This window comes from Protopterus annectens, chromosome 4.part0 (assembly GCF_019279795.1).
Source record: "Protopterus annectens isolate FY-2018-M chromosome 4.part0, PAN1.0, whole genome shotgun sequence".
In the NCBI taxonomy this organism is placed as follows: domain Eukaryota; kingdom Metazoa; phylum Chordata; order Ceratodontiformes; family Protopteridae; genus Protopterus; species Protopterus annectens.
The window spans coordinates 1,019,073,492-1,019,145,580 of NC_056733.1; positions in this window are offsets into that span (position 1 = coordinate 1,019,073,492).

The following is a 72,089-nucleotide window of genomic DNA, read 5'->3' on the forward strand; positions in this document are numbered from 1 at the left end:
ACAAATTTACAGCAGGGGTGACCAATTCCAAAGCCACCAAGTTTAACAATAGAAGAACACTTGGGTAAGAGTGTGGGAAAACAAAGTGCAGAGAGAGAGAGACCAGTATTCAATCAATATTCCATGAAACAAGTAAATAAATGCAATAAAGTTTTGTTAACTATGACTGAACAGAACAAGTGCAAAAAAGTATACTTATATCAACTTTTTATATCCAGACACTTGTAGAATCAGACCCAACCAGTTAAAAACTCTGCTATGGAGCACAAATACACAGAAATGTAGCGATACTGGTAGTATAAAACAAAAGTTAGACCTCCCCCGGCAACGAGATAAGCACAAAACTTCACAGAATGTTACAGGCCTTCTCTCACAAAATCATCCATCCCTAGGCTGGATGCATCATGTCTTCTTTCTATACTCCTGTCCCTCCCAAATCTTCAGAAAATCATCTTCTGCTTTCCTAGAGATGTGCCCAAAAAACATAATCTCTTGTCCTTGACCTTCTCTGCAACTGGAGCTACTTAGGCTTCTGCTCCAATGTTCACATTTTGTGTGCATCCTATCACTCTTCTCAGGTACTTCAATTACCTCTGTCTTCTCATCTGCTCTGCCTTTACTGCTCAGGTTTCTGTACCATACAGTAGAACTGGTTGCACCACTGCTTTGTATACCTTCATTTTCAGCTTCTTTCTCCATCTTCTGTCATACACTACCCTGACACTCAGTGCCAATTGGTTGCATCTCCTATGATTCTACCTTAGTCCTCCTCATTTAGACATTCTTTATCCTCAACCAGCCCTCTTAGATACTTGAAGTGGTTAACTTATTTCAGTGTTTTCCATCCTACATCAGTTTTCAGCTTCTTCTTATTTCCCCTATTTTCTGCCATGACAACTGTCTTGTTTGAACTCTGTTTTGCCTGATGTGCCTTCAGTTTTGCATTCCTGTCTCTTATCAATTGTTCAAGTTCCTTTTTAGAGTCTGCATGTAGTATGACATTGTCTGCATACAGCAGCTATTTTGGCATGTCCCTTTCAATATTTTGGTTAATGCAGTCTGTGACACCCCTGCACTGGCCCATTAATCAAGGAGCCTCAATCCTCACTACTAGCACCAGTGAGGGACGTCCACATTGGGAGGATGACAAGTACACACACAGTACAGTGCAATTTCCCTTAAGATCACACAGAGATCGCAGTCAGTCTGGGGCTGGTTTCTCTCTCTTTCTCCAGATCCCCAGTAAGACTCCCCAATTGCACAGCTATGAAGTTGAGTCCTTAGCCAGGGTTCCAAGCCATGTCCTCCCAGCACTCTCTCTGTCCAACCAGTGCTTCAGGTCCCTGCCCAAGTAGCTGACACACACACACACACACACACACACACACACACACACAAACACTTTGAGATTTGATTTATGCACAAGCACGCACCTGTGAAAGGCTGTCACAGGTTTACTAGCTATGCCCCCTTCTGCCCTGACCATAAGTTAGTTATCACTGCAACCAAAACAACTAATCAGCTACTTTAAGGCCCTTCCCAAAGGGAAGCATCTAAACTAATCGTATTATATTCCTCTCTATCGCTAAGAGAAATCACTGTAATCCAGTTACTTACTGTTAGGAAGGCAGGTGCTGATGACAGGATGTTGTCAGATCCAAAGACAAATACAAAATGCATAGTCTCTGAGGGAGTTCCCAAATTAATATCAAAATTTACTGCTGGGTCAGCTGGATGACATCATTATTTGTCACCTGCCTTTAGTTCCCAGGCTAACAGATACCAACAGAATTTAACATTTCTCTGTGAAAAATACTTATCTCTCAAATGTTTGCCTTGAACTGGAAGTCGTAAAACAGTTAAACCCATTTACATTTGAAACCCAGTAAGTATTTCTGTTTCAAGACAATAGAAAGAAACTCCTAGCTCTAAACATTCTGTCTCTTTGCATTAACTAACTTTTATAGAACAGTCGTAAGCAATTTCAACTTATTTTATTGAAGTTTTGCAAGTTAACTCTGTATGTTTCAACTTCTACCATTAAAATACACATCTGCACAGGTGTATAGTTTACACACATTTCTGATCTTTTCCAGCAGGGTACACTGATTACATTCTTGAAGCTCAGTACATAACATACAGTTCAACACACACTTCTGCACCAGTAATTTAATATACACATAACATATAGTTCTCTTACATTTGCAAGACAAGCATATAAATCATATTAATATTCACAAATGACATATGATTATTTACAAAATTCCAGCTGGCAGTGTCACATATCTATATAAATCATATTAATATTTTCAAGTGACATATAATTATTTACAAAATTCCAGCTATTTGTGCTGGCAGCAGTTCTGTTTGTCACACAGTCCATCACCGTGATAGCAGTCAGTTGTCTAGAAAGGATAGTGATCATTGGCCATTGAAACTCAGCTCACTTTACACAAAAAGCAAGGAGAGATAGACTGCCCTCAAGATCAATTTTATAGCCTGTTTTTGGAGGTTCACTGAGTCTTCTTTAGGTGGATTGTGACTGACATTGTGTTCTTTGATCAGAATCAGTTTAGGAAACACAACGTACACACACACTCACACACACACACACACACATATATATATATGTATATGTATATATATATATATATATATATATATATATATATATATATATATAGATGTACACACACTTATCTATATCTGTTTATCTATCCCTCTCTTTCTCTCTCTCTCTCTCTATATATATATATATATATATATATATATATATATATATATATACAGAGAGAGAGTGAGAGAGAGTGCCAAGCTAGAGTGGTTACTGTGTAATACCATAAACTTCCTGTAGTTGGGGCCCATAGGATATATGCAAATCATTCTTTATAGACATACCAGTGTTTCAGCTACATGACTTCTGAATGTCCATGACTTTTTATTTTTTAATTTTTAAGTCTTTATGGGTACATTCAGGTATTCCTCAATGAAAAGTTTAGTTTCACTGGGTTTCTCTTGCTGTTTTTACTGAATAGTTTGTCTGTGTGGCCTTTTTACCATTTGGTTTGTATATAGTTTGGGATATTTTGCAGACACCCTTATGTTTATGGACATCGGGCTTGCTGTTTCTAACTCCTAACCATACAATTTACTTATGTTGCATTGGCAAGGCCATAAAAAAGTCCAATATGTGCATGTCTATAGCTAATGGGGTTTGGCTTTATTGGCCATAAGGGTTATATCCTTTTTTTTTTCATCTGGGCTTTCCTTCTGGTTTCTGGAATATATAGTGTATCTATAGGCTCACATAGTGATACTGTCATGGCATGAGAACAGTCCCATATTGCTACCAAATGTGGGTGATTTGCTAAGGACAGCTTATTGGGTATAGATGTCCTAGCATGTTGTCGCATGCCTTGTCTCTGGAATCTGCTAGGACCCAATCATGCAGCCAGCTGGGTTTTCTTCCCCACCCCCTTAATGGGCGGTCATCGATCACTCATTCCTTAATGGCTCCTCCTGTGCATGTCATTAATTGATCTTCTGTCTTCTGATTGTGTGGTTATGATGTCACTCCTCTGTGTCACAGAGCCAGTGTTAAAGAAGACATAACCAACCAGTTGTTGCTGTTGTTGTGTCTTTCGGCTTATCCCGGTTAGGGGTCGCCACAGCAGAACTCCGGTCCGCTAATGTTTGGTAGTGGATTTTTACACACCGAGTTACCAGCCCTGATGCACAACCTTCAATGAAGGCACGCCCATTCACGCATGCCTCCACACAGAAGACGCTCTAGCTGAGAATCGAACACAACGTCTTTGTTGTGAGGCGACAACGCTACCGCAGCACCACTACTGCGGGTAAGACATAACCAACCAGTAAGAAATCTAAAATATTTTTAGGCTTTCCTCATTCTGTACATATTGCATCAGCTTTTAACTTTAATTCATTCTTGACATGTGGATGTACAAAGTTTTTAACCAAGTGAAATATCAGAAAGTGGCATTAATGACATGGAAATACATGTTTAAAACCTGTGGTAAAATAAACCAAAAAAAAAAACAAATTACCAGATTTACTAGTTATGGTTTCATTTTTGTAAGGAACAAACCTCCCTCTGTCTTCCAATCCCCTGCTATAAAAACATTCCATCTCTAGTGCGGGTCTATATTATATGTTCGAAGACTGAAAACTTTGAATATCATGTGATTGACTCCATATGAGCAAAGTTTTCAAACTTCAAACGTACAATATAAACAAACTAAAAATAAAAAAACTACCTGAACGCAAGCCCCCCTTGCACCCCACACCCCCCGCTTCTTAAATATACCAACTCCGAGGGCACACTACATTGAAGCAAAGGGAAATATTCCCTATGGCAATTTCCACTGTAACGTTCAATGTTTGAAAACTTCGCTCATATAATGTCGATCATATGAGATTCGAAGTTTTCAAACTTCGAACTTACAATACAAACCCCTCCAGTGCTGCACATTCTCAGTGAAAACAGATTGACTGGTTTTACAAAAAAACGTACTTATCTCTTTTTCCCAAAGCACTGCTTTTGATTGTATGCCTTGTTGTCATCCCAGAAAATATTACAGATGGAAGTGCAAATGCTTATGTTGTATGTTCATTATGGGAGCTGGAGAGGGGAGAGACATATATATATATATATATATATATATATATATATATATATATATATATATATATATATATATATATTTTTTTTTTTTTTTTTTTTTTAATTTATTTATTTTTTTTTTAATTGAGCCAACTGGTGGTATAAACATTGTCTCTAAGTAATTTGGTCACATTGTCTAATGCTGATGTGACACCTCAGTTCTATGTAAAAATGGAAAAAGGGGGTTGAGGATGTTAATGACCTATTATTTATTTGAGGTTGTCTAAACTTGGAGTTAGTAGAGCAAGATCAGGGATGTGAGAGCGAAGCCTCCTCAATGGAATATGCACGGGACTCTTGCCCTTCTGTTAAAGCACTCATTACCTAGTATATTGTGATTTATTATGCAGCAATGGTATGGGTATGATATTAAATGTCCCATTATGTGTTTAGTTTTGATTCTTTGCATCTCATCAAGGCAAGGTGTGATTAATCATAAAAAATGTTTTTTTTCCTGAGGATGTGTGACATTGAATTATGAATATTTTATGTAGTGACGGGGCACAGGTGTGTTTCCTCCCCTACATACTTGGTTTTCAATAATTGGCAGTGAATATTTATGCATTCCCTTTTATTATTAAGAAAAATGACAATAAGTTTTAAGATTTTATTCGGCCCACTCCTTTTTGCCTCTTTGAAAACTTTCCATCATTGTGCTCACTGCTGGCCTTGTGAAAATCACTTTATGACAGGAATTCCATCTGCTTGGGGTTAGTACCTGTAGATGTGAACAATATCATAATGTAAGAGCAAGAAACACTGTTATTTTCACATTGTACAGTTATGATCTAAGTCACAGAAGATGACTTTTAAAATAAAGTTTGATATGCTTTTACAAAGCATTTCAAAATGGACTGTTCCTGTCTAAAAAATGGTTCTGCTTTCTCATACTACCTACTGCTACAAGAAGTGTACACTTAATCAATACCCCTCTAAGTACTGTCTTTAATGTATCCTGTCAGGAAACACAAATATCCTGAAAAATGCAAACTATATTTGAGCACAATCTTCCTAAACTGAGATTCATGGTGGGTAAACAAATTAACTCTCAGATGTTGGTTTATTCTATCCTTGAGCCTTTGGTAGTTGGCATGAAGTGTTATGGTTTGTTTTCTTTCTAGCCCTTATCAAGAGTAAGCAGTCAAGAAAAAAAAGAAACAGGTAACAAAAGTAAAGCCCAGATGTACTGGATACATACCACTAACAATGTAGTGTAAATCTTTGACAACATATAACTTGCTTTTTGTATATCCATCAACTGATGTGTGTGAAGTAACTTATTCTGAATTTTTTAAATAAATGCATTTGTAATAAAACAACCACATATGCATATATATATATATATATATATATATATATATATATATATATATATATATATATACACAGTTAGTATAAACAGATACATACAATTTTCAAGAAATGTGTTCGGTAACTCCATTATAACATGGCATAACATCCCTCATGATTTGATGGAGCTAATATAGCAGTAAGCAGAAAGGAAGGTTTTATTTCAATAGCTAATTCTCTCTCAACAGTATGCAAAACTTCAAAGATTAACACAATGTTTATTCCCATGCAACAAACACTTTAATATGCTCTCTGGGTAATAAATGATTCTGTTGAATAAACAGTAAATCAGGAGAAACTATTTTAAATTTACTACTCAGCTGGCACCTTTTAAGTTGATTGGTGACCCTTCTAACATTTCTAGAAGAAAGTCATATCACGCAAGAGTGCATATTTTCTTTATGTGAGGATAGTCTTCGGTAGACATTACGTAGAAGTTACCTGGTTATCTGTTGTCCCAGTAAAGGACCCAGTGTTGAACCTCAGCTACAAGTGTCTTTCAAGAATAACAAAAACAACAGAACATTTTATGTCATATTTTTGGTAAATATGCTGCATCAGTTATTATGATGGTTACATAAAATATCGCAGCAATCTACGTAACTGCATTGAGCTCTACAGAGGTTGTGCTAGGGGCCATAATCTGTGCTAAAAAGTGTGTTTAAATAAAATTCTCATTAGAAGCTCTGACATAGCCATGCAGCCAATTAATGCAAAATGCAAAAGGAAACAGATATTAAACTGGGAGAAATGACAATAATTATGTTAGGAGGCCTAGTGCGTTGAACACCAGATATATATACAGAATGTAAGATTAATAAATATATGGTGACAATGTAGCCTAGTTCAAAGAAGAGAACTATATGGCTTTACTGCAAGGAAGCTGCCTGGTAAAGCTGAAACAGTGTAGTACCAGTACTATGAACTAGTGATGCCCGAGCAGCCAAATCTCAGAGTACCAAAGCTGAATCAGCATAGTACCGGTACTATGAGCAGCCATATCTCACAGTACCAAAACTGCTAGCCAAAATCTTGAAAATGAAATTGAACTAAAAAAAAGAATCCTTATGCGAGGGACTTCAGCTCCTATAACCACCTTAACTAAATATACACAAATCTAAAGCTGTACCGCCTTAGAGTATATTACACTTATTTAATCAGTGAATTTTGGGATTACATTGTTTCATTTAATTTTGTTTCAGTGTCTTAGACACAACCCATTCTGACACTGATATTTAGCAGTGCACCTATTATATTCTTTAAATAATTAAAATGTGTGTTTGTAGCTGTCACAGCAGCATGCACTAGATTAAAATGAGAAGTAAGTGATATTTTGCCAAAGTGTACAACAATCTCCCACAACTAATAATGGGTAATAAAAGCTAATTAAATAAAACACGAGATATCCTGAGTTCTTTTATAGCTGAAATGGAAACCAGCTGCGTCACTAAGTCCTATTTATCAAACAGAAGCAGTGTTAGTGGCCTAACAGGTAGAATACTTGACTTTTTTGCAGGAGGCTGTGGGTTCTGTTCCCAACACCAGGTAGACTGGGTGCTGCCATTACACTGTAGAATAAGCTCTACTTCTGTGTCTCTTAGATGAGATGTTAAACTGAGGTCCGGTCTGCTTGCATTGGTGGTAGCTCAGATGGATATATAAAATCCCATGGCACCTATTGAAAAGAGTAGCAGAAGTTCCCCCGATGTCCTGGCCAAACAGCTCCTAATACAAACTATCCTACCTCAATTCTCTCCTGAAAGGAGGCCACTAGCATATTAGGACTAACCTGGTCTGCAAAGGACAGATAAACAGGAATCTGCAATTTCCTCCCAGCTAGTATGACTTCAACCTTGATTATGTTTACTAAAGTTGTACAGGGAACAATGGCTCCCACACAGATGTATGTATGACTTGCCCCACAACATGCAGGACTGTCTGTTTTATAATTATTGTTTCATAAGTTCACTTACGAATCCTACTAATGAAAATGGATTTGACAAACCATATCTTGACTAAACCTATATTTTCAGGTCTCAGATAGTCATGGACATACTAAATTAGTAAAAGTTACTCAACAAACAGCATTCAGAGTCACATCATACTGGAGCTAAAGAAGCCCCTACAAAGGGCACAGTGGTCCCCAGAAACTGGGACTGTTTGTGACTTAAGAGAGTCAGTCTTGTGAAAAACTTGAGAGATGCATTCATTCATTTTTGTATCACCCTCTGGTTAAATTTTGGTTAAACATAACACCATCTTTCCTCAATATATACTTCACAGAATTACAAGTGACTAAACATGAGATTCATATTAATGCAAATCTTCTCAGTTTATAAGACGGTAGTTTTGATTTGTTGGGCCTACAAAGCATACCACGTAACTGTCCATATTTTTTTAGTGATGCTTCTAATTTTAGCATAAAATATCGCCCTGTCTCCACTAAACCAGGCATTGTTTTGAAAGGTGTTATGTGAATGATATCAGTATTTCAAAAGTATCTCTAGTTAGGGGGCTTTTTCCTCCGATTAATTTTTGGTTTATCCCTAATTCTCGAGGCAAAAGTTGAGAGATGTGATACACGGTGCTTTCAACAGTGTAAACTTCTCAGCGAGCAGAAGCAACAACAGGAAACAAATTCTCGTTCATTGACGCATTCAAATATGGCTTCACTGGGGACCAAATTTAGTACAGCTGTTATTCTTCTTTATATATTTATTTATTTATTGATATTTATTGATATTTGATTACCAGGAAAGTACAACTGGGTAGAAGCCCATTTTCAACTAAGGCCCAGGGAGAAAAGTTCCAAAGTTTTACAAATTTACTTCAATATTACATTTAAAAGTATTGCATCTCTTAAGGAAAAATCATCCACCAAAGAATTACAGAATGTGACTTTAAAGACAGGAAGTGAGCATGTGGCCTTAAGATTTATGGAAGTAATTATAACTGTTGTTTTAAGTGCTTCGTGCTAAGCACCTCACTGAAAACATGCTAGATGTACATCTAACAATCCACTTTCCTCATCAAGTTCCTTTAGCACACCACATAGGTTCATCAGTTCATAGATAGGTACTAGGCTATCAGCCCAAGGGCCTACTTAAGCCTAACCAGCAAGGCTCCATGGCTTACGCCACCCAAGATAGTTATTTTCCTGTGCCACTGTCAAGCAGAGACACAGAAGTGATCCCCAGGGTGTATTTCCTATTTCCCATAATCATGTATTATACTAACAACTTTGGTTTTCCATGTCATGAAAACCGTGGCTCATACATTTATGTCTTCACCATAATCCCTTCTCATTTGCATTTTTTTAAAGCAGTAAATCCTTTCTTATGATTGGTTGACTGTGCTGCCACTGACTGTGATGCTGCAAATGTCAGACACACTATGACAAAGAAAAGCATTTCTACAGCTAATTGAAAAGAAAATTTTAGCAAAATTATCAAATCAGCTCTGAGGAGAAATATTTTCTTCAGTAATTTCTATTGAGCCATTGATGGACACTAAATATTTATTTACCATATTTAAAGCGTTCATTTACTTGATGGATTGGGCAGCACAGTGGTGCAGAAAATAGCATTGCCAGCTCACATGTCAGGTCACAGCAAGAGGTTCCCCAGTTCAATTCTTGGCTGTGGTAACATCTATGTGAAGTCTGCATGTCCCCCCCTATATTCATGTAGGTTTCTCTGGGTGCTCTGGTTTCTTGCCACATTCCAAACACATGCAGTGGGTGGATTAAACACTCTAAATTGGTCATAAGTGTGAGTGTTAGTGTGAGTGTGTAATGTGGAATTACAACCACTGTAGGTCTATCCACCTGGCAGTGTGAACCTTGGCTCTAGATGATTGTGACTGTTAGAATGATAACTGACCCCATATACAAAAATGGGAAACGGGTTGTGGATGGATAGATTTACAGGATGGAGCATCTGAAGGGAGCAGCTATCTATACTTGGTAGTGCTGTAAGATTAGGCTGAAGTCAATGCTTTATATATATATATATATATATATATATATATATATATATATATATATATATTATAATTTTATAATTTAATTGATTTTTTAGCAACATTGTAGTTCTTTTACAAACCTGTCTTGTTTTATCCTCAGCAGAGTTAAAAGGTTTTTCATTTTTCTCTTTAAAGCTAGATAATTTCCTTCCAGACTTTCTGAAGCAGTGTGAAGGACCTGCTTATTACTGAACAAGCAGTTTAAAATATTCTATTTAAATCTTGTTTCTTTTGTTTTGTCTTGGTCAAGATTGTTCAGGGGACTAAATGATTAGTGCCAAGTCGGGTTACATGCGACAATTCATTCTTTTTTGTATTTCTGTGTATTTTGGCTTTAGTGTATTGTACTTTAGACAATTCATCCATGGCAAAACTAGTCAAAATGAAGAAAATCCAACTGGGGATAACAGTTTGATCTCAAAGGAATCTTCATCATTATCTGAACCTAACAAGTGCACACAAATAACATTGATTTACAAATAATCTGTGTTAAATATAACATTATGAAGGCTTGTTCTGAGATAAATTCTCTTGAGGACTACATCATTTGGTAAAATAATAATCCTGATCCCGTTGTTAACCAAAATAAAGCTTATCAATTTGAATTTAATTATTAGAAGTGTTTGCATTAAATGGAAACATGATCTTATACCTCTTGCTACTCAGTCTAGAGTTAAAAACTCTCACTCTTATTTACTGGTAGTTTAAGAAAAGGTGATCTCAGCTTGAAAGCTCATGGGGACATGGTAAAGATGATAGCAAACTTCCAGATAACTTCAGTTTTGTGGCACTCATGAGCATTTGGAACAGGATTATGAATGTTTATTAACAGAAAGACAGATGTTTTTTCAAGTTTGCTGGTGCTATTCCATTACAAACCCCGTTTGTAATCCACCCCCCATTCATTTAAGCTGAGAAATCTTACTAGGAAACAAGATTTTATACAATCAAATTTTATTCCTAGTGACTTTAAAGTTTAAGAGAAATTTTGTAAGGAATTGTTCTCATCCTTTAGACAAAAATTATATGGCTGTAGCTAAAAACGGTGTCTCCAGACCTTTCCCCATCTTTTTTCAAGGATTCTAAGGTTTTGATACTGATGCTTAAATATGGACTCTTAACATTAAGGCTATTAGATCTTTAAACCTTCTCATACTTATGATGATTTTCTAAACTTATGTTCTTGTTCTGCTTATTTCAGGGGCTGATGAATCTTCTGCTGAATCTGGTTTTGCTAAAATAATGAAATAGTTAAATGCTGTGATAGATGTTTCTCGCTAGCATTTTGAAACCTATTGTGCTGTTACCTTACATTCAAGTATCTGGTTACTGTTGTTATGATGAGAAGGTTTGCTAAGCCTTATCTTGATAATGGAGTATCTGAGTATAGGCCTCTTCTGGTGTCTGACAGCATTCATTTTAGTCCCAAGACTTAATGGCCAAAAGGAAAACTAAAATGAAAGCATCTAATATTCCATACATCCATGGACACCCTGCCTCTGGGAAGAGGGACAAACATTCCTGGTTTCAGAAAGGTGTCACTTGGATCAGTAAAAATGATCCTTTAAATTAATTCATCTACAGTTGGAAATTAGTGTAGAAGTCATACCTATATCCTCTTTGGGGATTGCAAGGTTCCTAACATTATTTTTGTTTCATAGTTAAGTACTAGGCAATCAGTACACAGACTATTAAAAGCCAATGAAGCATACATAAATGTTCCCTCTAGCCTCAAGAACAGCAACACAAGATAGACCAGGGAAGTATTTCAGGCTGCCCATCCAATTACCTATGTTTACCATGAAGGTGGCAAGTGTGCTACTCTTCTTAACTTGTGGTAGAAGTTTTTTTCCAGAGATGGATGATATACTGGGATATGAATCTGTCACATCAATGTGTCTTATCAGTTGATTAAGATTTAAGACCTTTAACTTGGTATTGAAGAAAGACAGGATGTAAAGGAGGGTAGAAACGTTAGATCACAACTGAGGATAAAATACCTAGTTTAAGGGGTTGACTTCCAATCCGTCTGGGCAACTGATCATTTTAGATTTCTGAGATTTCTCAAGTTGACAATTATACAGTGGTGGCTCATTTATATTCAGAAATGAGCACACTGATTGGACAACCTAACCAGCATGTCACTTGTAAATCAAGAATATACCAATAGAATAAAGTTTGGCTACTGAAGAACCACTGAATGGGCACACTTTCTATTCGATTATGCTGAAGGATAGTGTACTGATATAGTGTGCAAGTGTGGGGACGTTAAGTCCATACACGTGAGCAGTATATCAGTAAACAAAGAAGATGGTGGAGGAACACTACAGTGTCATTATACAAAGACATTATTTAAGAAAAGTAACCAATTTATTTATTAAATAATGTCATTGTATAATACCAATAACCCTTATTGCTTAAATATATGCAAAAAAGGGGCATTTTATTCAATAATTATTCTGATGAGATAAATAAAGAAGAATTAGGACTTTTTTAGATATTTAGATATACAGGATATAAAGGAGATGACTTTGGAAATTAGTTGAGCCAGACTGAAGGAGTTTTGAACTACTATAGAAAGATGATGACCAAAAGTTGAGGAATTATAAATGAAGTTGCCTAAATCTATTATACAGTGTCTTATTTGAGAGGTGTGTCACCTTCGTGGGATGATGTGGAAATGTTTTGTTTCCTAAAATTAACAATACTACTTTTTTCACATTCAGTTTGAGATCACTGCCTCCTAATCTGTGCTGAAGAAATGCAAAGCTAGTAAAGAAAGCAATGACATCCAATCAAATAACAGCCATCTACGGACTTAGATAACTATAGGCCAGGAGTGTTGGCTTAACGATTACAAATAGATGCTGATTGGAGAGGGTTGAACACAGAACCTTGCAGTGTATGCTTGTATTGTTTTCTTTCAGAAATACCATTTGTAGATCTAATCACAGGGGTTGTATCAGACATCTGGTTAGCTATCCACTGTACAACATAGGGATTTATATTCAGATTTACAAGTCTATCAATAATGCTTGCAGAAAGAATAGAGTTAAAGGCCTGGACATTTCCAGATATGGTATAATATACTACATAATTCTTCCCCGCTCCTTTGGTAACTTTTCTGAAGAAATTAATGATGTTAAAGAGGCAGGACCTGCCTTTGACTAAGCTAAGTTGGTGAGTGTTCAGGGTTAAAGAGGTTTCGATGTACAGATTAATGAGGTCTGAGATAATACATTCCATAGCTTTACATATGGGGCTGGTGAGACCAGTGGGTTTATAGTTAGCAGAAGCCATGACTTAGCCTTGTAAAATATCATTGCAGTAGTTGTTTTCATCTGGAATGTAAGTGGTGGGAAACTATAGTTACGGATGTGAAGTAGGGGCTCAGATAGGCAATGCCTGGTACTACTTGATATTTTATCAAGCCCCATAGATGAGGAGATGCTTGTTTTTGAGAGGGTTGAGAGGACTTGTGCTATACTAATTATAGAGGGTCCCTGACCAAGCTGAATCTGCAGAGTACTTATAAATGAGGGTCGAGTAAAATTTATACTAAATTTGTCGATCTAGGTATTCGCTATTTTCTTCGGGCCAAAGTGGACATTGTGGACTAGCTCTGAATATTATTGAGTATTACTTTTCAACATAATTAAAGAAATATTTGTAGTTAGTTTTGGATTCTGTGACGATTATAAATTTATATTCAGCCACTGAGCTTCTTAACCTTATCCTTAAGCTGTTTGCCAATTTGCTTAAATTTGGTGTTACAATGGCTAGAATGGGACTTCTTATAAGCATTAAGTAATGTATTTTTTTTGTTCAGTAGTATACTAATAGTTGTAGTCCACCTTAAGGGTTTGTTTTTACATGTCTGTTCCATTTATTAGTGCTTGGGCTGCTGTATCAATATAACTATTTAAATGGCAGAAGAGGTCAGATAAATAGGAGGCAGCTGTAGCAGTGGACACATTGGAGTCTGCAGAGGCAGGGTGGTCACATTTTAAAGGAAAATGTGGCTGATTTATAGTCTTATTTAATGAGGGAAGAAGAAACACAAAGAGATTTTCAAGAAACTGCATTTGTGAGGACAAGATCAAGGGTTTTTAGGACTCTTACAGGGACAGGCAACTATTCATACAAGGGGTCCTAATGGAGAGATGAAAAGTCAACAAGCAAAGGACAATAGCAGTGCTGAAGTTGAATTCATACTTACATCTTGGTGAGTCCCTTCATGAGGTGGACCCTGTTTTTCACAAAATCTCACCAAGGTTACACTGATATATAGACTGCATTTATATAGGATATATCATGGACAGAAATAAGTCAAAAACAAAAAAAGATAGCTGGGTGCACAGGTCCCAGGATAAAAAAAGTGCCCAGTCCAGGTAGGCGCACTGATGCCAGGGCTAGAAAAAATGACAGTGTAGAATCCTCAAAATCCAGAAACATCCCTACAATGGGGCCAGGCCAAGCCCAAGGGGAGGATGGTCCCACTGTTGTAGAAAGAATTTGTAGTCCACAAAAATCACAAACACTGATAGACCAAAGAAGAGCCATAAAGATGATAGAGTGGACTATTGAGGATAAGAAAGAAAATGTGTATTGTTACCATTATGCAAAAAGCCCAGAATTACCAGAAAGAGGATATACAAAGATATTGAGAGATATATTAGAGGAAAGAAAACCACTTTCACAGGAAAAACTGTCAGAAGCTTCAAATAAAAAGTTGCATTCATTAATACAACAGATTTTTGAAAAACAGTATATAGATAAAGAAACTTTGATCTGCTTGGAAAAAGAAACATCCCAGGAAGTGCAAAAATGTAAGCAACAAAACTTAGACATTTTTGAAAAGTATAAAAAAATAAATATGGACATGGGAAAGAAAGAGAGATTTGATATGGTGCAATATTTATGCAAAGGAGAAAGCTAAGTTAACTAACATAGAGAAAACAGTCACAAAGATATTCAAAGAGAAATACAGGCAAAGCAATCCAGATATGGAAAATTTCACAATAAAAAATGTATATCACAAAGATGGAATGTGGAAAAGAAGATTAATAAAGTAGAAGTTAAAGAAATAGAAGTTGAAGTTATAGAGTGCCTGCAGAGTGAAGGATTTAATATAGAAAGTCTAACACAGAATACATCACAGCATGATAGAGTGAGTCCCAAAGTAAGGAGAAGCAGGATGATCAGGAGACATCTGAAGAAGAAATATGGACACGGGAAAGAAAAAGAGATCTAATATGGTGTAATATTTATGCAAAGAAGAAGCCAAAACTAACCAATATAAAAAGAGCAGCACCAAAGATATTTGAAGAGAAATTCAGGCAAAGGAATCCGGATATGGAAAACTTTACAATAGAAAAAAATAAGAAGACAAAGAGGAAACGCAGGAAAAGGAGAGCAGTGGTGGAGAAGTTAAAGAAATAGAAACCGAGGTTATGGAGTACCTGCGAAATTAAGGATTCAGTGTAGAAAATCTAATTCAGAAAGCACCACAACAGGATAGAGCGATGGATATACAAATTAATAGGAAGCCAGTAGAGTGGGAAGCAATTGGTCAGGTGCCATATGAAGATATTTTGCAGCCTTCCACAGGAAACCAGTATAAACATTCACTTGAAGCTGGACAGCAAGGAAAGGAACAGGAAACTGTGGAAATGCTGACACAGTTAATATTGAGGAGTGATAGGCCAGTGAGTTCCCATATGACAGAGCAACAGATGACACAGGATGAAAATGAAGATAAGGTACCACAGGAAGATGCTACAGAATTTTCTATAGAATGCCTGCAGGAAGTGGAAAACAACAGATGTGCCCACAGTCTGGAAGAAAATGAACTAAGGGAAGAGTTGCTTGATTAAATGGACATAGATAGATATATTAAAATCAATGAAAGAAATAGACTGCAGAAGGTCAATAAAACCCCAAAAGTCAGACTTCTGATAAAACAAATGAACACGGTAATTAGGACTGTCTATAGAGATCCATGCGATATAACAGAAGTAAACAGGATATGTTACTGTGCAGCTAAATTAATAACTGATAAAGTTCTACCACAAGAACACAGGTAGTGAGGCAAAGGAGGGGGAGAAATCGAATATTATCATGGAAGTATCGAATAGAGAACATTATAAAGCAATTAAGACAAAAAGTGTCACTGTTAGAAGACGATAGAAGAGGGAACAGATCAACAAAAATACTAAGAAAGATAGATGTGCGCAGTATTAGAACAGACCAGGATCTATCATGCACTATCGCAAATAATAAATTAAACATTTCAGCACAGGCAGAAAAACTTAGAAGATACACAGATAAATATAAAGGAAAAGTACAAAATAGGCAATTTAGTGATGACTCAAAAACATTTTATAGAGAATTGGGAAACAAGGTAAAAGGAATTGAAAGACCACCAAAACAAGAAGAAATAGATGCATTTTGAAGTATCTATGAAGATCCTGTAGAACACGACAAAGATGCTAAATGGAAAAAAGAAGTAAAAGAAAGAATAAGAAGTTTAAAGGTAAAGGATATGAAATGGGATGAAGTAACAGCCAGAGAGATTGAAACAAAGTTAAGAAAACCCTCTAATTGGAAAATCGCAGGCCCAGATGCAGTGCCTAATTTTTGCTTAAAAGTATTAACATCTTTGCATGAAGACCTAGCCATGAGTAAGAACTATTTATATGCGCAACCCGAACAGACACCAGTCTGGCTAACAGCAGGTAAAACAATGGCCCTACTTAAGAGTGAACCTGTAAGCTACCCCCAAAAATATAGACCAATAACTTGCCTTCCGATGACATATAAACTATACACAGGAATTGATGCTGACAGAGTTTACAGTCACTTAGAAGAAAACTCAATTATGGCAGTAGAACAAAAGGGCAAGAAAAGAAAGTCATATGGAACAAAGGATCATTTGTTGTTAAATAAAGTTATAGTGGAGAACTGGAAAAAGGGGAAGAACCTAAGTATAGCATGGACTGACTACAAAAAAGCATTTGGTAGTATCCCACATCCATGGATAAAAGAGTGCTTAAATATGTATAAGATACATCCTACAATGATTGAATACGTTACAGCGACCTTGAAACAATGGCAGACCACTTTGCAATTAAACCTTGATAAAGGACAAATGTTTATCCCAGGGATAAAAATTCAAAGGGGGATATTCCAGGGTGACTCTCTGTCATGGTTGCTGTTCTGCCTTGTCCTTAACCAATTAAGCAGTCTACTTAACAGCTTTGGATATGGCTATAATTTGGCTCCTAGAAAACAACAAAGTCTAAAGACTTCTCATCTTTTATTTGTTGATGATTTAAAACTGCACAGCTCATCAGATGAGGAGCTGAAAGCACAGCTGCATGTTGTCAAAACTTTTTCAGATGATATTAGAATGTCATTTGTCCTTAATAAATGTGCAAAAGCAACCTTCAAAGCTGGAAAACTGCAGCACCAGGAAAACATCATTTTGGGACAAGACTGTGATATAAAAGAACTTGAGCAAGAGGAAGTGTATAAATACTTTGGAACTGATGAAGGTTCATCAATAAAACACAAACAAATACAAGTAAAACTTAGAAAGGAATAGTTTAGAAGACTTAAATTAATCCTGAAAACAGCATTGACATCTAAGAATAAAATCCAAGCTATAAACCAATTTGCTCTTCCTGTCCTAACTTACAGCTTTGGAGTGATTGATTGGCCCCAAAATGTATTGGATAAGTTAGATATTAAAACAAGAAGGAAGCTTCAGGCTCACCAAATGATTTATAAAAATCAGTGAATACCAAGATTATATATCCCCCTTTCCGAAGGAGGGCTGGGCCTCCTTGAAATTGATTACATGTACAGATCACCAGTTGTGGGACTCACAAGACCCAAACATAGTGAAAGTTCTGAAACATGAGGAAAATAAATCTAAGATGACTTCCTTGCTTAACTTAGCAGAAGCATATCGTCGTCAAGCAGGAATGGAAATCAAACCAGAAGTAGATAAAAATCAGGCAGCAACTAAATGTGCCAAAAAAACAAAAGAAATAATATAAGGTGAAGGATCAGATAAAAAGGCAAGAAATGTGGAAAATCCATAAATATACTTGTAACTATAGAAAACTTCTGGAAGAACCTCATGTTGATCAGGAACAAATGCAGGAATGGTTAAGGAGAGGTGAATTCAAACCAAGAGATGAAAGGTTAATATTGGCGGCATAAGATAGTGGGCTATGTACACATTGGTTTACAAAGTTCATTGAACATGTGGGAGAAACAGACAATGTAAGTTATGTAAAACTGAACTGGAAACTGTCACACACCCAGTTGCTGGTTGTGATATACTAATGGCAGAAGGACTGTATACTGAAAGGCATAATAATGTGGCAAGACTGCTGCATTGGGGATAGTGCAAACATTATGGGATTGAAGTAGCTGAAAAACACTGAAAACATGAACCACAAAAAATCATAGAAAATTAAAAGTCTACATCACCTGGGATCATCCATTACCAACAGTTCAAAAGATAGATGCTAGAAAACAGAATGCAGTAGTCCAAGAAAAGAAGAAAAAGTAGCATTGATCATTGAAATTGCCATACCCAGTGACTACAGTGTCCTGCACTTAGAAAGACTCAAAGTCATAAAATATCAGGATCTGCAAGCAGAAACAAGAGCAATGTGGAAACAGGAAAGCCAGAGAGTACTGATAGCAGTAGGAGCAATGGGTCTTATAAAAAAAGGCTAAAGTCTTATTTAGATACACTACCAATACACATAACTCCATACAAACTGCAGAAGGAGTCATTACTGGGCAGATTGCAGGTGCTGTGACCAGCATTTTTGGCTGACAATCAAAGAGTGAAACAATACTAATTTCCTGAACTTTCATCATACTTTAGGAATGGGGTCCATTCCCGTCATGGTATTAGAAACCCAAGGGATTTGGATAAAATAAAAAAGGGACTTCACATTAATAATATCAGGTAAACATTGGTCATGCTGACCATTACCTGTGTACATCTTCACATTCACTGATACATCAATGGTCATGCTGACCATTACCTGTGTACATCCTCCCATTCACTGATACATCATTGGTCATGCTTACCATTACCTGTGTACATCCTCCCATTCACTGATACATCATTGGTCATGCTGACCATTACCTGTGTACATTCTCCCATTCACTGGTACATCACTTGTCATGCTAACCATTACCTGTGTACATCCTCCCATTCACTGATAAATCATTGGTCATGCTGACCATTACCTGTGTACATCATCCATTCACTGAAAAATCATTGGTCATGCTGACCATTACTTGTGTACATCCTCCAATTCACTGATACATCATTCGTTATGCTGACCATTACCTGTGTACATCCTCCCATTCACTGATACATCATTGGTCATGCTGACCGTTAGCTGTGTATATCCACCCATCCACTGATACATTATTGGTCATGCTGACCATTACCTGTGTACATCCTTCCATTCACTGATACATCACTGGTCATGCTGACCATTACCTGTGTACATCTTCCATTTACTGATACATCATTGGTCATACTGACCATTACCTGTGTACATCCTCCCATTCACTGACACATCATTGGTCATGCTGACCATTACCTGTGTACATCCTCACATTCACTGATACATCATTGGTCATGCTGACCATTACCTGTGTATATCCTCCCATCCACTGATACATTATTGGTCAAGCTGACCATTACCTATGTACATCCTTCCATTCACTGATACATCAAGGGTTATGCTAACCATCACCTGTGTACATCCTCCCATTCACCGATACATCATTGGTCATGCTGACCATTAACTGTGTACATCCGCCCATTCATTGATACATAATTGGTCATGCTGACCATTACCTGTGTACATCCTCCCATTCACTGATAAATCATTGGTCATGCTGACCATTAACTGTGTACATCCTCCCATTCAATGATAAATCATTGGCCATGCTGACCATTACCTGTGTACATCCTCCCATTCACTGATAAATCATTGGTCATACTGACAATTACCTGTGCACATTCTCCCATTCACTGATACATCAATGGTCATGCTTACCATTACCTGTGTACATCCTCCCATTCACTGATACATCATTGGTCATGCTGACCATTACCTGTGTACATCATCCCATTCACTGAAAAATCATTGGTCATGCTGACCATTACCTGTGTACATCCTCCCATTCACTGATACATCATTGGTCATGCTGACCATTACCTGTGTACATCCTCCCATGCACTGATACATCATTGGTCATGCTGACCATTACCTGTGTACATCCTCCCATTCATTAATACATCATTGGTCATGCTGACCGTTACCTGTGTACATCCTCCCATTCACTGATAAATCATTGGTCATGCTGACCATTACCTGTGTACATCCTCCCATGCACTGATACATCATTGGTCATGCTGACCATTACCTGTGTACATCCTCCCATTCACTGATACATCATTGGTCATGCTGACCATTACCTGTGTACATCCTCCAATTCACTGATACATGATTGGTCATGCAGACCATTACTTGTGTACATCCTCCTATTTACTGATACATCAATGGTCATGCTGACCATTACCTGTGTACATCCTCCAATTCACTGATACATCAGTGGTCATCCTGAACATTACCTGTGTACATCCTCCCATTCACTGATACATCATTGGTCATGCTGACCATTACCTGTGTACATCCTCCCATTCACTGATACATCAACAGTCATGCTGACCATTACCTGTGTATATCTTCCCATTCACTGATACATCATTGGCCATGCAGACCATTACCTGTGTACATCCTCCCATTCACTGATACATCACTGGTCATGCTGAATATTAACTGTGTACATCCTCCCTTTCACTGATACGTCATTGGTCATGCTGACAATTACCTGTGTACATCCTCCCATTCACTGATACATCATTGGTCATGCTGACCATTACCTGTGTATATCCTCCCATTCACTGATACATCATTGGTCATGGGCCAATTACCTCAGTACATCCTCCCATTCACTGATACATCATTGGTCATGCTGACCATTACCTGTGTACATTCTGCTGTCCACTGATACATCATTGGTCATGCTGACCATCACCTGTGTACATCTCCCATTCACTGATACATCATTGGTTATGCTGACCATTACCTGTGTACATCCTCCCATGCACTGATACATTCTTGGCCATACTGACCAGTACCTGTGTACATCGTCCCATTCACTGATGCATCATTGGTCATACTGACCATTACCTATGTACATCCTCCCATTCACTGATACATCATTTGTCAAGCTGACCATTACCTGTGTACATCCCCCCATTCACTGATACATCATTGGTCATGCTGACAATTACCTGTGTACATCCTCCCATTCAGTGATACATCATTGGTGATGCTGACCATTACCTGGGTACATCCTCTCATTCACTGATAAAGCAAAGGTCATGCTGACCATTACCTGTGTACATCCTTCCATTCATTGATACATCATTGGTAATGCTGATCGGTAGCTGTGTATATCCTCCCATTCACTGATACATCATTGGTCATTCCAAGCATTACCCAAGTACAGCCTCTCATTCACTGATACATCACTGGTCATGCTGTCCATTACCTGTGTACATCCTCCCATTCACTGCTACATCATTAGTCATGCTGACCGTTACCTGTGTACATCCTCACATTCACTGATACATCATTAATCATGCTGACCGTTACCTGTGTACATCCTCCCATTCACTAATACATCATTGGTCATGCTGTCCATTACCTGTGTACATCCTCCCATTCACTGATACATCATTAGTCATGCTGACCGTTACCTGTGTACATCCTCACATTCACTGATACAGCAATAGTCATGCTGACCATTACCTGTGTATATCCATCCATGCACTGATACATCATTGGTCATGCTGACCATTACCTGTGCACATGCTCCCATTCACTGATACATCAATGGTCATGCTTACCATTAACTGTGTACATCCTCCCAATCAATGATACATCATTGGTCATGCTGACTGTTACCTGTTTACATCCATCCATCCACTGATAGATTATTGGTCTTGCTGACCATTACCTGTGTATATCCTTCCATTCACTGATACATCATTGGTCATGCTAACAATTACCTGTGTACATCCTCCCATTTACTGATACATCAATGGTCATGCTGACCATTACCTGTGTACATCCTCCCATTCACTGATACATCATTGCTCATGCTGACTGTTACCTGTGTACATCCTCCTATTTACTGAAACATCAATGGTCTTGCTGACAATTACCTGTGTCATCCTCCCATTCAATGATACATCAGTGGTCATCCTGACCATTACCTTTGTACATCCTCCCATTCACTGATAAATCATTGGTCATGTGACCATTACCTGTGTACATCCTTCCATTCGCTGATACATCACTGGTCATACTGACCATTACCTGTGTACATCCTCCCATTCAATGACACATCATTGGTCATGCTTCCATTACCTGTGTACATCCTCCCATTCACTGATACATCAATGGTCATGCTTACCATTACCTGTGTACATCTTCCCATTCACTGATAAATCATTGGTCATGCTAACCATTACCTGTGCACATTCTCCTATTCAATGATACATCAATGGTCATGCTTACCATTACCTGTGTACATCCTCCCATTCACTGATACATCATTGGTCATGCTGACCGTTAGCTGTGTATATCCTCCCATCCACTGATACATTATTGGTCATGCTGACCATTACCTGTGTACATCCTTCCATTCACTGATACATCATTGGTCATGCTGACCATTACCTGTGTACATCCTCCCATTCACTGATACATCAATGGTCATGCTGATCATTTCCTGTGTACATTCTCCCATTCACTGGTACATCACTTGTCATGCTAACCATTACCTGTGTACATCCTCCCATTCACTGATAAATCATTGGTCATGCTGACCATTACCTGTGTACATCCTCCCATTCACTGATACATCATTGGTCATGCTGACCATTACCTGTGTACATCCTCCCATGCACTGATACATCATTGGTCATGCTGACCATTACCTGTGTACATCCTCCCATTCATTAATACATCATTGGTCATGCTGACCATTACCTGTGTACATCCTCCCATTCACTGATAAATCATTGGTCATGCTGACCATTACCTGTGTACATCCTCCCATGCACTGATACATCATTGGTCATGCTGACCATTACCTGTGTACATCCTCCCATTCACTGATACATCATTGGTCATGCTGACCGTTACCTGTGTACATCCTCCAATTCACTGATACATGATTGGTCATGCAGACCATTACTTGTGTACATCCTCCTATTTACTGATACATCAATGGTCGTGCTGACCATTACTAGTGTACATCCTCCAATTCACTGATACATCAGTGGTCATCCTGAACATTACCTGTGTACATCCTCCCATACACTGATACATCATTGGTCATGCTGACCATTACCTGTGTACATCCTCCCATTCACTGATACATCAACAGTCATGCTGACCATTACCTGTGTATATCTTCCCATTAACTGATACATCATTGGCCATGCAGACCATTACCTGTGTACATCCTCCCATTCACTGATACATCACTGGTCATGCTGAATATTAACTGTGTACATCCTCCCTTTCACTGATACGTCATTGGTCATGCTGACAATTACCTGTGTACATCCTCCCATTCACTGATACATCATTGGTCATGCTGACCATTACCTGTGTATATCCTCCCATTCACTGATACATCATTGGTCATGGGCCAATTACCTCAGTACATCCTCCCATTCACTGATACATCATTGGTCATGCTGACCATTACCTGTGTACATTCTGCTATCCACTGATACATCATTAGTCATGCGGACCATCACCTGTGTACATCTCCCATTCACTGATACATCATTGGTTACGCTGACCATTACCTGTGTACATCCTCCCATGCACTGATACATTCTTGGCCATACTGACCAGTACCTGTGTACATCGTCCCATTCACTGATGCATCATTGGTCATACTGACCATTACCTATGTACATCCTCCTATTCACTGATACATCATTTGTCAAGCTGACCATTACCTGTGTACATCCCCCCATTCACTGATACATCATTGGTCATGCTGACAATTACCTGTGTACATCCTACCATTCAGTGATACATCATTGGTGATGCTGACCATTACCTGGGAACATCCTCTCATTCACTGATAAAGCAAAGGTCATGCTGACCATTACCTGTGTACATCCTTCCATTCACTGATACATCATTGATAATGCTGATCGGTAGCTGTGTATATCCTCCCATTCACTGATACATCATTGGTCATTCCAAGCATTACCCAAGTACAGCCTCTCATTCACTGATACATCACTGGTCATGCTGTCCATTACCTGTGTACATCCTCCCATTCACTGATACATCATTAGTCATGCTGACCATTACCTGTGTACATCCTCCCATTCACTGATACATCAATAGTCATGCTGACCATTACCTGTGTATATCCATCCATGTACTGATACATCATTGGTCATGCTGACCATTACCTGTGCACATGCTCCCATTCACTGATACAACAATGGTCATGCTTACCATTAACTGTGTACATCCTCCCAATCACTGATACATCATTGGTCATGCTGACTGTTACCTGTTTACATCCATCCATCCACTGATAGATTATTGGTCTTGCTGACCATTACCTGTGTAAATCCTTCCATTCACTGATACATCATTGTTCATGCTAACAATTACCTGTGTACATCCTCCCATTTACTGATACATCAATGGTCATGCTGACCATTACCTGTGTACATCCTCCCATTCACCGATACATCATTGCTCATGCTGACTGTTACCTGTGTACATCCTCCTATTTACTGAAACATCAATGGTCTTGCTGACAATTACCTGTGTCATCTTCACATTCATTGATACATCAGTGGTCATCCTGACCATTACCTTTGTACATCCTCCCATTCACTGATAAATCATTGGTCATGTGACCATTACCTGTGTACATCCTCCCATTCACTGATACATCATTGGTCAGGCTGACCATTACCTGTGTACATCGTCCCATTCACTGATGCATCATTGGCCATGCTGACTGTTACCTGTGTACATCCTTCCATTCGCTGATACATCACTGGTCATACTGACCATTACCTGTGTACATCTTCCCATTCACTGATAAATCATTGGTCATGCTAACCATTACCTGTGCACATTCTCCTATTCAATGATACATCAATGGTCATGCTTACCATTACCTGTGTACATCCTCCCATTCACTGATACATCATTGGTCATGCTGACCGTTAGCTGTGTATATCCTCCCATCCACTGATACATTATTGGTCATGCTGACCATTACCTGTGTACATCCTTCCATTCACTGATATATCATTGGTCATGCTGACCATTACCTGTGTACATCCTCCCATTTACTGATACATCATTGGTCATGCTCACCATTACCTGTGTACATCCTCACATTCACTGATACATCATTGGTCATGCTGACCATTACCTGTGTATATCCTCCCATCCACTGATACATTATTGGTCAAGCTGACCATTACCTATGTACATCCTTCCATTCACTGATACATCAAGGGTTATGCTAACCATTACCTGAGTACATCCTTCCATTCAGTGATACATCAATGGTCATGCTGACCATTACCTGTGTACATCCTCCCATTCACCGATACATCATTGGTCATGCTGACCATTAACTGTGTACATCCGCCCATTCACTGATACATAGTTGGTCATGCTGACCATTACCTGTGTACATCCTCCCATTCACTGATAAATCACTGGTCATGCTGACCATTAACTGTGTACATCCTCCCATTCAATGATAAATCATTGGCCATGCTGACCATTACCTGTGTACATCCTCCCATTCACTGATAAATCATTGGTCATACTGACAATTACCTGTGCACATTCTCCCATTCACTGATACATCAATGGTCATGCTTACCATTACCTGTGTACATCCTCCCATTCACTGATACATCATTGGTCATGCTGACCATTACCTGTGTACATCATCCCATTCACTGAAAAATCATTGGTCATGCTGACCATTACCTGTGTACATCCTCCCATTCACTGATACATCATTGGTCATGCTGACCATTACCTGTGTACATCCTCCCATGCACTGATACATCATTGGTCATGCTGACCATTACCTGTGTACATCCTCCCATTCATTAATACATCATTGGTCATGCTGACCGTTACCTGTGTACATCCTCACATTCACTGATACATCATTGGTCATGCTGACCATTACCTGTGTATATCCTCCCATCCACTGATACATTATTGGTCAAGCTGACCATTACCTATGTACATCCTTCCATTCACTGATACATCAAGGGTTATGCTAACCATTACCAGAGTACATCCTTCCATTCAGTGATACATCAATGGTCATGCTGACCATTACCTGTGTACATCCTCCCATTCACCGATACATCATTGGTCATGCTGACCATTAACTGTGTACATCCGCCCATTCATTGATACATAGTTGGTCATGCTGACCATTACCTGTGTACATCCTCCCATTCACTGATAAATCACTGGTCATGCTGACCATTAACTGTGTACATCCTCCCATTCAATGATAAATCATTGGCCATGCTGACCATTACCTGTGTACATCCTCCCATTCACTGATAAATCATTGGTCATACTGACAATTACCTGTGCACATTCTCCCATTCACTGATACATCAATGGTCATGCTTACCTTTACCTGTGTACATCCTCCCATTCACTGATACATCATTGGTCATGCTGACCATTACCTGTGTACATCATCCCATTCACTGATAAATCATTGGTCATGCTGACCATTACCTGTGTACATCCTCCCATGCACTGATACATCATTGGTCATGCTGACCATTACCTGTGTACATCCTCCCATTCACTGATACATCATTGGTCATGCTGACCGTTACCTGTGTACATCCTCCAATTCACTGATACATGATTTGTCATGCAGACCATTACTTGTGTACATCCTCCTATTTACTGATACATCAGTCGTCATGCTGACCATTACCTGTGTACATCCTCCAATTCACTGATACATCAGTGGTCATCCTGATCATTACCTGTGTACATCTTCCCATTCACTGATACATCATTGGTCATGCTGACCATTACCTGTGTACATCCTCCTATTCACTGATACATCAACAGTCATGCTGACCATTACCTGTGTATATCTTCCCATTCACTGATACATCATTGGCCATGCAGACCATTACCTGTGTACATCCTCCCATTCACTGATACATCACTGGTCATGCTGAATATTAACTGTGTACATCCTCCCTTTCACTGATACGTCATTGGTCATGCTGACAATTACCTGTGTACATCCTCCCATTCACTGATACATCATTGGTCATGCTGACCATTACCTGTGTATATCCTCCCATTCACTGATACATCATTGGTCATGGGCCAATTACCTCAGTACATCCTCCCATTCACTGATACATCATTGGTCATGCTGACCATTACCTGTGTACATTCTGCTATCCACTGATACATCATTGGTCATGCTGACCATCACCTGTGTACATCTCCCATTCACTGATACATCATTGGTTACGCTGACCATTACCTGTGTACATCCTCCCATGCACTGATACATTCTTGGCCATACTGACCAGTACCTGTGTACATCGTCCCATTCACTGATGCATCATTGGTCATACTGACCATTACCGATGTACATCCTCCCATTCACTGATACATCATTTGTCAAGCTGACCATTACCTGTGTACATCCCCCCATTCACTGATACATCATTGGTCATGCTGACAATTACCTGTGTACATCCTCCCATTCAGTGATTCATCATTGGTGATGCTGACCATTACCTGGGTTCATCCTCTCATTCACTGATAAAGCAAAGGTCATGCTGACCATTACCTGTGTACATCCTTCCATTCACTGATACATCATTGGTAATGCTGATCGGTAGCTGTGTATATCCTCCCATTCACTGATACATCATTGGTCATTCTAAGCATTACCCATGTACAGCCTCTCATTCACTGATACATCACAGGTCATGCTGTCCATTACCTGTGTACATCCTCCCATTCACTGCTACATCATTAGTCATGCTGACCGTTACCTGTGTACATCCTCACATTCACTGATACAGCAATGGTCATGCTGAACAATACCTGTGTACATCCTCCCATTCACTGATACATCATTGGTCATGCTGTCCATTACCTGTGTACATCCTCCAATTCACTGATACATCATTAGTCATGCTGACCATTACCTGTGTACATCCTCCCATTCACTGATACATCAATAGTCATGCTGACCATTACCTGTGTATATCCATCCATGCACTGACACATCATTGGTCATGCTGACCATTACCTGTGCACATGCTCCCATTCACTGATACATCAATGGTCATGCTTACCATTAACTGTGTACATCCTCCCAATCACTGATACATCATTGGTCATGCTGACTGTTACCTGTTTACATCCATCCATCCACTGATAGATTATTGGTCTTGCTGACCATTACCTGTGTATATCCTTCCATTCACTGATACATCATTGGTCATGCTAACAATTACCTGTGTACATCCTCCCATTTACTGATACATCAATGGTCATGCTGACCATTACCTGTGTACATCCTCCCATTCACTGATACATCATTGCTCACGCTGACTGCTACCTGTGTATATCCTCCTATTTACTGAAACATCAATGGACTTGCTGACAATTACCTGTGTCATCCTCCCATTCATTGATACATCAGTGGTCATCCTGACCATTACCTTTGTACATCCTCCCATTCACTGATAAATCATTGGTCATGTGACCATTACCTGTGTACATCCTCCCATTCACTGATACATCATTGGTCAGGCTGACCATTACCTGTGTACATCGTCCCATTCACTGATGCATCATTGGCCATGCTGACTGTTACCTGTGTACATCCTTCCATTCGCTGATACATCACTGGTCATACTGACCATTACCTGTGTACATCCTCCCATTCAATGACACATCATTGGTCATGCTTCCATTACCAGTGTACATCCTCCCATTCACTGATACATCATTGGTCATGCTTACCATTACCTGTGTAGATCTTCCCATTCACTGATAAATCATTGGTCATGTGACCATTACCTGTGTACATCCTCCCATTCAATGACACATCATTGGTCATGCTTCCATTACCTGTGCACATCTTCCCATTCACTGATACATCGTTGGTCATGCTGACCATTACCTGTGTACATCCTCCCATTCACTGATACATCAATGGTCATGCTTACCATTACCTGTGTACATCTTCCCATTCACTGATAAATCATTGGTCATGCTAACCATTACGTGTGCACATTCTCCTATTCAATGATACATCATTGGTCATGCAGACCATTACCTGTGTACATCCTCCTATTTACTGATACATCAATGGTCATGCTGACCATTACCTGTGTACATCCTCCCATTCACTGATACATCAGTGGTCATCCTGAACATTACCTGTGTACATCCTGCCATTCACTGATACATCATTGGTCATGCTGACAATTAACTGTCTACATCCTCCCATTCAGTGATACATCATTGATGATGCTGACTATTACCTGGGTACATCCTCTCATTCACTGATAAAGCAATGGTCATGCTGACCATTACCTGTGTACATCCTTCCATTCACTGATACATCATTGGTAATGCTGACCAGTACCTGAGTAAATCCTCCCATTCACTGATACATCATTGGTCATCCTGACCATTACCTTTGTACATCCTCCCATTCACTGATACATCATTGGTCATGTGACCATTAGCTGTGTACATCCTCCCATTCACTGATACATCATTGGTCATGTGACCATTACCTGTGTACATCCTCACATTCACTGATACATCAATAGACATGCTGAGCATTACCTGTGTACATCCTCCCATTCACTGATGCATCATTGGCCATGCTGACTGTTACCTGTGTACTTCCTCCCATTCACTGATACATCACTGGTCATACTGACCATTACCTGTGTACATCCTCCCATTCACTGATACATCAATAGTCATGCTTCCATTACCTGTGCACATCCTCCTATTCACTGATACATCATTGGTCATGCTGTCCATTACCTGTGTACATTCTCTCATTCACTGATACATCAATGGTCATGCTTACCATTAACTGTTTACATCCTCCCATTCACTGATACATCATTGGTCATGCTGACCATTACCTGTGTACATCCTCCCATTCACTGATACATCTTTGGTCGTGAGGACTATTACCGGTGTACATCCTCCCATTCACTGATACATCATTGGTCATGCTGACCATTACCTGTGTACATCCTCCCATTCACTGATACATCATTGGTCATACTGACCATTTCCTGTGCACATCCTCCCATTCACTGATACATCAATGGTCATGCTGACTATTACCTGTGCATATCCTTCCATTCACTGATACATCATTGGCCATGCTGACCGTTACCTGTGTACATCCTCCCATTCATTGGTACATCACTTATCATGCTGACCATTACCTGTGTACATCCTCCCATTCACTGATACATCATTGGTCATGCTGACCATTACCTGTGTACATCCTCCCATTCACTGACACATCATTGGTCATGCTGACCATTACCTGTGTACATCCCCACATTCACTGATACATCATTGGTCATGCTGACCATTACCTGTGTATATCCTCCCATCCACTGATACATTATTGGTCAAGCTGACCATTACCTATGTACATCCTTCCATTCACTGATACATCAAGGGTCATGCTAACCATTACCTGAGTACATCCTTCCATTCAGTGATACATCAATGGTCATGCTGACCATTACCTGTGTACATCCTCCCATTCACCGATACATCATTGGTCATGCTGACCATTAACTGTGTACATCCGCCCATTCATTGATACATAATTGGTCATGCTGACCATTACCTGTGTACATCCTCCCATTCACTGATAAATCATTGGTCATGCTGACCATTAACTGTGTACATCCTCCCATTCAATGATAAATCATTGGCCATGCTGACCATTACCTGTGTACATCCTCCCATTCACTGATAAATCATTGGTCATACTGACAATTACCTGTGCACATTCTCCCATTCACTGATACATCAATGGTCATGCTTACCATTACCTGTGTACATCCTCCCATTCACTGATACATCATTGGTCATGCTGACCATTACCTGTGTACATCATCCCATTCACTGAAAAATCATTGGTCATGCTGACCATTACCTGTGTACATCCTCCCATTCACTGATACATCATTGGTCATGCTGACCATTACCTGTGTACATCCTCCCATGCACTGATACATCATTGGTCATGCTGACCATTACCTGTGTACATCCTCCCATTCACTGATACATCATTGGTCATGCTGACCATTACCTGTGTACATCCTCCAATTCACTGATACATGATTGGTCATGCAGACCATTACTTGTGTACATCCTCCTATTAACTGATACATCAATGGCCATGCTGACCATTACCTGTGTACATCCTCCAATTCACTGATACATCAGTGGTCATCCTGAACATTACCTGTGTACATCCTCCCATTCACTGATACATCATTGGTCATGCTGACCATTACCTGTGTACATCCTCCCATTCACTGATACATCAACAGTCATGCTGACCATTACCTGTGTATATCTTCCCATTCAATGATACATCATTGGCCATGCAGACCATTGCCTGTGTACATCCTCCCATTCACTGATACATCACTGGTCATGCTGAGTATTAACTGTGTACATCCTCCCTTTCACTGATACGTCATTGGTCATGCTGACAATTACCTGTGTACATCCTCCCATTCACTGATACATCATCGGTCATGCTGACCGTTACCTGTGTACATCCTTCAATTCAATGATACATGATTGGTCATGCAGTCCATTACTTGTGTACATCCTCCTATTTACTGATACATCAATTGCCATGCTGACCATTACCTGTGTACATCCTCCAATTCACTGATACATCAGTGGTCATCCTGAACATTACCTGTGTACATCCTCCCATTCACTGATACATCATTGGTCATGCTGACCATTACCTGTGTACATCCTCCCATTCACTGATACATCAACAGTCATGCTGACCATTACCTGTGTATATCTTCCCATTCACTGATACATCATTGGCCATGCAGACCATTGCCTGTGTACATCATCCCATTCACTGATACATCACTGGTCATGCTGAGTATTAACTGTGTACATCCACCCTTTCACTGATACGTCATTGGTCATGCTGACAATTACCTGTGTACATCCTCCCATTCACTGATACATCATTGGTCATGCTGACCATTACCTGTGTATATCCTCCCATTCACTGATACATCATTGGTCATGGTGCCCATTACCTCAGTACATCCTCCCATTCACTGATACATCATTGGTCATGCTGACCATTACCTGTGTACATTCTCCTATCCACTGATACATCATTGGTCATGCTGACCATCACCTGTGTACATCTCCCATTCACTGATACATTACTGGTTATGCTGACCATTACCTGTGTACATCCTCCCATGCACTGATACATTCTTGGCCATACTGACCCGTACCTGTGTACATCCTCCCATTCACTGATGCATCATTGGTCATACTGACCATTACCTATGTACATCCTCCCATTCACTGATACATCATTTGTCAAGCTGACCATTACCTGTGCACATCCCCCCATTCACTGATACATCATTGGTCATACTGACCATTTCCTGTGCACATCCTCCCATTCACTGATACATTAATGGTCATGCTGACTATTACCTGTGCATATCCTTCCATTCACGGATACATCATTGGCCATGCTGACTGTTACCTGTGTACATCCTCCCATTCACTGGTACATCACTTGTCATGCTGACCATTACCTGTGTACATCCTCCCATTCACTGATACATCACTGGTCATGCTGACCATTACCTGTGTACATCCTCCCATTCACTGATACATCATTGGCCATGCTGACCATTACCTGTGTACATCCCCCCATTCACTGATACATCACTGTTCATGCTGGAAATTACCTGTGTACATCCTCCCTTTCACTGTCCATTACCTGTGTACATTCTCTCATTCACTGATATATCAATGGTCATGCTGACCGTTACCTGTTTACATCCTCCCATTCACTGATATATCATTGGTCATGCTGACCATTACCTGTGTACATCCTCCCATTCATTGATACATCATTGGTCATGAGGACTATTACCTGTGTACATCCTCCCATTCACTGATTCATCATTGGTCATGCTGACCATTACCTGTGTACATCCTCCCATTCACTGCTACATCATTGGTCATGCTGACCATTACCTGTGTACATCCTCCCATTCACTGATACATCATTGGTCATGCTGACCATTACCTGTGTACATCCTCCCATTCACTGATACATCAATGGTCATGCTGACCATTTCCTGTGTACATCCTCCCATTCACTGATACATCATTGCTCATGCTGACCAATACCTGTGTACATCCTCCTATTTACTGATACATCAATGGTCTTGCTGACAATTACCTGTGTACATCCTCCCATTCACTGATACATCAGTGGTCATCCTGACCATTCCCTTTGTACATCCTCCCATTCATTGATACATCATTGGTCATGTGACCATTACCTGTGTACATCCTCCCATTTACTGATACATCAATGGTCATGCTGACCATTACCTGTGTACATCCTCCCATTCACTGATACATCAATGGTCATGCTGATCATTTCCTGTGTACATCCTCCCATTCACTGATACATCATTGCTCATGCTGACCATTACCTGTGTACATCCTCCTATTTACTGATACATTAATGGTCTTGCTGACAATTACCTGTGTACATCCTCCCATTCACTGATACATCAGTGGTCATCCTGACCATTACCTTTGTACATCCTCCCATTCACTGATACATCTTTGGTCATGTGACCACTACCTGTGTACATCCTCCCATTCAATGACACATCATTGGTCATGCTTCCATTACCTGTGCACATCCTCCCATTCACTGATTCATCATTGGTCATGCTGTCCGTTACCTGTGTATATTCTCTCATTCACTGATACATCAATGGTCATGCTGACCATTACCTGTTTACATCCTCCCATTCACTGATACATCATTGGTCATGCTGACCATTACCTGTGTACATCCTCCCATTCACTGATACATCATTGACAATGCTGACTGTTTCCTGTGTACATCCTCCCATTCACTGGTACATCACTTGTCATGCTGACCATTACCTGTGTACATCCTCCCATTCACTGATACATCATTGGTCATGCTGACCATTACCTGTGTACATCCTCCCATTCACTGATACATCATTGGCCATGCTGACCATTACCTGTGTACATCCTCCCATTCACTGATACATCATTGGTCATGCTGACCATTACCTGTGTACATCCTCCCATTCACTGATACATCATTGGTCATGCTGACCATTACCTGTGCACATCCTCCTATTCACTGATACATCATTGGTCATGCTGTCCGTTACCTGTGGACATTCTCTCATTCACTGATACATCAATGGTCATGCTGACTGTTACCTGTTTACATCCTCCCATTCACTGATATATCATTGGTCATGCTGACCATTACCTGTGTACATCCTCCCATTCATTGATACATCATTGGTCATGAGGACTATTACCTGTTTACATCCTCCCATTCACTGATTCATCATTGGTCATGCTGACCATTACCTGTGTACATCCTCCCATTCACTGCTACATCATTGGTCATGCTGACCATTGCCTGTGTACATCCTCCCATTCACTGATACATCATTGGTCATGCTGACCATTTCCTGTGCACATCCTCCCATTCACTGGTACAGCAGTGATCATGCTTACCATTACCTGTGCACATTCTCCCATTCACTGATTCATCATTGGTCATGCTGACCATTACCTGTGCACATCCTCCCATTCACTAATACATCATTGGTCATGCTTACCATTACCTGAGTACATCCTCCCATTCAATGATACATCATTGGTCATGCTGACCATTACCTTTGTACATCCTCCCATTCACTGATACATCATTGGTCATGCTGACTATTACCTCTGTACATCCTCCCATTCACTGATACATCAATGGTGATGCTGACCATTACCTGTGTACATCCTCCCATTCACTGATACATCACTTGTCATGCTGACCATTACCTGTGTACATCCTCCCATTCACTGATACAGCATTGGTCATGGTGCCCATTACTATTGTGCATCCTCCAATTCACTGATACCTCATTGGTCATGCTGACCATTACCTGTTTACATCCTCCCATTCACTGATACATCATTGGTCATGCTGACCATTACCTGTGTATATCCTTTCATTCACTGATACAGCAATGGTCATGCTGACCATTACCTGTGTACATCGTTCCATTCAGTGATTCATCATTGGTCATGCTGACCGTCACATGTGTACATCCGCTCATTCACTGATATATCAATGGTCATTCTGACCATTACCTGTATACATCCTCACATTCACTGATACATCATTCGTCATGCTGACCATTACCTGTGTACATCCTCCAATTTATTGATACATAATTGTTCATGCTGACCATTACCTGTGTACATCCTCCCATTCACTGATACATCAATGGTCATGGTGACCATTACCTGTTTACATACTCCCATTCACTGATACATCATTGGTCATGCTGACCATTACCTGTGTACATCCTCCCATTCACTGATACATCATTGGTCATGCAGACCATTACCTGTGTACATCCTCCCATTCACTGATACATCATTGGTCATGCTGACCATTACCTGTGTACATCCTCCCATTCACTGATACATCAATGGTCATGCTGACCATTACCTGTGTACATCCTCCCATTCACTGATACATTATTGGTCATGCTGACCGTTACCTGTGCGCATCCTCCCATTCACTGAAACATCAATTGTCATGCTGGCCATTACCTGTGTACATCCTCCCATTCACTGATACATCAATGGTCATGCTGACCTTTAGCTGTGTACATCCTCCCATTCACTGATGCATCTTTGGTCATGCTGTCCATTACCTTTGTACATCCTCCCATTCACTGATACATCATTGGTCATGCTGGCCATTACCTGTGTACATCCTCCCATTCACTGGTACATCATTGGTGATGCTGACCATTACCTGTGTATATCCTCCCATTCACTGATACATCAGTGGTCATCCTGACTATTACCTCTGTACATCCTCCCATTCACTGATACATCATTGGTCATGCTGTCCATTACCTGTTTACATCCTCCCATTCACTGATGCATCATTGGTCATGCTGACCTTTACCTGTGTACATCCTCCCATTCACTGATACATCAATGGTCATGCTGACCATTACCTGTGTACATCCTCCCATTCACTGATCCATCAATGGTCATGCTGACCATTACCTGTCTACATCCTCCCATTCACTGATACATCATTGGTCATGCTGACCATTACATGTGTCCATCCTCCCATTCACCGATGCATCAATGGTCATGCTGACCATTACCTGTGTACATCTCCCCATTCACTGATACATCATTGGTCTTGCTGACCATTACCTGTGTACATCCTCCCATTCACTGATATGACCTGACATTTCCAAATATAAAGGTGTTGGGATTAATTGTTGTTCTGGCTAATGCGTTATGATAGCTATCATCGACATAAGGGGATGTGGAATGTGCTTCACAGCTACTAATTAAATGGCAAATAATCTTATTTGTGATGATCTGAACAAGTAAGAGCTCAAAATTTGGGTCCTGAGGACTCAGTCATCAGGTGACAAAATAGATGGCCAATACCGATAAGCTCCTGCAATTGCTAGTAGGTTAGAAGATGTTACAGGCACTAAACCCAGGAATGGTGGGAATGCTTTTTTTGTTTTGAAACCATGTGTCTGTAACTACTCATATATGACATGTTCAATATGCTGAAGACTCTCAAAATTGGTCATTTTTTTGTTATGATTCCTGACATTGAGTAGAACCATCTCACTGTGTCCTGAGTTAGTCTTCTACTAACTTCATGCCAAATCTACATTAGTCCTCTTTCATATTCTTACATCATGTAGGCATATCCCATATTGTCACTATTTTCTCCTCCAATCCATTATATCCTCCTGTCTTATATCAACACTAGGTTTTTAAGCTGCTCCATTTTCCCATAGCCTTTTGACTATGCTCGAATTATGGAATGTCATTCAGCTGTTGTCTCCCTTCTGTATCCTTCCTGATCATTTTCTTATGCAGCAACCAGCTATTGTATATTCTTATTGTATATTGTATATTACACTGAGGTAAAAACCTAATTGTAGTGAGTCTTGCTTATTTGTTGGGATAGAATTTGGTCCCTAGTGTTGTTATTTATAGAGCTGGTTTTGTGATGAAGTTGGAGGTCAAATAGGATTGGGTTTTTCATGGGTCGAAAACCAAGATACCTGTCACTTTAGTCCAGCTGGTAGGTTACTGGGTACAGGAAGACTCATGCCAATCTGTCAGGAGAGTTGACGGATTTAAGGCCTTTAATTTTCTTGGTTAGAAATCTTTGATGCCATTCTAGTTGAGTGATAGTCTTAGATTCATACATACGCAAGAGGATATTGTATTTGATGATTGATCTGATAAGGAAGACTACAGATATAAAAACAGATAAACAATGAACATTTTCTTTATCCAGAACACTTCACTACTGTAAAATAAGTGCTATCAGCTTTCTGATATAACATCATTCTGTGATGTATGGCCATGTTCAAACATTAAGTTGATAACAGAAATTAAATATTTTACAACACAACAGATTTCTTTAATTGAAAATGAAATAAGAATTCAGCATCAAGAACATATATGGTAATAAAATACAGTGTTTTAGAAAGATGAAAGTGCACTTTAATGAAGTCTTAGAATATTGCCTTTGTGGATATTCAACCACAGATTATGAGAAACATGTTTGCATGTATAAAAGGCAGAGTACTATGTTTGTGTTATAGCTTCACAATTCAGTATAGTCAGCATAACATTCCAGCATTTAAAAGTCATCCATGACTAATGATTTGAAGTAAGCAAAGTGTATGTAATGTCAGAGGAAGATTATTCCAGATGGACGGTGCAGTTGCTGAGAATGCACACTCAGTGGTACATGGGATCAATGGGGGTGTGTTTCAGTGTGCAAAACTGTATTTTTCATCTTGGGGGATAAAGAAATGTTTTTGTTTTTATTTTTCTAGTTAGCTGTGGACAGTAATTACAATGCAGTAGTTTAAGTTTTAAACTTCCAAGTAAATAGGCTGTTCTTTCAGTGATAAGCAAACAATTAGCATTTCTAAGGGTCTGCCAAAGTTTTTGTCTCTTGAATTTGTTAGTGAAAAGAAGTACAGACTTTGCTGTATGCTGTTTGAAGATGATGGGTACTTGGGGAGGGCATTAAAGTAATTAAAGGGAGCACATATTCTACGCTTTGGATTAGAACAGCAAGGATGTATTCAATGATGGAAGATATAGGTAGCATTTATCTGCTATTGCACTTTGGCAGCTGTCTTTCTTGTGTGGTTATTGAGGAAATTGATAGGCTTTAGTTATAAATCTGGGTACGTCTTGGTATATGTAATTGATAACTTATAGCAAGGTGAATTGGAAACAGTGGAGGGAGTACATGTGGAAAGTCTGTGACATGTCCCCCAAAAACCAACTGTATTTGAATGAAGTTGACTCTGGGGCTAATGCTTACTTACCAAATTCCAGATTAAATTAGGTCATACTCCTCCTTGTTAAAAATGTTTGGAAATATAAAAGTCACGTATAGGTTAAAGTTCAGATTTAGAAGAAAATATAATGAAAATTGCAGTAACTCCAAAAACTAGCGATGCAGCCCCTCACAGAATGAAAAATGTAACTGTAGAAACACTAAATAAACAGGAAGAAGGACATGTACTCTGTCCAAAGGTAAATGCTGACAGTTCTGGTGTTAAATTCTTAACTTTTATAAGGCTTACATTTTTATTTAGTTTTCCTGCAGTTCTGTACCACCGTACAGATAACTGATAGTCAAATCTGCAATAACATGGTGGCAGCCATCTGTATAGGCTGTTTTTACTTATGGTGACAATTATCTCCATGCAGGTAATTTTTTGTTACTGCATTGCCTACATTCACAAACTATATGAACCTTACAGCCTTTATTAGATAAAGTGTGTCTATAGCTGGAACCCTCTACAGTTTGTTTTACCAGTCATTGTTCGGAGTGCTGTTTCTGGCAAACAGTACCAGACTACTTGTTGGGCTACGGCTACACTATAATGTCATTAGGCAATGTGTCTGCCTGCAAATGGTCACATTATATGTCCTGGTGCATGTGTGTGCTCATAGTGATGTTTACAGACCACATCCACTGACGAAGCTCATCAGTGCTCTTACCACAGTCACGCTGATTGCTAACAGTAAATAAGAATGTTTCACCTTTCACATTCAGCAATGCAGTGTCATAACTCAGGCAGTACAGTGCAATACTGTAATGATGAATTCACCAGAAGGTAAATAAACCAGTGGCAAACATCCAGGCCTACTGCACAGTAAATGCTCTTAGCTGTCTCACTGATCTGTTTCCTTTTCCATTTTACTTCAGTTTACCTGATTTGCTCTTCTTTGTTGTCTGTAACACACTTTTAGAATCTCTGTCTAAAGCAAATGCCTTAAACACATTTGATGGACTGTGTCCTGCAGTGCAATGAATGCATATTAAATGCAAAGAGAAGTTTACTCATTAGTTAAAATATTTTTATTCAAACACCAAGTCAGAACAAGTCAAAACTTTTTCCATGTTGATGCTGCCTAATATTTGGCTACTAATTACAATTAATGATGACATAAATAGTTTTAATAAATATCATTAGTTAAATTCAGTAAACTCATGCTAAGTGAATGCAAAAATTGAATGCCACTTATCGGATACAACCATTCATCTGCTGTTGTTGTAAGTAATCACAAGCCTTTGTGTGCTGAAAGTAGGCAGTGCCCAAAACCTTGAGCTATAACCATATCTAATCACGCAACCATTTTGCTTTATTATGTTGCATAAATCAAGCACAAGGCTGTTATTAAATCTGGCAGAAAGAGGCTGATCATTTTCCACATTACACTGTGATACTGACATGGTTTGATTTTAGTGCCATATTTCCTTTCTTCATGCTGTATTATAATTAGCAGCATTATCTGAAATGAGCTGGTGTTATGTTAATCCTGATAGCCCAATATGCTTTTGCCAACAGTGTACAATGCAAAATAGAGACACTTTGTCCCTCTTCTCATAATAGCTTCTGTTATAATGCTAGTTGATGGCCAAGTGACTGCATGACAGCATGCAAAAACAGAGGCGCTCTTTACTGTAGTGAAATACAGTATATTATGTCATATAGGAAAGGTGTATAATAATATAGGAAGTGTGTGTGTGTGTGTGTGTGTGTGTGTGTGTGTGTGTGTGTGTGTGTGTATATCTATATATATATATATATATAAAGATAGTATAAGATAAATACCACTAAAAATCTTAAAGCACTGAAGAAAGCAGAAAAGTTTTTTCGGCTACACAACTTTAATTTCTCTGCTGTCATCAGTACAGACTTCTTCAGAAATACAACAACTTTCCAAACTGCTAAAATATATACATAAAACACCCAATCAAAATGCTTCATCAGTCAATCTATTAAACAATTTAAAGTGTAATTTCTTAAAAAGACGTACATAAAAACATATAAAAAACACAAGACATTTTAATTCATAATTTTCAGCGATTTATATATGGTAGGTTAAAAAAACAAATGAACAGGTTTAACTTCATATAATAAATACTACAAATGAAGTTTCCTAATATAAATCACAAGTTCTAGTAGTGTCTTCATCAAATTTGCCCTATGAGAAGATGAGAAAAATACCCAGAATCACGATATAGGGGAAAACAAGCCTAGTACTCTTGAAAATCATGGTTCTCCCTTAGATTGTGGTGAGAAACTTTTTAAGGATGTATCCACTGTTTTCACAGTAAGTATAATCCTTTTAAGGAAAGCTTTTCGCTTCCCTCTGTTTTCATTGAAAAGCAGGAGTTTAAGAAGAGACTCTCTGACTTGGAGACAATCTAAAGAAATAGCAAGCTTTAACAATACAGAACATGTATTTTGAGGATTGTACTTCCATTGGCATAGCACCTAAAGGGTTAAGGTTTTTAAGGCTTCGAATGGTATCGGTAGTGCTGATCCATTTTATAATGAACTGGTGGACTTTTTCAGTAAAGCTGGACTGGAGTTCCTTAAATTGCTTATTAAACATAACAGTAAAGCTATTGCTTCTGTGAAGGATTACAGTGTCAAACTAGATGAACATATTGTTAAAGTGCTTAAATCTATGTCTGAAGTACAATCTGAATATGATATATTTTTTTATGTCCTTGGGAGATATGAAAAAAATACTATAATTTGAAAACAAAAGAAAATTTTAAGGTATATAGAAGCCTATGAAAATAAAACAGTGTATCCCTTAAATGAAATTAAGATTATTCCAAAAAACAGAGATCAGAAGTAACATCTAATATTCAGTTTGAAGAGACCAATGACCCCCTTAAGACATGAGACTATTACCAATGAAAATGATGTCATTAGTTCAAATGGCGAGTCTAACAGCCACACAGAAAGAGAAGCGGACATTTTCCAACAAGTGAGTTCTGAAAGAGGTATTACAAAACTACCATTATATTCACCCACTTCTACTTCTTCTGGAGATATTCTGGGTGTTTTGGAATCACAAACTCAATGCAGACTCAGAGAATGTGCTTTCCCTTGAATCAGAATGGAGGAAGGAGTCAGAGTCACTGAAAGAAGGACTTCTAAAAGGACAGTTTGTAAATCATTCTCTTACAAGTTAGCTCACCTAACTATCCCCCACAAATCCAAACCCTCATCCCCTTTACCTCATCACCCAATTAAAACCTTAAAAATCTAATCCAGTGGACAAGCACTATCTAAGACTTATTCATAAGTTTCTAAAGCTCATAATTAGATTTCAGTATAACCTCATTACAGATGGGGACATCCATCCCAACCCTGGCCCATCTCCACCTGGTGACAATAGTGCCTACACCACTAACCCCATCAATAAACTACCCCTTAACAGTCCTGCAAACACTCTCCTGACATTCCACTTGAACATTCACAGTATAAATAATAAAATCCCCAACCTGCATGCCCTCTTAGCAGTTCATTCCCCAGACATACTGTGTCTTACAGAAACCTGGCTTAAACCTACTCCTGCCGATAATGAGGTATTACTCCCTGGCTACAACATACACAGATTAGACTGAACAGCTAAGAAGGGAGGTGGGATAGCAGTTCTTTACAAAAATACATTAAGTGTTAATAGAGATCCAGTTCAACCACCCCCATTTAATAACGCAGAAATCCTCATTACCAAACTGCAAATTAACAATAAGAGTATAAATATTGTCTGTGTCTACATTCCCCCAGGCAATAAAATAAGCACTCTGGAAGATATCCTCCAAAAGTTATCCACTACCTACTCCCAAGAAACCATTGTTCTTGGTGACTTTAACACCGACTGCACCTGCAGGTGAATCCCCTGTCACCCATATAAATCTGTTTGGGTTCACACAAATAATAACCTCTCCCACTAGGATTAGTAAACCCACCAACAGGGAAAGCATCTTAGATTGGGTACTTATCAATAGCCACCCAAGCTTGTATACAGCTGGGACTCAAACCTGATGACCTAAGTGACCATTTACTAACTTATATTATTAAGTATAAGGCAGAAACCCACCACAAGACTAGGTACACAACAATCAGAAATAATAAAAACTTAAATTCTACTAACTTCCTAAATGAACTTAAAATCGGTCAACTGGTTAGTAATAAAAAATCTCCCTCTAGATGAAGCCGTAACTTTCTTTAACAATAAATTCCTGAGCATCCTTGACTATCATGCTTCTGCATGTACTATAAAGACTAAATTTAATACTGCTCCATGGCTCACAAAATAAACTAAGATAAAAATCAAACTTAGAAATATAGCCTGGACCAAATGGCAAACAACTAAAACCCCCCTCAACCAAGTGAGATATTGTCAACTTAGAAATGATACAAAAAAACTCATTTTGCTAGACAAAAAAACTACTACCAGAACCTCCACCAAAACAATCCCCAAAAGCTTTGGTCAGGTATTAACCGACTTCTTCATCCAGGACAATCTACTACCCCAACCCCATCAAACTACACCCATAAATCCCTTGAAACTGTTGCCACTGCCTTTAATAACTTTTTCGCTGAAACTGTACAGTCCTTAGCTAATCAACTTACTCCCACCCACTCTAACTCTACTACTAACACACTCACTCCTCATCCCCCCCTTTAACTTCTATCCTGTCTCTACCACTTTTATCCCTTATCAAAAAACTAAAACCAACCACCCTTTCCGCTGACCTCCTTCCTGCAGAGTGCCTACAAAAAGCTGCCAATGCCATAGCATTCCCCATCTCTATCCTAATCAATAGAACACTAACTGATAAAACTATCCCCTCAATCTGGAAAATATCCCATGTTATCCCATTCCACAAAGGTGGAAGTTCAATAGAACTGTCCAACTACAGACCCATTGCCATTCTCTCACCACTAGCCAAATTAATGGAGAAGTTAATTCATAAGCAACTTATGGACTCTCTCATTCAGAATGGTTTGCTTGCCAGCTCTCAGCATGGCTTTAGGCCACATCACAGCACCACCTCCTCCCTTCTTTCTTTTACAAATACCATATTCCAAAATAGGAACAACAACCAGTTATCTTCAGCCCCATTTCTAAACCTGTTGAAGGCCTTTGATATGGTCAACCACAAATTACTCATCCATTCCCTAAAATCCATCTCCCTAGATAAACATGCTATTCAGTGGCTCCTATCCTATCTGAATGGCAGACAACAGGCTGTATTATGACAGGGAAAACTGTCCACCCTGCTATCAATCACCCTTGGTGTCCCTCAGGGCTCTATTCTAGGTCCTCTATTCTTTTCTATCTTCATCAACAATCTTCATACTGCCATCCCTGATGCAACCTGCATTCAATATGCAGATGATTCTACCCTGATCTGTATGGCCTCCTCCCCTTTAGACCTGTAAACCTTAACACAAAACATGTTTAACACAGTTGAAAATTGGCTCTCTAATCACCGTCTGTTGTTAAATCCCAACAACACTAAACTGCTCCTCTTTACCCCCACCAGTAGATCCAACCCATTTTTCTTCTCCATAACATCCAACAATGATACCTCTATCTCTCCAGATGACCATACTAAGCTTTTAGGAGTAATAGCGGACAATAATCTCACATTTGATAACAATAAAACTATAAAAACATTAATAAGAAGCTTGGCTCATTATATAGAAGCAAACATTTTCTAACTCCATTAGCTAGGACTGCAATTGCCCGCTCAGACCTACTTTCTGCCCTTCTATATGCCTCCCCCGTACTCTTCAATTTGAGCAAAACTGAACTTAGTAAGCTCTCTCACTCTTACAACCATATTGCCAGATTTGCCATAGGCTCAACATATAGGACACATCACTGTCAAAACCTCAGTTTTCTCGGGTGGCAAGAACTGCCTAGCCTACTTCTTTTCAGTCAGCTTATAGTAGCACACAAAATTCTGTACCACCCTGAAAATACTCCTGCACTCAAAAATATCATAAAGGCATTAAGTAATTCGAGGCAACTATGATCATCCAATAAACTGTTTGTCCAAGCCCACAAAGCCATTAACTCAGCTGGCGACTCTCTGTTTGCCAAAGTCATTGGTAAAACTTGGAATTCACCTCCATCTAAGCTAACCTCAAACCTTCTTTAAGTCTCTTCAAAAAATGCCTCAAACAGTATTTAAAGATCACTGGCTTTGTCCCTGTACTAACCCTGATTAATTACTACTTATTCAATGTCTTATTTAAATTAATATTGTACACATCTCTTGCTCATAATAGCTTGCTGAAACCTGTTGTTTTTGTATACTGTTATACACTGTGTATATTGTGAGTACCTACTACAGGGCTTTGTAAATATGTTTGACTCATATCTGTTATGTTCTATCCTTGTTATCTGGAGCTTTTCTCCCCGGGCCTTCACTGAAAATGGACATATATCCAGTCGGGCTATCCCAGTCAACAAATGTAAAATAAAATAAAAAAATAAATAAATAAAGTGTTTAATTTATCACAATATCCACTTCCTGAACAATTGAAAGTATTAGGATTAGGGTTAAATTTTATCCCTTCTCATAGGGCGAATTTGACCAAGACGCTACTAGAACTTAAGTTTTCCACCAGAAAATTTAATTTGCAGTATTTATTATATGAAGTCAAACCTGTTAATTTGCTTTGCGAAACTTCTGTATATAATCCTACCTTGCATAACACCTTAAAGGTGTTTGAAAAATCCTGTGAGGCAGATATATGGAAATTGTTGGCCACTAAAAATTAATATTGCTTTTAGAATTTAAATCTTGAAAAAAGAAAAGATTTAAAAGATTTTAGAAGTAATAAAGATATTAGAATAATGAGAACTAATAAGGAGGGGGGGGTGGGTAATTATGTATAATAATGATTATAAAGTAGCCATGGAAAATTTGTTACAAAATATAGATGAATATAGGTTAATTACTTTAGATATCATAGATAGAAGTTATAAGTTAATACATGCATGTTTGTATGATTTAGTAATGAATAATGACATTGATTTTGAATTATATATAACTTCATGGTAGTAGAAAATCCTAAGATAGGTGTGTTATTTGGTATTCCAAAAATACATAAGAGCCTTACAAATCCACCCCCTTTCAGACCTATTGCTTCTGCACCTAACAGTATTGCAGAAAGTATTTCTTTATTTATAGATACTATTTTGAACCCTTTAGTTTGGAGGTTGCCTTCCTTTATTCGAGATTCTTCTGACTTTTTAGATCAAATTAGGAAATTTAATTAAGAATATAGTTATGAAGTTGTTGATGTACAGATGTTTATTGTTGATGCAGTTTCTTTATTTACAAGTATTCCACAGGCAAAGGAATTGAATATATTATGTATTTTTAACAAAAAAGACTGAGTTATCAGATGAAGAAAATCAATTTATATTGTTTGTTGCTGTAATTGTTGTTGGATAGTAATTATATTCTCTTTTAAAGGGAAGTAGTACAAACAAATTAAAATAAGTGTGATGGGGTATGCAGTAGCCCCTGCTTTTGCTAATTTAGTTATGGAGTGGTGGGAAAGTGAGCTTTTACCTCAAAACAGTCTTTTTGAAAATATAATATTTCTAGAAGGTTTGTCATTTTTTTTTATTAGAGGGAATATAATAGACTGTGAGTGTTTTTTAAATGAACTTAATATGGGATCTGAATGTTTGAAATTTACTATGGACAATATTGGTCTTAAGGTTCACTTTCTGGATATCACCCTAGAATGGGAAAATACTAACAATAATTTTAATAGTCGTGTTTTCCACAAGGAAACATTTTCTAATTGTTATTTACATTTTAATAATAATCATCCTGTGTTCATGAAAAAGAATATAACTAGGGGGCAATATATTCAGGCCTCCAGACTGATTACTAAAGATTTAGATTTTGAAAAAGAAGCCGAATTTATTACATCCCTTTTTTAGAAAGAAGATATAATAAAGAACATTTTTTAATTAGTGCTAATGAAGTTTTATTCAAAAGCTATGCTCACATTGCCCTGATTTTACTTAATCCCCTAGAAAAAAATCTGCTCAAATGAGTACCTATGCTAAGACCTTCCCTGTATGCCGCCTTGATATGTCTGCTGATAATATTAATATTCATAAAATTATTTCTGATAACTGTTGAATTTTAAAAGGAAATAATGATATCTTTTTTTAAATTGTGGGGGGAAAACCTTTGTTAGTTTATAAGAAAATGAACAGTCTGAAGACCTTATTACAGAAGGATAATGCCTTAATAAACCCAGTTTATACTAACAAAGACAATGGAATGTATGAGTGAGGGGAGTGTAATATTTGCATATATATTTATGAAGGCTCTTTTATTATTTTACCCCATATGGAAAACACTATGGGCCAGATTCAGGAAGGCTTACACGGAGTTCAAGAGTAGTGTAAGCCTCCGTGTAAGCCTCCTGATTCAGGAACAGCCCAAATCTCCGTGTAAGAGACAGCTAACACGTCTCTTACACGGACTGGGCGTGGAAATGCTCAATACCTCATTTGCAGCTCAAAGATATGCAAATGAGGTATGTGAGCGATCCACGAAGCAGAAACCAGTCCGTGTAACGGACATGTTAGCTGCAGAAATGTACTTAGCTGACAACTGAGTACATTTCTGCAAAATTAAAAATGGAGCTATGTCAGCTCCAAATAAAGGGTGCATATGTTTCATTAAGCATGCCAATGGCCAAATATGTGGCCATTGGCATGAAAAAGTGTTGCAAAAATAAGTTATATAACTTTTTTTTTTCACGGGATTTTTGTGTTTAACTGCAGCGCACACCCGCGCAAACGGGGTGCGCTACCTACAACTGAAAACCAAAGCTTATAAGCCCACAATTGTGGGATTTATGTATTACATTGAATGTCAATGGAGGGACTTGCAGACCAAAAACAATATGGCCTCCGTTTAGTGGTTGTCAAGGGGGGAAGCTCCGTGTAAGACATGTAACTAGTCATTACTAGGCAATCCTATGTAAATGAGGGTTACAATACTGAATCACACTGTCACATAGGTAATGAGCACTGTCTGAGTAGTGTAAGAGTTAGAGACGGGGAGGAACAGAGTAAGAGGTAGGTGACATCATGGGGGGGGATGATAGCAATAAATGTACCAGATTGGAGGGCAATGTAAGGTAACAGATGACAGACAGACATCAGGGAGGGAGGTGTGTCCCAATAGAACACTAGGAAAGTCAAGAAATTGAGGGTATACGCTATCCCTACACTCAAAGTTTCTTGATATACGTGCATGCGCGCGTGTGCGCGCGTGTAAGGCAGGTTCAACATGTGGGAGCGTGTTGCAAACCGTTTACAATGGTTTGCGCGGGCGTGCACGTGTGTAAGGCAGTGTGTGCGTTTTAGCATGAATCAGCCTAGCTAACACCGTGTAAGGATGTGTGCGCGCGTGTAACACCGTGTAAGGATGTGTGCGCGTGTTTAAGTGACTGTGAGCGTGTTTAAGCTGGTGTGCACATTGCTCCCCCTCAGGAAACAGAAAGGAAACAGGAAACAACTAAAATCCAGGGAAACTGCCAGAAGATACTACTGGAGTTAATTGGTGGAAACAATTAGAAGCAGGCAATTACACAGGCAGACTAGAAGCCCAACCCAGCACTTAAAACACTGCAAAGAGCAGTGCAGGCTGTTTCTCACAACAGATACTGCCAGAAACTAAGCTATCAGAATTGAAAACTGAAAAAAGCAGAACTCAGAGCAGAAATGCTAGGGGCTGCCATAGCTATTATAATCAGGCATAGGCGAATTGCTGAGGGTGGTGACAATGTAGATGCTGACAGACAACCCAGAGTGAGGAGAAGGAGAAGAGTATACAGGCCCAGGGTCACCTACCATGGGTTACATGAGCTGGAGATAGTAGAGCTATAGAGTGGACAGAGACCTCCTGCAGCAGATTGTTGAGCTGTGCAGGCCACGCCTCACACACAGAACCAACAGAGGGGAACCCATCCCAGTGGAAACCAAGGTATGTGTTGGCCTAAGAATACTAGCAACAGGTACCTTCCAGAGACCAACTGGCGATATGATGGGGATATCACAGGCATCAGCCTCCAGGGTACTACACCAGTTCCTGGATGCCATGTCAGCACATGTCGGTGATCATGTATATTTCCCCAATGCCCGTGAGGTATTGGCCAGCAATATGCGTCTCTTCCAGCAAATAACAGAATACCCTGAGGTACTGGGTGCTATAGACTGCACGCACATACGCATCAAAGCACCAGCAGGAGAGCGGGGTAGAGCCTACATTAATCGCAAGGGATACCCCTTCATCAACTGCCAGGTCGTGTGTGATGCCCAGGGCATAATAATGAATGTGTGTGCTGGCTGCCCTGGGAGCTACCACGATTCCCATATCTGGCATCTGACGCAGCTGTACCAATCATTTGCCAATGGGGACTTCCCACACGGACACCTAGTGGGGGATGCAGGTTATGCACTTGAGCCGTGGCTGATGACACCCATCAGAAATGCACACACACCTGAACAGGAACGCCATAATGAGGCACACGCACAAACACGTAATATCATAGAGCGTGTGTTTGGGCTGCTCAAGTCACGGTTCCGGTGTCTGGACACATCTGGTGGAGCCTTGCAGTACACACCAACTACATGTACCCAAATGATCATGATATGTGCTATGCTACATAATATGATCCTTCGGAAACAGCTGCAGCAGGACCAGCACAGGGCTGGGCCAAACATCCCCCCACCATTGCCAAGGCCACCACAGGCAGGGGGTGACTCAGAGGAGGAACAACCTGACCTTGTCCCAGTAGGCAGAAGGAGGCGTGCCCAGTATGCCCTGGCCTTGGCAAAGAGGCAACGATAGCACATACGCTTGGTCAGTAGGAACACTGGGACTGATACCCACTCTGACTCACTCATACAGTAACAGGGATGCCTAACATGACACAACCTGCTGCCAAACATGTACAGGGAGTGTAGTATGTGTATCCGACAGAGGTGGCCCTGGAGCACCACCTGAGGCATGAATGCCATGTGTTAAGTAATGTAATATCATGTACCACATGCACACCTGAGGACCCCAACTAACATCTACCCTCAAGAATCATAAACCACAAAAACACAAACCCACCTCATGGGTACCACAAGGGATAGGAACCTAGATGTAATGCTACCCAATGCCAGAAGTTTAAACATCAAGATGTGTGCAGTGTAAACACACACAGTATAGAGAATGTAGATATCAGTGCTGTAATAGAAAACAGGGTCAAAGCCCACATCAGCACACAGACACTACCAGGTCACACATCATACAGTGATGTACATGTGCAAAAACATGGAACAAGATACAAAATGAGGGTGACTAGCAATAAATAGCATGGATAACCACACACCCATGTTTGTACCACAACAAGAAGCAACATGGAATAGCCATGGTCAAAAACCAATGGCTAAAACTCACTACTACTATATAGCTTGCTGCAGACCACTGTCCTAATAGCAGGAACTGCCCCAGGCCTATGTGCATAGGTTCATAGGTTCATACTAGGCTATCTGCCCTAGGGCATTAATAAGCATAGCCCAGAGTTTTGTGGCTTCTGCCACCCCTTCAAGTTGATGGATAATATGCCCATTATTTTGCTGTGCCTCTGTCAAGCAGTGATACTGAGGTTATCCCTGGGGTATACCTGCAATCTCCCATCCATTGGTCAAGATCTCACTTGAACGAAGACAGTGAGGTGCTCAGCCTCACATGTACCAGGATGTTGTTCCACAGCATAGGGACTCTCTGGGTGATGAATCTGTCCCTCCAGCACATCCTATTAATATCTGTGTTGAGGTTTAGGTCTCCTGCCCTTGTAGTTCTGATGGATGTAGAGGTCTTGAGGTGAAGCATGTTCAATAATTCTGGGTTGGACATAGCCTTGTATGTCAGGCACAGGTCACCTCTGAGCAGACGGTAAATGACTGAATACAGCTGGAATCCCTTCAGTCGGGCAGCATAAGAAATATGTTTGAGACCCTTTCACCTCCTGTTGAGGAATTTGTGGGCCCATCCAATTGCCGCGGGTGTTGGGTCAGATACATTCTGAATGGGGCATTGTATGCAATCATTGGTCTGTTGAGTGATGAGTACAGGGGAACAATGACCTCCCTTGATCTAGATGTGAATCCCTGCATGATGAGGTGGCCAATGTAGAAGGCCTTCCAAACTACCCTGGCAATGTGAGTGTCAAACTTAAGGTTACTGTCAACCTGGGTGCCCAGGTCCCTGATAACCTCCTCTGTGCTTAGAGGATTGCCACCTAGATGGGAAGTAGTGGTAACCTTGTTCTTCCTGAAGGGTATGGCTATGCATTGTTTAGTGTTTAATGTACGGTCATGGCTGTGGCACCAGTTATCCATGTCTATGAGACCCTTCTGAAGGATGTCTGTGTCAGATGGGTTTCCAACTATGCTTCCCAGTTTGCAGTCATCGTCAAACTTTGTCAGCCATAATCCTCCTGTGTTTGCTCGTACTTCTGAAAAGTAGATGCTGAACAAATGTGGGCCCAGGACTGAGCCCTGTGGGACACCACCTGTGACAGCTCTGGAGTGTGACATGGTACCAGCAACTTCGACCCTGTGTGTTCCATCACTTAGCTAGTTTGCAACCCATGCTGTGATGTATGGGTTCACAATTAAGCTGGTGATGTTTTCAATGATACCTGAGTGGGGTATTGCGTCGAAAGCCTTTGCCAGGTCAAGGTAGGCTGTGTGGACTGCCCTGCCCACGTCAATGGCCTGGGTGACTGTTTTGAAAAAGTCAACCAAGTTTAAAAGGCATGATCTGCCCTTGACAAAGCCAAACTGGATTGTATCCAATGTCTGCAAGTCCCCTATGTCTTCATTTATAATTCCCATTATGATCCTCTCCATAGCTTAGCAGAACAGGCTTGTCAAGCTGATGGGATGGTAGTTTCCGGGGTTGGTGGAGGCACCTCCTTTGTGAAGTGGGTCCACCATTGCCGTATGCCACTCCTTGGGCACATATCCTGAGGTGAGGCTAAGATTAAACAGCTGCCCTAACTGCGGGTGTAATTACTCATTGAGTTCATGGAGCACACAACTGGGGACACCATCTGGTCACATGGATAAAGTGTTGCCTTGGATAGAGCAGTTCCCACCCCAGCATTGGAGATGTTTGGGGGGCTACAATCCTCTGGTGTAGATACCCCTCCAGTTGGGGGGAGGGGGGGGGGAATCTGCAATGAACCTGTCAGCCAGTATGTTGGCAATGTCTGTAGGTGCAGTGATATCTACATCATTCCAAACTAATTCTGAGCATATCTGGGAGTTCCCTCCCAGGTTTCAAACATAGGCAAAAAAGGCCTCATGATTGTCCCTTGAGTCCTGAGTGGGTTTACTCTCAAAACTTGCCTCGGATGATTGTATGGGGAACCCAGTGTTTTACTCACAATGAGCAGGAGTGTCTTCCCTCCTACGGATTATGCTCTATCTTGTAGTAGCTCCTTCCTTGTGTTGTAGAGCTTGTTTATGGCTAGGGTCCACCAGACTGGATGCTTGCCTGTGGTACAAAGAGTCTTTGTTTTGTTTGGGATTGCCTGATCCATGCAGTCCTGGAGGTGCTGGTAGAAGGCATTTGTAAGTGATACAGTGGCTTGGGTAATGGTGTCCGCTGGCTTGGGGGCCTTGAAAGAGACCACACCAGTCCTTAGAAATGTGAAGTCGGCATTTGAGAAGGTCTTCACTGTTTGTTTTTCCATCTGGGGTGTGGGTGGGATGTGGGCTCCCACTGAGAGTAGTCCATGATCTGATCTCACCAATGATGGGTATACTGCTGGTGTTGAACAGTGTGACCCCATGTTCATGATGATGAGTTCTAGTATGTTGCCTCCACTTGAGGGGATTGGGACCAGTTGTTCCATGGCATTTCAGTGTATGAACTCATGGAACCTTTGTGTTAGAGTGTTGTGGCATGATTAGTGATCCCAGTCTATATGTGGATAGTTGGAATCACCCGGTAGGATGCTGTTTGGAGATACATTTATCCCCTTCAGTGTTTGCAGGATAGCTGTGTGAGGTACCTGAGTTTGAGAGGGTGGCATGTAACATGCTACAGACTGCAGAGCAGTCTTGCCTACGGTCACTGACACCTGGATGGTCTCCGATGCATCGTGTGTTGCCACCAACAATGAGGTGAGGGTGTCCTTGATGAATATGGACACCCACCATCCTTCTTGGTGTTGTCCGGATGCTGGTGCCGGAATGCATGATATGAGGTAACACCCGATAGTGCCGAGGTGCTGTCAGAAGCTGTGAACCAGGTTTCAGGCACAGCACAGACATCAATGTGCTACATACTGAGAAGGGCATAGAGTGTGTGCAGCTTGAGGTTGAGACCTCTGGCATTGAGCAGCAGTACCCTTAGTGTCCTTCCTTTACTGTGTTCTAGGGTGGTAGGTGTAGTATCTGAATCTTGCATAAAAAAGGCACAATGGGGGTGGCAAGAGCATCATCCAAATCCGGAAGCCCAGGGTGACAGGTGCAAGCCGTCCCTTGCAAATCACCGTGGCCTGTCCAACATGTCGTCCCAGGCAGACAGACATTGGACCCCCTTTGAATGACACCATAGTCTAAACAAAATAATACAGCTGATCATCTTGTCTCTGTTTATGTGGCATCATACTTGGTGAAGGTAGGATACTGCTGAAGGTCAGGGTCATACCTGCCTGGCCTACATAATCAGAGGGATCCTCTATGTCTCTTTCCATGTAGTCCAGGGAGGTACATCTCAGGTCGTTCACACCAGCATGGATAATGACTGGGTCAGACCTGTACTTGCAGTTGGGTGACCTGAGTGCTTGCATTATGTGGTGGATTCTAGTGCCCGATAGGCAGCTTACTGTGATCTCCTCCGTACCCGATCTGGTGAGCGGGACGTCAGTGTGTCTGACTATGGAGTAACCATAGACAAGTGTGTCTGGCATTGTTTTTGGCCTTAAGGGCTGTGACTGTTTGGCACACCGACTCTGTGGTCAATGGTTGCATGTGCTGTGCCCTGTGGAGGCAGTTGTGTGAGTGTCTGCTGTGGTGGCCACTGCCATTCTGGTAGAATCCTGATCAGAGCCTCCGAGTGTCTCTGTGTGTCTATGTGTATGATCTTAAGTTGTGATAGTGCCATGTGAGACTGGATTTGTGATGTGTGTGTGGTTACCTTCACCTTCTCTCTGGTCTTGCTAGTCCTATGTTGAGAGAGCTCAGCCTCCACTTTGGCTATATAGTTGCATCTCTCACATGTATGTGTGTTTTATGGCAGAAGGAGAGGGTTGTCAGTGTACATGAGGCAAGTGTAACATTGCCTCAATATTCCCAGGTTCACCAGCTGAGCAGGAGAGGACACTAGCAACTGATCTCTAGACATGCTAGAAGGAATAGACAAAACAATGTTGGAATACAGGGAGATATCAAGCCCCCAAACCACATCATACTGTTTGATTGACAATAGCTACACATACACCGGTGTTTCATAGTGTCATAGTCTACTACTAGCCTATCTGCCCTAGTGCATGTATAAGCCTAGCCATAGTGATGTGGCTATTGCCACCCCTTATACTGGTAATAAGTGTACAGAATAGATTCTGATGATTGTGCCTCTGACTTAGTAGTGACACAGTATGACCCCTTACGTAATTGAATAACATGACTGTGCCTCTGTCTAGTCTGTGCCTCCGTCTCAAATGCAGTTGTCCAGATGTCTCCTGAAGAGAGTCAGTGAGGGACTCTGTCAAACATGGACTGGGATACTCTGCTAGAGTGTGAGATGCCTCTGAGTTATGACTCTGTCCCTCCAGCATGTCCTATACATGTATGTGCTGAGGTTCAAATCCTCAGCTCTCATGGCTCTGGTGGATTTGGATTGCTTGCAGTGGAGCATGTCCACCAAATCCTGATTGGACATGGTCTTGTATGTCAGGCATAGGACACCTGTGCGTATGCGGTATGACACTGAACAAAGCTGGATTTCCTCTATTCTGGAAGCATCTGACATGTGTTGAAGAACCCTGATCTTCATGGTAGGTACCTTTGGGGTGTCTCCAGCTGTTGCAATTGCTGGGTGAGGTACATACCATATGGGGCTTCGTATTCAATCATGGGCCTGATAAGGGAGAAGGATAGTGGAACAATGACCTCCTATGATCTTGATGGAAAACCCTCCATGATAAGGTGGGCAAGATAGACAGTCTTCCTAACCACTTTGGCAACAGGGGTGTCAAAAGAGATGTCACTATCTACATGTGTCCCCAGGTGTCTGATTTGTTGTCTGTGCTCAGTGGGTTGCTGTCTATGTATTGATCTGTGGGTACTTTGTTCCTCCCAAAGGGGATGAATAGACATCAGTTGCATTCAGTTTCAGGCCATGTGTCTGGCACCAGCTATCCGCCTTTGTGATGGCATTCTGTAGTATTTGTGTGCCGGCTGATGTATTCACTATGGTGCCTAGGTTGCAGTCATCTGCAAACTTTGTCAGCCACAACCCCCTTATGTTTGCTTTCACATCTGAAAAGTAAATACCAATTAAGAGGGGTCCCAGGACACATCCTTGTGGGACACCACCTGTGACTGGCTTCGAATCTGACAAGGCACCTGCAATGTTGACTTTATGGGTTCTGTTTCTTAGCCATTTTGCAACCTATCCTGCGACATATGCCGTTATATGTCAGCTGTTGAGCTTGGCTATGATGCCTGAGTGTGGTATTGTGTCACAGGCCTTAGCCAAGTGCAGGTAGGCTGTGTGGACTGCGTAGCCCTCATCGATGGCCCTACTGACAGTTTCATAGTAGTCAACTAGGTGCAAAAGGCAGGATCTGCCCTGTACAAAGCTGAACTAGGTGGGAACAAGGGTCCGTAGGTCAGTAATGTGTCTGTGTAAGAGCTCCATAATGACTCTCCCCATATCTTTGCAGACAAGGCTGGTTAAGCTTGTGTGGTGGTAGTTGCCATGGTCTGTGGAGGCATCTCCTCTGTGGAGTGGGACCACTGTTGCCGCACGCCACTGTTCAGGTACATATCCTGTAGCAAGACTAAGGTTAAATAGCAGTTGTATCAACGGGTCCAGCCCCTTCTGGAGTTCACATAGCATGCAACTGGAGATACCAGCAGGTCCCATGGATGCTGTGTACTTGTCTTTGCTGAGTGTGGCTCTCACATGGACATCCAAGATGACAGTGAGGTTACATACAGCAGTGATAACTATCTTCTTTTGGGGGTGAGGGAGGGGGTAAATCGCACTGAAGCTGTCTGCCGGAATGTTGCCAATATCTGTCAGGTCACTGGAATATATGTTGTTGTGTACCAACTCTGAGCATATTCGAGGGATCACAACCAGGTGTCTGACATAACTGAAGAAATCAGTGTAGTTACCTTCATTGTCTTTGGTGATTTATGTCCCCAAGTTGACCTTGCATGTCTTTATGAGATAATGTAGCTTTCTACTAGTGCTGATCACAGCTGTCTTCCCTTTTGGAGATGTAGCTCTGTCTTGCATTAGTAACCGTCATCTGTCATACAGTCTGTTTATGGCTGGGGTCCAACAGACAGGACACTTTCCCTTTGCGGAGACGGTCCTGTTTTTATTTGTGATTGCATGGTCCATGCTGTCTGACATCTAGCTAAGTGGAGGTCATTGTGGTTCTGCAGTTATCTTTCATCAGCATTAGAAATTACCACAACAACCCCTGTGGGGTGTACCTCATGCAGACACATCCAGCACCTGTAAAGTCCACAACAGTACCTCAGCAGGAGTATGACAGAGCTGGAACACATGTAATGTGTAGTCTGATTACACAGAGTGCAGCTCCACACACTGCCATGCTGTCCACCCAGATGCAAGCTGTGCCTGATGTAGAAAGCCATGTCCAAGGTGGAATCAATGCACATGCTGCACCTTGTACAATCTGAATGGCAGGGAGCTATGCACATGAGGGACCTGAACCCCAGCACTGACATACATAGGACAGGCTGTACTGCATTATCCATAACACAAAAGCCACCCCCACACATGAGTAAACTACCAGTACAGGTTGTCCGTAGAGACACTCGTTGAGTCCCCTCAACAGGAATCCTAATGAGTGCATGGGAGATGGGAGGTTTACCCTGGGTATCAATGTTATGTCACAGGTAGACAGAGGCACAGTATACTAAACAAGACATATGTCATGGCAAACATCACTTACAATGTGTTGATGGACAAACACACTCTCCGACTAGCATTAGAAATGGCCTAGGGCACATCGGTAGTGTTCACCAATGTACACCCATGTTGTGGAATACACTACCCGATGTTGGATGAGGCTGTTGTAAGTAGTTCACATCTGAACATAATGCAACATGGTCAGATAGGTTCATAGGTACATAGGTTTATACTAGGCTATCTTCCCTAAGGCAGGTATAAGCCTAGCACAGAGTTCATTGGCATACACCACCCCTTATATGGAAACAGTACTGTGCCCATTATTGTGTCATGCCTCTCCAGCAGTGACACCGTGACGATCCCCAGGTTAAACGTATGACCTTCCATCCACAGGTCAAGATACCTCTTGAACACAGCCAGCAAGGTGCTCTGCCTCACATGGACCGGGATTGTATTACACAGCATAGGGAGTCTCTGGGTGATAACTTCATCCCGCCAACATGTCCAACATACAACCCTGCTAAGGTGTAAGTCACCTGCACTAGTGGTTCAGGTGGATCTGCCGATTCTGAGGTGGAGCATGTCCATTAATCCCTGTTTGGACATGGCCTCGCATGTCAGGCACATGTCACCTCTAAGCAGACAGTATGTGAGTGAATAGAGTGGGAGTGTCTTCAATCTGGCAGCATATGACAGCTGTTGGGGTTCCTTGATCCTTTAGGTGGGGACATTCAGGGTGTCTGCAATTGCTGCAGATGTTGGGTGACATACAGCCAGAATAGGGCATTTGACTCGATCACCGGTCTGATAAGTGAAGAGTACAGGGGAACAATGACCCACTAGATCTGGATGTGAATCCCATCCTGAGCAGGTGGGCAATGTAGAAGGTCTTTCTAGCCACTTTAGCAATGTGAGTCTCAGAAGAACGGTGACTGTCAACCTGGGTCCCCAGGTCCATGATAACCTCCTCTGTGCTTAGAGGATTGCCACCTATATGGTAGCTTGGGGTCACCTTGCTTTTCCTGAAGGGTATGTCTACACATGTTGTGCACTTTGACTTCAGGCCATGGCCCTGGCACCAGCTATCAGTTACTGTGAGTCCCTTCTGAAGGATATCCGTGTGTGATGCACTGTCCACCATGGTGCCCAGTGTGCAGTCATCTGCAAACATTGTCAGCCAAAGTCCTCCCATGTTGGCCTGTACTTCTGGGAAGTACATGACAAACAATGGGGCCAAGGACTGAGCCCTGTGTGACACCACCTGTGACCAGCCTGGAGTCTAACATAGTGCCAGCAACTCTAACCCTGTGGGTCCCGTCCTTAAGCCAGTTTGCAACCCATCTTGTGACATATGGGTTTACATTTCAGTTGTTAGGTTTTCCACAATACCTGAGTGGGGTATTGTGTTGAAAGTGTTTGCAAGGCCAAGGTAGGCTGTATGGACTGCCTTTCCCCAACAATGGCCTAAGTGACCAATTTGAAGATGTCAACCCAGTACAAAAGGCATGATCTGCCCCTGACCAAGCCAAAATGGGATGGGTACAATGTCTGCTTGTCCCCTATATCTTTGTTTATGAGCTCAATTATGATCCTCTCCATAGATTTGCAGACTACACTTGTTAAGCTTATGGGGCAGTAATTACCAGGGTCTGTAGAGGCACTGCCTTTGTGCAGATGTGCACAACTGGACCCAAACCAGGCTGTTGTGCACACTATGGAAATGTAAAGCGGCGATAGGACTAAAGCCCAGGATACTGACCACCACAGTGAAAGTACTGAAACACTACACTATACAGTGCTACAGTGTTAGGTCAGTATGAACGGATGTTGACAATTGTGTGCAAAGTATCCCATGCAAAACCTGCAGGCACAGTATACTCCCTGTTTTGTTCACACAAAAAGCATTCGGACAGTAACTACACAACATGGCAGACAACACACAACCATAAACTGGAGGTATTTGTTGAAGGTCACACTCATCCACAAATGTGATGGGCTGCAGAGTTCAACATATGTAAAGCCCACACTGGGCATGCTCACACACTTAGATAAATGAGACATCTTTCACACAACATGCCATGGGAAGGCTGAACTGGGCATGCTCACACACTTGGTCCAAATGTTACTCCTAGCAACTGTGAAAACACACCAGAGGATGCTCATTCCCCTTTCTAGACACTGATCATGTCAGCACCCTATAAGTATATCAGGGGAAAGGAAACCTTCCAGTAATCCAAATAGCGCGCTCTGCTAATGCGTCTGTCTCTAGTGTCATAACATAGTTAGGTAGGGGTTTGAATCCAGCAGGTGGCAAGTGTGTGTGAAGAGGGGTAAGTGTGTGTGTATGAAAGAAACATCCCTTTTGGCAACTGGGAAAATACACCACAGGATGATCATTCCACTTTCTAAACTCTGATGATGTCAGCACCCTATAAGTATATCAGGGGAAAAGAAGCCTCCCAATAATCCAAATAGCGCGCTCTGCTAATGCGTCTGTCTCTAGTGTCATAACATAGTTAGGTAGGGGTTTGATTCCAGCAGGTGGCAAGTGTGTGTGAAGGGGGGTAAGTGTGTATGAAAGAAACATCCCTTTTGGCAACTGGGAAAATACACCACAGGATGATCATTCCACTTTCTAAACTCTGATGATGTCAGCACCCTATAAGTATATCAGGGGAAAGGAAACCTCCCAGTAATCCGAATAGTGCGCTGTACTAATGCGTCCGTCTGTAATATCATAACATAGTTAGATAGGGGTTTGAATCCAGCAGGTGGCAAGTGTGTGTGAAGGGGGGTAAGTGTGTATGAAAGAAACATCCCTTTTGGCAACTGGGAAAACACACCACAGGATGATCATTCCACTTTCTAAACTCTGATGATGTCAGCACCCTATAAGTATATCAGGGGAAAGAAAACCTCCCAGTAATGCGAATAGCGCGCTGTGCTAATGCGTCCGTCTCTAGTGTCATAACCTAATTAGGTAGGGGTTCGAATCCAGCAGGTGGCAAGTGTGTGTAAAGGGGGTAAGTGTGTGTGTATGAAAAAAACACACCTTTTGGCAACTGGGAAAACACACCACAGGATGCACATACCCCTTTCTAAACGATATCACAATTATGTATGGCTTTTGATTACAGACATGCCACGTGTGTTTTGCACACACAGAATGCCCATGTGTGGTTTGTCACTCACAATAATGCAAGACATTGATTAAACCAGTTATGGCAATGCACACATGATGTATGTGTGTACCAAATACACATATGTACCTGTGACCTTCAATAGTTACCATGTGTGATGCCTGCCACATGTGAATACATGGTATTTGCACAGAGTAACATTATGACCGTGGTCTTCTGTGCAGGTGCAGCATGTGGGATGTGTACATACAGTGTGAGATGTAGATGCTATCAGCCTAGTAGTGAGGGATGCACACCTGGTCTGGGGCATATAGTCTACATGTTGTTGATGTACAGGAGTTTCATGTTTTCACCTGTTGTGGGAGTGGTAAGACAGTATTCCATAGCAATGCAGTGACTGCATGCTAAGAACCATTCAGCTAGGGTTTTGTAGCTACACGAAGTCATTAGCATTCAGTAATTTGTCAGAATCCCTGGTGAGGGTCTGATGCCAACCAAGGTCAGGGGTCTACCAGCCTGTGTCACTTGCTCAGTGATCCCTTCCATGTTCCCTATCATGTATCCCAGTGAGGGACATCCCACATCAGCTGTGGTGGCATGGACAATGACTGAGTCATATGTGTCCATGCATCTGACTGACTTGTATGTTTGTGTTATGTGGTGAACCATAGTGCCCCATGAGCATATCACTGTGACCTACACCTTTTCCAGCCTGGTGAGCATTGTCTCACTGTACTGGACAATAAAAGTACCTAACACAACTGCGGCAGTAGTGTTGTATAGCTGTACAGACTGTGCTTGTTTGACACACAGGATTTGTGTGCTATGTGTTATGCATGCTGTGTGCAGGCCTAATGTATGCCTGTGTGCCAGCTGCAGAGATGTCTGCCAGTCATGCAGGATGCTATGCTTAGGCGTCACAACTGACCTGTTGTGTTTCCATGCTTGTATTGCTGTCCGTGTAGGTCCACATCAGATTGGTATTGCTGTCACTGTAGTATTTCATGCCACCAGACAGGTTATGCCAGTACTGGGTTCAGAGTGCTTAGTCCACAGTTTGGCCATGTGTTTCCATCTCATACATGTGATGTACATCCATGGGTAGGGGATAGGGTTGACTGTGTACATGTGGCAGCTGTGACATTACTACATGACACATATATTCCACAACTGTACCATAGAGGTGACTGACAACTGACCTTTGCACATGCTACCATAGTATTGAGATTACATTGGTGATTAACAGCACATAGGGACAATGGTGATAAAGATACATAGGTCCATAGGTTCGTACAGGGATGTCTGCCCAGGGCATGTATCCACCTAGCCAGAATGTGTGTGCCTTTCAACATGCATTGCGAATCTGTCTTGCTATGCCCTTTTCCAAGGTTAGTATACTGTGCCTCTGTCTCACAGTGACACATAAGTGATACCCAGGGTAACCCTACAATGTCACATCCTGTCATTAATATCACTCTTGAAGATAGTCACTGAGTCAGTCTGCCTAACCTCTATTGGGATAATATTCGGAATGAAGGGAGCCTCTGAGTTGTGAATGTGCCCCTCCAGCATGTCCTGTGTATATCACTCCTGAGGTTCAAGTATTTCCAGTGTGTATCCTGGTGGGATCTGGATATTCTGAGATGCAGCATGGCCATTAACTGAGGGTATGACCTGGCCTTCTATGTCAGGCACAGATTGCCTATGAAGAGGCAGTATGTCACTGAGTAGAGCTGCTGTTACTTTAACCAGTCAGTATGTGGCATCTGTTTGAGCCCTTTGATCCCCTTGTCGAGGTACATATGTGGTATCTCCAGTTGCTGCAGGTGTCTGGTAAGGTGCATGCCGAGAGGTTCATCATAGTCAATTATGGGCATGATGAGGGATGAGTAAAGGGACACAATGTCCACCCTTGATCTACATGTGGATCCCATGATGATGTGGCCCATATAACATGCTTACCTAACCACTTTGTCCATGTTGTTGTCAAATGGTAGAATGCTATCAACCTGTGTACCCCAAGGTCCATAATTCCTTCGTCTGCACTTAATGGATTAACACATATGTGGTACGTTGTGGTCACTCTGTGTTTGACAAAGGGGATGACTATACGCTTTCTGTCATTCACGTTGAGGCCATGGCTGTGGCACAAGTCGTGTGTTTCCAAGAGCCCCTTTTGGAGGGTGTGTGTGTACACCTCCTTCCCCTTGACAGTGGCCTTGGTGACTGTTTCAAAGAAATCAAACTGGTTGGAGAGGCAGGATTTGCCATTGACAAAGCCAAACTGTGTATGGTGACATGTCTGTAGGTCCACAATATCTAGATATGTGAGGTTCATGATGATCCTTGCCATAGCTTTGCAGACAAAGCTAGTCAGACATATGGGTCGAGTAGTGTCCAGGATCCATGAAGGCACCACCTGAATGTTGAGGGACCACTGTTGCTGTATGCCACTCTCTGGCCACATACCATGTATTAAGGCTGGGATTGAACAGTGGTGTTATGTCTGGGTGTAGCTCTTCTCATGATTCATGTAGGACACATCCTGGGACACTGTCTGGTCCCATTGATGCAGTGTTTATTGCTTTGGGAAGGGCATCTCTTACCTGAGCATCTGTGATGTCAGGGGGGGCAGCACTGTGCCACGAGACATATGTGCCCTTTTGGTGTGGTGGGGGGAGAAGGCAGCATTGAACCTGCCCACTAGGATGATGGCAATGTCTGCATGTTTTGCATTTTGTGTGACATCTTGGATTACCTCTGAGCATATCTGGGTAGTACCACCCAGGTTACTAACATAACTACAGGCAGCCTTGTGATTATCCTCAGTGGCTTGTGGAACCCTCTCTCAAAGATGGCCTTAGACAATCATATGGGTGCCTGTAGTTGTCTTCCAATACTCATCAGTGGTGCCTTCACATTTTGGGAGGTTGTTGTATCATGTAGTGGCGTCAGCCTTCTATTGTATAGTGTGTTTATGGCTGGTGTCCGGCACCCAGGACATCTGCCTTTGGAGAATTGGGTCATGCTTTCATATATGGCTTCATGATCCATGCATTCCTGAATGTGTCCATAGAATGCCTTTATAGAGGTATCTGCAGTCTGGTCCATATTGTCAACAGGCCTTGGGCCTTTGAAGGTTTCCACATCATTTATGAGGGGTGTGAACTTGTTTGACATGAGCTGTTGACAGACGTGCCGCCCTCCAGACAGAGCACGGTGAGGGTCACAGTTAGCTACTTGTCTGGTGAAAGCATGTGCCACATAACACAGGCACACAGGTCACTCCACAGCAAGTACAGCTATGAGGGAGACATTGTCCATGCTGGTGCAAACAATCTGACACGTATCTCCCTGGACCACATGGCAAGAGACACAGAGGAGCTCTTACAGCACCCTCTCAAACTCAGGACTCCCACACAGCCTTCATGCTGACACAGGACAGTTTAGATTACTCTGCAAACACCATCATACTGGGTGACGTTAGCTACCCAAACATAGACTGTGAACATTACACAAGCCACAATACCCAAGCTCTAGGGTTCACATAGATCATACATTCTTTGGCTATGGAACAGGTAACCAACCTTCCCACAAGAGGGGAAGATATACTAGACCTGATCATCACAACCATGAGTACAAACAGCTCACCACTCGGAGTATATCCCTCATTGTTGCAATCAAACCATATACTCATCACACTGGAGTACTGGATCCTCCACATATGCAAACCTCAAACACATCGATGTGTGTGTTGGAAATGTCCCTATTAGCAACTGTGACAGTACAGTATAGGATGCAGATTCCCCTTTTGAAACACTGATGATGTCAGGACTGTATAACTATATTACGTGTAGTAAAGTCCTCCAGTAATTCGCATAGCGCGCTCTGCTAATGCATCTTTCTCCAGTGTCATAACGTAGTTAGGTAGAGGTTTGAATCCTGCAAAAGGAATATATGTGTGTTAGTATGAGTGGGGTTTATGTGTGTGCACTATGCTGGGAGGGTTAACTGCCTTTTGACAACTGGGAGAACACACTACAGGGTGCACTTCCCTCGTCCTACACACAGATGATGTCAGCACCCTCTAAGTACAGCATTAGTAGGGATTTCTCCAACTACTGCAAATAGCACACTCTGCTAATGTGTCTGTTTCTACTGTCATAACACAGTTAGGTATGGGTTTGAATCTTGCAAATGGAAAGTATGTGTTTTACTGTTGGTGGGGTTAGTGTGTGTGCACAGTGATGGGGTGGGATGTGGCTTTTGCCACATGGGGCTATGCACTGCAGGGTGGTCATTACCCTTCACAAGCAGTGATGTTGATAGCACCCTATACAAACAAAACTACAAAAGAGAAGGTGGTGATACCAATAACACATGTAAGGTAACACATCTTCAAGTAATGTCCACAAAACGGAGTAGGATAATCAAACAATTCTTTTATTCTATACAGACAACATGACAACAGACAACTGCCAGTACTCAGTATAGTGTTACATGCTACTGTAACACGCACGTGTACCCAAATATACCTAGATAGTGCTCTGAAGCCTGAATGTGGCAAGTGTGTGGATGTGGGATGTGTCTGTGTGTGCATTTCCATATGGGAAACATGTTTGATGTGGCAATCAGGGTACTACAGTACCTGATGCACATTACATCTTTCAACCGATGAGGTTGCCTGCACCCTGTGAGTACAGGTAGAGAAGGGGACGCCAGTAGTAAACAACATAGTGCACTTCTCAAATGTGTACCTGTCATGTATCAACAGCTACTCATGTAGGGTGATAAATAATGGGAATGGCAGGTGAGCGTGTGCATGTGTGTGGGTAGCAGGTTGTGTATAAATGCATGTGTGACAGAACAGTTACATATAGCTGAATCTACGTAACAGCACAAGATGCGCATTGCCATAGTCAATGTTAGCATGTGATGGTGTGCAGCTGGTACACTTTGGTAAGTAGTATGGGTGCATATAACAATTGAGGACAGTCATACAGTTACTGCAGCAGGACTGCTGGGATATACACACAATTATACTGGAACAGTGAACAGTTACCAACATGTTACTACTTATACACATCTATGTAGTCACCCTGTGCATCAGCAACGTGTTTACCTTTACCTGCACCGATGTTGTAGTATGCAGGAGGTGGCACAGTGTCATCATATGCACAGGGTGTGGGTTAGGTATGCCCAAGCCAGCCACTGGTAACACCAATTGACATGTGTGTGTATGTGTGTTTGTGAGGGGCAGCAGTACAGGGTGGACCGGTGTTGGTGCAGTGTGTGTGTGTATGTGTTTGCCCTAGGTGTTAGGTTTCTGCATGTGTGTAAGCACGCACACAGTCCCACATAATGGCTGCCATGTACAGGGTTTTGTGGACAGCCACAGACTGCACCTGTCAGGTCATCCAGATCAGTGTCTGTGGGCACGGACACAGTACCTGTGCCTGGCAGGGGTGCTACAGGCCGTATCCGGTACTAACCCAGACTGGGTACTGTCATCGGAAGCAGGGGTGTGTTGACTGGACACAGTTCCCTGTTGGGACTGTCCAGAGCCACGTGCACGTGGTCTCCTGGGGCGTCTTGATGACGGCACAGACCCAGCATTGCTGAGGCTGGTGCTGGCACTTGAGGTGCGCGAGTGGGCCTGTTGTCGTCCGTGGCCACTGCCAGCTGCTGCTGTTGCTGGCATACGGCCACGTCGACGTCGCAAACGCACACCATGGCCCTGGCTCATGGACATCTGGTTGTGGAGCAGCTGTTCTATGCCCCCACAACGTCTGTCAACGACATCTGTGAAGTTACGGATAGCATTCGCAACGTCACGCATGCCATCTGTCATGGCTGTGCGACATTCTCTCAGCTCCCTCAGACCCTGTCTGGTGTACCTTTCCATACGTGCCTGTGCCTGCATGACAGTTCGAAACATAGTGGAGGTTGACATACCTCCTTGGGCATGTCGGCCAGAGGCAGTACGGCCATGGATGCCCCCACGAGAACCCATGGGCGACTGTCTGCGTGGTACCATTGGAGGCCCCTGCTCATGGCTGCCTTGTGGGGATGCATGTACCACAGGTACCACATTACCCTGATCTATGCCCACTGCAGACTGTCCATCACCTAGGGACAATGGTGACAAAGGATTAACGGCAGGATGACTGTGCACATTGACGGGGTTGAAAGCTGTGTACTGTCAATTGGCTGACCAATGGTGGACCCAGACACACCTTCCTGCACCATTACAGACATTTCATCATCATCAGTACCTGGGGCACAAGATTCAGGTTCCCTGCTGCAGGTCACCAGAGCAGCACCAGAACCTACAGGAGGAAAACATGGAACACAGATTACAGTCTCCATACATATTTGACAGAGATGCATTTCAATACTAATGCACACATTCAGAAATGGACACATGCACTCATGGACACTAACACACATGCACACTTGGGCACAGGCACGCTTGCACACATGCACACCCCACAGTAAACACAAACATCAGTACCGTGTTACACTACTCAATCTACTACAACTGTATTACGAGTATTGTGAACACAGTCACCAACAAGTCTACTACAGAGTTACACTACTCTTCCTAGTTTTCTAAATTGCTTTACAGATAATGTTAAAAAGACTCACCAGCATGTATGGCCTGCCTCGTTGCTAGATGGGAGGGACCTGGAAGTGTGAAGAGAGTAATGTCAGTGGGCACATGTGTGCCATTTGTTTTGCACATGATACAGTACAGTAGTACACTAGTTCCCTCATACACATCAGCTGCACATAATGTCTGTATATATATCATGATGACAGATACATACCACATGCACACCTTATGCGTGCATGAAGTAACAGTGTACAGAACAGTCATATGTACATACTAGGGGTTAACTCTAATCTCACCCTTACCTCTCTTCAAACGACACCTCAAACTTTACTTCCCAAACCACTGGCTTTCTTCTTCTTGGAGTACAGGCTAACGTCCCTCTCCCTACCCTCTCTTTACCTTTAACCCCTCATTGTGCATAGAAACTAGCTTCTACCCTGTTTCTTTCACCTTGATGTCCTTCTATGCTCTGACCTACTTCTCCCACCCCTCCCACATCCTCTTGACTGTCTTCCTTCTTTTCCTCACTTCCCTTCTTGACTCCTGCCTCTTCCATATCATTGTATCTTTCATACTCCTTCTACTTCTCTACCCTTCTGAGCCCTAACTATTATGTATCTGGCTTTTGCCTTATTGCATAACCGTTATGCTTTAGGTAGGATTGCTTTTAACCCAACGGTATATTGTGTATGACTCTAAACTGTTTGAGTTCCTTACATGTATGTTGATTTAGTTAACAGGCTGGTGTACAATTCTATCATGTTGGCTGTCTGTATTAACAACTTGTCTGTCTGCCTTTATTACGTTATGTGTGGAGCTTTTCTCCACAGGCCTCTACTGAAAATGGACATATATCCAGCTAGACTATCTGGGTCAACAAATGTAAAAGTAATAACAATAAATGAATATGGCATCTTACCTGCATGCTCAGTGTGTTGCTGCTGTGTGGATCCAAACTCCATCATGATGCATGGGTGTTGCTGTTGTTGTTCTGGGGCTGGATCCACAACACTTAGCAGTAGCCCCTCCTGTCTGGTGAGGGGGGGATGTGTGGCCACCCCCCCACCTGTGGCAACCTGTTACCTGCGGATATCTGCAGCATGCTGGCAGACATTTCTTATCAAATCACTGCAGTGATGTCTCACCTGCTCATATGTCCTATCATGCATGCCAGCATCATTTATCCTGCTAACGAGGTTTTGCCACAGTGCAGACCTCTCCTGCTGATTCTGGGTGGTGCGTGAGAACAGGATGGCATAGTCACGCACCAGGCTCTGGTGAATCACGTCACCCTCTGCAGCAGAATATGATGGGTTCCTTTATGGAGCCATGTCAAGCTGGAAAGGTACACAAACAGGTTATCAGCATAGTATCTCAACAATACATGGTACACATTCTATACAGGGAGTATTAACTTCTACTTATTACTGCTTGGTTAAAACTTGATTACAGTGTAGCTATCATTCTATGTCATTTGTACTAAGCACTTGGCCTTCAGACCAGTTGTTTTACATTAGGGAGGTTGGTGGCAAGCACTGTGGTGGCAGGACACATATCTTTCATCCATTGAAGTTGGGCACTGCTGATTGAGGGCCCAGTGTACAAGTGTATTAGTTCTGGTATGGGCAGTTGGCCTTCAGGCCAGTTATTTAACATTAACAAGGTTTGTGGTCTGCACTGTGTGTGACAATAGGCTGTACTCTGCCATTCATAGCTGGGGACATCTGGTTTCAGGTTTATAGTGCCTGCATATCTGAGCTGTATCTTACTGACATTGCTACACCTTGTTTGCTGTAGCAACCACTACATCCAGGCCTCCTGGATCTACCTTTGTTTATATGCTTGTTATTTGTTAGCTTGTTATTTCACTGGTATGCTACTTCCACATAGTACACAGCTTGTCAACACGTCTGTGACTCACTACTGATATCTGCATTGCTTACTGTACGTATTTCCATGTTACACATGACAGCAAGTGACTACTTCTCATTGTTGCATTTACTTAATTGTGACACATTGCACTTAGGTTACCTGGCACTTGCTCACTGACGCTTTTATATCAGTCAGCAGTTGTAGGTAATGTCAGTACACCCTCACTCCCCACTGTACCTTGTTTTCAATCATTAATTATTACAGAATTCAGAATAGTATTCTAGCATGTCCAGAGGTCAGTTGTCAGTTCCCTCCCAGTCCAGCTGGTGAGTGTGGTACTCCAGAGACAATGTTGGAAGAGATGCATGGACACAGACAACGCCCTCCTCCTAACAACAAATTCAAACTCATGTGAGTGATGCAACCATATACCAAACTGGAGGCTAGGCTCTGTCTACTCAATACCGCCATAACCAGTCAGGTGGCCAAGGAGACCACACACTACACTTCCAGTCTCACATAGACCTACCACAACAGCGGACCTAACACATAATCACACATAAACATACTTGTAGGCTCGGACCACAGCTATGCCTATGCAGCAGAGACCTCCTAAGCAGACATCCATGCAACCACTACCACGGAAACGAACAAGTGCAACACATATCACACAAAGCCAATGTGCTGAACACTCACAGCCATTAACAGTAAACAACACACCTCATACACCTGTACTAGGTGCCTCTATCATCAGGCACACTAACATCACGTTCACCAGGCTTAATGAGGTGAGGGTCACAGTGTGCAGCCTGTCGGCCACTATGACCTGCCACATAACACAAACACTCAGGTAACCCCAAGGCAAGTACAGGTATGACTCAGTCACTGTCCATGCTGGTGTGAATGGCCTGACACATTCCTCCCTGGACTACATGACATGAGACAGTACAGAGCTCTCTGAGCACGTAGCCCAAGATAGTTTGACCCTGACCTTGAGTAGCATCCTACCCTCACCTAGAACCATGCCACAATATCAAGGCACGATGATCCCTTCCAACAATTGACTGACATACTGGTGTCATTCACAGGTGTGCCAATGCCTGCCATCTTGGGGTGGTATGCTTTGCTAGGGACAGCTTGCACCTGTCACCCCTGTCCCATTGGAATTTGGCGGAGACTCTTGCTACACCCATAGTGCCTGTATTAGGCAAGGCTCATAAGGCAAACCCACATCCATTTGTATCACAAAGGATGAGGAAGTGAGAGTGATGCTACTCAACACCAGGAGTCTAGACCTAAGGATGCACACACTCAAAACCCTACTTGACATGCTGGACATCGATATCTGTGCAGTAACATGAACCTGTTTCAGGTTTCACAGGAGCACACCAGTACTACCAGGTTATAGCTGTTACCATTCTTGTCGGCCACAACACTTGAACAAAGGAGGGAGTATCAGTATTCAATGCAGATTCCACGCCTCCACATTGGTGGCACAGTACAACATAGGTGTTAGGCCATTGAGTACAGAAGACGTAGTTGGGGACCTGGGGTAGAAACATGGTAGCGGTCTGTCATTTGTCAACCACATGGCCAATGTGGATTGAAAGACATGTTATATAGCCCAGCTAATCATGAGGGATTCACATGTATGGCAGGGGAGGTCATTGTGCCTCTTTACTCATCCATCATCAAGCCTATAATTGCGTACAATGCACCTTTTGGGATGTACCTAACCAGACACCCACAGCAACTGGTACAGGACAACAGTACCTCATCAAGGGGATGCAATGGCTCACACAGATGTCATATGCTTCCCAGGTAAAGTAAATCCCGCTGGACTCAGTGGCTTATTGCCGGTTCAGAGGCAATCTGTGCGTGCCATATACAGCCATGTCCTATCCAGCAGTAATGAACATGCTGCACCTCAGGCAATCAGAGTCCCATACAGCCACATGCTCAGGAGAGCTGGACCTCAGCACTGACATCCATGGACATGCTGGAGGGGCATATTCCTGACTGAGAGGCTCCCTTCACTCTGTAATGAGCTGACACTACAGGTTAGGCAGAGTCCCTCATTGACTCTCTTCCATAGGAATCTGGATGACTGGATGTAGATCATAGTTGTACCCCAGGTATCACTTCTATGTCACTGTTAGACAGAGGCACAGTATACTAACATCGGACAAGGGCATAGCAGCATAACTTGTAATTGGGTGGTGAAAGACAAACACATTCTACTAGGCTTACCAATGCCCTAGGGCAAATAGCCTAGTATGAAGCTATGAACATGTGTGTACTGCTATAGTACTTCTGCCATATGTTGCATGTGTGTGTGTTGTGGGATGCACAGGTAATGGCCGGATACTTCTGCACAGGCGACACATCTGACACATTCTGGGTGTTCATCCCTACATACTGGATGTGTGTTGCCATCCAACCCAACCCTGTGATGTGCACACATTACTCAGCCTGGATTTACATATCCGAACAACACCACAAGCACAGTACACTACCTTGCTATGTATGCATTTAATTACACAGTTATTCAGTAGTTATGACAGTGATGCTATCCATGCAGCCCATTGGGCCAGTGGTAGCCACAACACACACCGCCAGCACCTTTGCATATGCTTACCACAGACATCCCACATACTGCATGTACTGTGCACACACATATCTAACCCAGAACAACTGCACACCACTTATTAATCATGTCCAGTGGAGTACAGATACAGGCATATTGTATAAAAATAGTAGGAGGCTACTGCAGCACAGGGCAGATTCACATGACAGCAAGGCATCTGTGGTCAGCAGTGTTAAGATGCTTCACATTCACCACATGCACAGATATTGGCAACATTGTTGCAGACAGTTTAGGTGCAGGTACCCCCATTCTCCTACACATGTGGTATTAGTTATCCCAAATGACTGTCACCTCCCTATCCTCTCACATGTCCAGGTGAGAGCCACCTTCATCATTGCAGAACACATAGCATCACTGTTACGAAATGGTATCCCTGGATGTGTGCTACATTCACCCCTGGAGGACATAGCACCACATGACAGACTGATATTAATCCCTGGCCATACTACAGGATATGTACCTGAACAGTGCCATACATACACAATGGTCCCACACCAATGAGGAGGAACCTCTACTGACCCTGGGAACTACTGCATCATATGCACAACT